Genomic DNA, 70,134 nt, shown 5'->3' on the forward strand with positions numbered 1-70,134 from the left:
CAGAGGGAGAGCAGGGGGCAGAGACGGCGGCTCGCACAGTTGCACAGGGCACGGGGGCATCTTCATAAGTGCTGCCAGGAGAGGGTCCATCCTGCCCATCCCGGCTCTCATCAGCCCCCTCCTCATCAGCGTTACTGTCTGTGTCCATAGCCATAGAGGTGTCAGCCTGCAAAACACAAGCATGGGGGCAACATATCATCCCCATCCTATTGTATTTATGATTGTAATCTATACTGATTATTTAATTATATAATCCTTGAAAAAAAAAAAACAAGGGTGGGCGCAGAATTAAAATAAACGTCATACATCACAGGTAAATACTAATCTTCGATAGGATCAATGGGGAGCTCGACAGGAACATTTCATTCGGGGGGGAAGAAAAGCCAATATCCACGATTAAGTTGATTATTTGACAACAACTTAAAAAGATGGTAAAAAAAAACCTGCAGGATTATGAGGGACTGTAGTCATGACTGGTTACTAATTGTAGGCTGAGCGCGTCACATGAAAACACGCTCGTACAGATGTCGCAATTTGACCGCTGTGGTAGTAAATTACTGCCTCTGAATGCCTCCGTCCCTTTTTTCCGCGGTGCAGCGTTCACTCCGCAGACAGACTGTGAGCCCTTCACACCTCAGACGTGTCTCCACTTGTGTATATTCTGTTACCTGCTCGCATGTAACTAGTTTTAACATACGCACTCGTTCCTTTCGCTGGGCTTTTTTTTTTTTTTTTTTAGTCGATGGCGCCCGGAGTAAAAAAAAAAAAATAAAAAATTACCTTGTGTGCGACTGCGTGTCCGAGACCCAGCAGTCGAGCACAAGAGCGCACGAAAGCCCGCCCCACTCCTGAGAGAGGAGCCGCTTGTATGGCTTTTCAACCCATCGCACTGCATTTCACATAACTTTCACCGAGACACGGTCACAAAAACACCTCGCCCCCCTCCTCCACCTCCTTCCTCCTCCTCCTCCGAGGGTCTCAGCCCTGCGTGATTTCCATCTCGGCTCACATTAAACATGCGATGTGCTCGGTGCGTCCCCGGTCCGCGCAGGCCTGCTTGATTGATAATTCTAACAGACGGGAGTACAGAAGGGGCCGATGGGAGGCGGGTTTTTTTTTTTTTTTTTTTTTTTGGGTTTCTCTCAAATTTCCTCTAAAGTGCGCATGGAGTTGCGGAGCCGCGGTAAAGACCTCGCCATTGTGTCTGAGGTCTTTAACGGAGCGCTTCCCGGGCCGAGCGGAGCCGAGCCGCGGCAAAACACACCAGAGATAATAATAATAATAAAATAATAATAATAATAAAAAACCCCGAGCGTTAACTCGACGTGCTCATCGACGCCGCGAACATCGCCTCGATCAGCAGTCTACTTTGACTTTGCACCGGGTCAACGATGAACAGTAAAAGCGACTGAAAGAGTGAACGCGAATGAGTCCGTTATCGGACACGGTGCTGCCTAAATTTGACCCTCGTATTCAGGTAAAACCTGGACAACAAGCCCCGAGCAGCGCAGTCTGCAAGTGTTCAAACGCACCCGTCTTTTTGTTTTTTGCACTGACACACGCCTTTCAGAGAACAAAGTCAATTTGATCTCAGCTTAACCCAAATCGGATAGAGCATCACGGAGCTAGCGCTGGACGAACAGTTTGCGGTCGCTTCACGTTAGTTCGGGTCTCACAGTGTTACCGCCTCGCGCACGTTTAAACACTTCGCAGCGATGTGGCTCCTCTGAAAATACCGTCTGCATGCAGTTGCCAGACGGGCAGAAGTGATGCCATCGCTGTGCGGGACGAGAGAGGCCACAACAAGAGCCGACACCAAGCATTAGACGTGACCGGGCTTGGCTGCGTGTCCGACAATGGATCTAGAGGTTCGACTTTATGCACTGCGTCGGCAATCGTCCATCTCTCGAAAAACAGATGCAGTTTGCACACATGAACTGATTGTAGCTTTATTGCGAGTACTTTGGGATCGATTTTCATCGTGTTGGGTGCTGTTTTACGGGACACAACACAGTGATGGGCAGATCTTAAAGTCAGACGGAAGGGGTGAAATCTCGCCGCGGGCGGACAAAATATGCGTCGGGACATGTATGTGGCTCGTGACATTTTGTGTTTCGCCTGAGATTTGTGTCCTCGTTTCTGTCAGGGGGAGAAAAAAAACAACAATCAACAACCCAACAATGTCCCAACGTCCCCCGTCAGGATCCTTACATCCGCGGTGTTTGAGACTTTTTTTTTTTCTTTCCCCTTCACCCACTCCCACATTTACAAGCCCGTGACAATGAACGCGTGGATTTCCAGTCGCGCCTTTCAAAATAAAACCCTCAACAGCACGCGCGTGTACGTTATCGCGTTTATTTTTGAAAGGGGATTCGCTCAGCTTCCGGCCAACGGTCGTCTCGTGTCTTCGCTAGCTTGGCGGAGAGCCCCCACTCCTCCCTCCTCCTCCTCCTCCTCCCCTCCGCTCAACGCCGAGTTTGGGGCTCGAAAAGCGCTTTCTGCTGCTGATAATGGTGGCTCGGGTTGTTGCGGACGGGCAGGACGGTGCAACTTTTCCCGTCTTCTATATCAACGTCCACATCTACCGTTTAAACTTCTTCGCGGTGTAGAACGAGCCTCACTCTGACTACACGCGCACCTTCTGTTTTTTTTTCTCGTCTCCACCTCGGCAGCGCTCGAGCGAGGTCCAACCGCCGCTCCCCGTCTGCGGCAGTTTTGGGTGCACTTGCAAATCACTCCCCTCACCACTCCCCGTGTACACACACACACACAGAGAAAAAGAGACGTTTTTCTTGTAAACCACACGCTGCCCGTGCTTTGCTTTTTCTATCTCCACCTGTTAATTTGCTAACATGTGATGTGACAATGAGACGTGAGCACCTTTAAACATGTCCCCCCCACCTCCACCCTCCCCCCTCCTCGCATCAATCTCAACATACCTCCAAATCCTCCTCGTCCTGGTCAACAGGACCGAAAGCGCTGTCCCCGTTGCTCAAGTCGGAATGACTGGCTTCTTCCACCGCGCTCCTTCTCGCAGCCGTCGTTAACGTTCCATCGTCTTTTTTTCTGCTTCTCCGCTGAACCTTGGCGGCGTTCCGGTAAGAAATAGAGCCCTTGTAGTTAACTTTCAGCACGGTTTGTTCCTGGATCAGTTTCTCCAGTTCTGCGCAGGTTCGGTCAGGCTCGGACCCGTGTCGTCTCCGGACCATTCGGCAAATCCTCTCCAAGTCCGGCCGGGCTTTTCGCGACCGCAGCGAGTCGATAGTGTCCAGGATCCACTCGCGGTACTTGGATTCAGACATTTTTATTTATTTATTTTTTTGCTCGGTTGGTTCTCTTTCTTTTTTTTTTTTTTTTCTTACCTTGGTGCGTCAACCTTGTACGTTACACACGGTGTTTTTCGTGAGCCGCGGTCCGAGCCCAACTGAGAAGCGGAAACCTCGCTGTACGCCTCCTGCGTTTGCGTGTGCGCTTAAGGTGGAACGACGGAGTTGCAGGGAAAAGTTTCACTCGAGAGGGCTTTTAAGGTGGTATTCGCAGTCCGGGACGGGAACGAGGGCGCGCACCCGGGCCCCGTGTGCGCCACATGGGTACAAAAGGTGGTGTTTTATTGCAGGAGTTAGTAAGTGTGACACCGACAACTGTGAGGATTCAGCCTTTGATGCTGGTGAACATGTGGTCCATCCTCTTTCACTGAGCTCCACTAGATCGGATTAAAGACCCGAGACCATATGTAACGTTTTTGTTATTTTAGTTATGTCACTTTATCTACCTTTAAAGGTTGAGAGAGAGAGTTCTTACATTTAGATGCACGTTGTCATTTTTAAGTATGACTATAAACATGAGCCTTGGGTTAAAGAACCAGATGCTAGCTGGGATTCTGGGCTCCATGTGTCCTATCACAACATGAAACTATGAAAGAACTGACTAAGTAGACAAAAAAGGGGTATAAATTAGGATACTCAAAAACGTATTATATAAATATACATTTGCACACATTTATTATTAGTTTTCTGAGACTGAAATGGTTTTATTATCTCAGTAAGTATGTGGTAAGAAATTCACAAAATGGCTGAATCTTGCAATTAGCAATTTAAATTTTTTTTTCTAACATACCTATAATTCAAGCCATCCTAAAATTAGTTATCTGTGAGACATTTGCCCTCATGTTGATTTAACGTGCATGCACATTTGTTGCATCTCTCCTGGACAGATGAACTCATCTGTAGTCGCCTCCATGCGTCTCATAATTGTCCAATTATCAATTAATAAATGACTTCATCACTTTTCATTCCTTAATCGAGTTCCATTCATTGATGGATTTATTCGTTATGAGCTCTTTTGCTTTATATTAATTGCTCTCCGACCATCTGGACTGCTCTCTAGGCCCTACACATATTACTGAGGCAGACAGATGCAACTCTAAAAAGGATTTCACTGAGGATTGGAATACATTTTGAGAGAGGTGCTGAAAGCTGGCTGGTAATTGATCCTGGACTGTGACAGGATGAACACAAACACTGCATTATTCAAATGCACCTGCCAGCCTCTTAAAACACTCACAGTAACAGACTGGACGGCAAAAACTCAGCATCCCCCCCCCCCTCACCTACCAACAAGTATGTTCCTCTGATCCAGCCAATGAGAGTAAACACGAAGCTGTGAATTATTTCATTGAGAGTTACGTGTCAGAGAAAAACATTTTTAATGTGACATGGTGCAAAGGGAAGAGAGGGTTTAGATATAAGCCAGACGTATTAGTCTTAACAAGTAAAAGTTTATTGGAATGATACATTTTGCAAAATATTACTTTATGTATATTTTTTTAACATACTCATTGTGTTCTAAGGGTATCTGTCAAGTTCTCCAGAGGGTAAGATAGTTAAGACTGTCAAAGGCAAGGATATACAGTATTGTTTCCCAAAAGGTACAATAGACTACACAATCACTGTACCCAGGTCATGAGGAAAAGATTAATGTCTGTTTTTGCTTTTTTGCTTTTTTTTGAAAATACAATTAGAAAATATGAACACAAAACATCTCAGATGTAAAAAGTGTTATGTCTGAATGAAGAGTGTGTGGAAACTTGATGAAAATAGAAGGCAAACACAGGAGAAAAACTCAAAGATTAGCACAGAGCAGTTGATAGTTTTTAGTTGATAGAAGAGAACTAAAGACAGTTGACCAGAAGTGTTGTATGGGAAACAGAAATACATTTTTAAAAAAGCCTTTGTGACGGCCTCCGTGTCTGAAGTGGATCAAGTGGCGTTGCCTTCTACCCACCAACTCTGATTTAGTCGTTTGTCAGAACATAAATGTCAAAGATATTACATGTGCTCTCTTGTCTTAAGAGTTTTCTAAATAATTAGCACAAATCAATTAAATAGATTTGAAAGGTTTGTGGCATGTGCTTCACTATTTGCAAAAGACTGGACAGGTTGGTTGGTGATCCACTGCATTGTTCAATGTGATGCTCTAACAAATCAAAAAGGTCACACAGCGATGAGACTGTCGGCTGTGGAAACAATTTCTCAAAAACACGTCTCGGGTCCAGGAGGTGCCTTGCCGTTGGGTTGCTTTACCACATGCAAGAAAAACCAAGCTCACCAGAGAAACATGTATTATACAAAACACACATCATGTTTCCAAACAGCATTGAAACATCTCCATCAGACAATTCAAGACATTCAAAAAGGTATCCTGCGTTTGATCTCAATTACATTAAGAGACTGCCAAAATAATTACTCAAGCCTACTGAAATCATTACAGTCGAAAAACATTCTCAAAAATGTCATGTTACAAGACTTTATGACAAAAAGATCGATGCACATCAAACAATTCACAGAAGCTTTTCAGTGAGATGGACAAAGTCTAGCACCTAGGGCCTATGGAGGGTGGGGCTGGGCGGGCGGGGGGGGGGGGCGAAAAACGAACATCCTTCATCGAACCAAAACAATGTGTTCAGTCAACAAACCAGCAATAAGATTTGGTCTGCGATTGTCTTGCATCCACAGAAATAAACTTGGCAAAAAGGGGACAACTTCAGGATAGCTTCCTTTGTTTAATTTGTTACATAGAAAGCTTGAAAACGGAAAAACAAACACTCCAATCTCAACAGTCTCAAAAATTTTGGTTGGACTGCAAAATTATCTGAAGGTGTTACATGTACGGTATATACAAGAGAGAAGGGAAGGAGAAAAAATAAACCATTATCCAGGTGAGAAGAAGAGGTTCACAATTATCAGAAAAACTGTTGCCCCATGACTGAATAATGAAAAAAGCCCAGGAGGTTTAACTGGGTCTTATTCCATCTTCAAAATAGAGCAGCTGAGAGTCCATTTTAATAGTTAAGCACGTTATCCATGATCTCGGGTACCTCAGCGCAAATAAAGCATGATGCTCCGCCATCTTTCTTTAAAAGTGATATTGTACAAAAATAACATGCACATTTTGTTGAAACGTTTTGCTACTTTTTTGCGTATTAAAATCCACCACCATCGTCGTTCCATACAGAAAACTTTGCAACGTTCTCAGCTTGCAAATTTGGCAGAATTTATCTTAATTCAATTTCACAGCTATGAGACAATGTTGAAAGAGATGGATCTTTTTGTATCATTATATATATATATATATATATATATATATATATATATATATATATATATATATATATATATATATATATATATATATATATATATATATATATATATATATATATATATATATATATATATATATGAATAAATGTACTATGAATTAAATAAACAATAGTCAGGAGTGTGACCACAATGTTAGTTGCTGCTAAATAGCAGCTCTTTACACCCACCCTTGAGCACTAAATAACACACAAGCACAGAGATCGACATAAAAGGACAAAATGATCACCAATAGGATTTCTTAAAATGCTCTAATAAATTCAGCTAAGAGAAAGACAGACTTAAATGCAGACCTCATTTTTACGATTTCTCACCGGTCCCCACAAGGAGTAAGACCTTGATGAATTTTACTGTGATAAATTATTTTCACTCTGATCAAAGAGGTCACCACTGCTTCAACTGTGAGCAGTGAGTGCATCATCTACCCAATAATCATGCCACATTGAGCAGACAAAGGCAGGTGCAGAGAGTTTTTCAAGCTTTAAACCAAACGGGCACAAGGGCTGATGCCACCATGGCCAAAGCTCTGCACCAATGCTTTCGACACAGTTTTCCAACCAGTTGGCATTATGATAGGCACATCTGTTGGACTTGGTATTGCTTGGACAGATTCAGGATGGAGAGATGGCGGGAGGTGGTGGGGGGGGGGGGGACCAGGGTGACAAGATACAACAATCACTCTTTGAGAAGCTTGTAGAGGGCCCGTTCAAAAAAAGGAGCCTAGCAGATTCAGTACCTCAACAGAAAATCAATGCCTCAACCTGCAAAGACTGAAAACATGTCGTTACACCATCAGTAAGATACAAGTTTATAGCTGGACAGCCACAACCTACGTCAGTTCTCCTCGAGCCCCTGCCACAAACACAAGAGGGATAAATAAAATGAATAGGTAACAGTTGAGAAACAATCAGAAAAGGCAACACTGCTGGTTCTGTTGGATCTTTCTTCTCTTTGCCTACCTTTCAACTGGGGGGATTTTACATTGTTGTCGTCGTTACAAATAAGCAAGTTAGCAGTCCACCCTAGCGCTTCCTTTCTTCTGACCCCCTTTTACTTTCTAAATACCTGTCTCTGTCTCGCTCTCTCTCCGCTACTCATGGTTGGAATCTAGAACTCAGCAAACTCCTTTGCACACTTCTCTGTGAAGGAGACTCTGATTTCTTCTTCCTCGTAGTCGTCAAAGTTGCTTGTGTCACCAGGGCCTTTGCACTTAGGAATAAAGGGAGCTTCCACCTGAAACACACAGGACAATCAAATCATCAGAAAGATGCATTTAGGTTTCATAGAGAGCACCAAAGCCAAAACGAACACCATAAACCTCCTGGATGTAACTGGAATAAGTCCCAGAGGATAAAGAGACAATTAAAAACACATTTATATTCATGTATAGTTATGCACAGTTAAGATTAAAATACTCTCAAACAGGACTAAAATGCATTACACGATCAAGAAGTCATGCTTGAATGCTTTGAACGCTTGTCTATTAATCAACTCATTTTGCGATCATGTGCTGATTTTTGCTTTCCCTGAAGACAACTTATCTATTTACAATTCAACTAGTCGTTTTCCATATTCCCAGAATGAATTTTCAACAACTGCATGACTTTCCTGCATTCATATGCATGATGTGTAGGCAGAGAACGTAATACCAGTACCAAAACTAAGAGCTTAAGAGCTGTTCAAATCAATCAAGACAAAAAGAACGACATCTGTGTGTTTTGCTTGACATGTTCTTATAGTGTTTTGCAACAGTCTGTATCGTTATCCACATTTTGTTTGCACACTGTCGGCACTCCTTACATGCCTGACTGCCCTGATGGGGGACCCCTCTCTGTGCAGCAGTTTTCCTGATGAGTCCAAGGTTAGAAAGGGGTCATTTCAATGTGTGCTTTTACCCTGTGGACTTTCTGAAACCCTTTGAAAACTATAACCACGGTTCAGGACCCAACAATGTGTGGCTGTTTGTTTTCATATTATAATGTCAAATGAAGAAGTTCACCAGCTTTTATGCTAATAAAATACTGGAGGGAAACAGACGTTTTGTGCGTTTCAGACACTTTTCTATAAGCTTTCAATATTTTCATCTGTGCAGAAGAGGGACAGATGGTGTGAAATTACCCATAGCCACAAATGTAGACTAAATACTCTGACCAGCGTCTCATTTCCTTTGTCAGCCTCACTTTTCTTCTGCCCTTCTGTTTTTCAAAAAGGCAGGTGGGCTCCATTTTATACTCATTACTGCTCTAGGAAGGGCTGGCCTCTCACCTTCCTCTGGTAGATGGCAATCCAATCAGTGGTGGCAAACCACTTGTGGCCCTTGATATCATTGACTCCGTTCCTGAGGTTGCCAAAGCGCTTGGTCAGGTCCACCTGCAGTAAATTTCTCAACAGATCCTTCAGGTCTGAGCTGAAGTGGGAGGGAAAGCGAACCTGCAGAACAGTAAAAGCAGTGTGAGTGTCTGTGTTTGAGCCCAGCATTGTATACCTCGTGCTTTGTATTTTTACATGACTACAGCTGTGTGTGTGAGCAGAAGCCTGCGAGTGGTGCGATTTATCTGGATGTGACACATCTGCTTGTTTGCATTGGCCATTTTTGTTGACTGGATCGTTTGCGCAAGTAGTTTTTGCATTTTACATCACTGCTGAGTTACCACAAGCAGCTGAATACAAGAAAATACATTTACATTCTTTTACAATTGTATACTTCTACTCCACAACATCTCAATTCTTTCTATCTGACAGTTTTACTTCCCAGCTATACTACCCTACTACTTCCCTTTTAGATCACAACTTTGAATACTCTTCTAGTCCAGTGAACACCACGCATCTGCAGATGTGTTGATGTTGAATGTTTGTTATGAATTGAGGGATGAAGTGTTCCTTTATGAGTCTCCTTTTTCCTCAGCTAAATAAACTATTTAATATCCCTCTTGGATTAGTCGGAAAATATATACTGGCACAGAGGTGAAAGCAGGGATGTTTTTCTGACACCATGAAAAGTCATTAAACACTGAAAGGGAACATTTTACTTTTACTTCTCATACTTTAAGTATATTTTGCTGTTTATATTTACATACTTTATGTAGTAAGATTAGTAAGATTTTGGATGCAGGCGTTTGCTTGTAGTGGCGTATTTTCACATTGTTGAATTAGTACTGACTTGAGTAAAGGAGGTGAATTCTTCTTTCAGTACTGGTTAAAACAGAGATGACAGCCATGTGACAGATCCGAAAAAATGGCCTGCCAAAGGTTAACTATGCGATGCTATGTTCAACAACACCGAGGGCATCTGTTTAGTTCCAGCGCTCTCATGTACATCAACTGGTGCAAAGAAGACTTTGCCTGATTTTTACCATCGACTCTAATGGTACAAGTTAAATAAACACACAGTTTCTTTGTAAATAAAAAGATCCTGATTCAAATTGGTTCAACTTCACTTCAATCTAATGCTTTTTGACCAAAATGCCCCAATTTGATCGGTCATTAACTTAATCAGAAAACATTCTCATGGGACCGTTTTGTGTTTCCTTGCTGGAAATTGTATCTTCTAAAAATAAAAGATAATTACAAAGAATAGGCCCAAAAGAACATTAAAGATTAAAACATTTTTATTACAAAGTCAGGTAAAAAAAAAGCTCAAGATCTATTAAGAAAGTAAAAGTATTTTCATGTCACTTCCTATTAATTAAGAGAAATATAATGAATACATAATTTCAAAGAGGACTTGATGCAAGTAGCAGAGGAGCTGATGAGTTAAGAGCAGTATATTTATCCCTACATCGGAGAGTGTTGGAGGCATTACATTAAGGGCAGCTAATTGGAAAACCTCACTAGCTTTTAAATCGGGGGGATTTCAAGGTTTTAGGCATTTCAGAATTGTAGTTACAACTGAAAAATACCAATGACTTCTTATAATTAAGACTGTGATGTTACCATCACTGTTTAATTGTTTGCACGCCAGAGGAAAACGCTGCTGGTATGAAATTAGGGATGGGCGTGAGGATATCAGTATTCATTCAAAATAATCACAATATTTTAAAAATCTAATGCATGTAAAAGTAAATTGACCCTGTTCTATATCAAGTTGAATAATAAACGTTACGTCTGTGCTAGAAAACATCACATGTTCGTAGTCAGGCATCTGTATTAAGAAGTATATTATGTATCATTTCATCAAAACAAACAAAATACTGCGCATCTAAAAAAAAAAAAAAGAGGATTTTTCAGGTAGGAGTCTGCAAACTCACCTTCCCTGATACAATCTTCTCGTAAATCTGAATAGGCTGGTCTGCAAAGAAGGGGGGATAACCAGCAGCCATCTCATATATCAGCACTCCCAGAGCCCACCAGTCCACTGCTTTATTGTAACCCTGGAATACAAAACGGAAATTAAGTGCAGTCAGATATATCCTCCAACAAAAAACAAAACCTCACACACGAGAGTGTTGACAATAGACAGTAAAGAGCAAATTGTATCAGAGTCCTTAAGGTGACATTTAAATGGTTTCCTTAATGAAGTGGAGTCCCCAGTTGAGCTGAGATCTCCCATAGCCCAATGACGAAGAGCTATGCTGTTTACTAATGGCCGAGTCGAGCACTTACCTTACTGAGAATGATCTCTGGTGCCAGGTACTCTGGGGTCCCACAAAGCGTCCAGGTCCGGCCCTTCACCCTTTTCGCAAATCCAAAATCTGTTACCTAGAAAAACAGAGTGCACAGCTCTGAGCACTGACTACACACTGCAAGAGCACAGAGACCAATTAAAAAAAAAAAAAAAAACAGATCCTTACCTGTATGTAACCTTGATTGTCGATGAGCAGGTTCTCTGGCTTAAGATCTCGGTAGATGAGATCCAGCGAGTGAAGGTATTCAAAGGTCAGTACAATCTGGGCTGCGTAGAAGCGGGCGTGTGGTTCACTACAAAACAGATCACCAACAATGTTTACAGTCAACCAGTCGTGCATGAAAAATACTGATGGGGTTAACCAGAAGTCAGCTTACCTGAATCTACCGATTCTCCTTAGGTGCGAGAACATTTCGCCCCCGGGTACATACTCCATTATCATGTACAGATTACTGTTGTCCTGCAGAGAGACGAGACAAGTCGTACTTACACAACGGAGGGAACGTGTTGAGGAGATAAAGACATATGGACTTTTGAATGCATACCTTAAAAGAGTGCTCCAGTCGCACCAGGAAGGGAAAGCTGACAGCTTGCAGGATACGTTTCTCGTTCAGTGTGTGTTCTATCTGCTTCAGCTTCACTACCTGCACGGTTAGGACAGGTTAGCCCAACCAAACAAGCAACTAACATTTGAACATGAATTACTTTATCCGCACGTGAGAATTCATTGAAGTCAAGAGATTTTTGTCTATAAAATGTGAAAGGACTGTGAAAAATGCTCATAATGATTTCCCAGAGAAAAAAGTGACATCTTCAAATTGCTTCATTTATCCAGCCAACAGTACAAGACTCAGGGATTCTTCATTTACTGACATAAATGACAAAGAAAAGCAGTGAATCTTTAGATTACAGAACACTTTTCCTTGAAAAACTATACATAGTTGCCATTTAATTTTCTCTCGATGGAGTAACAGTGCTTCTCTATCTGTGACGTCAACGTCATCATTAACAACAAAGTGATCTTTGCGCCATTCTAACATTGTTTCACCCCCAGAAGATACACTACAAAAAAATAAGAACAGCATTCTGTCACAGGCACTTCTCCTTTCTCCATGTAGCTCCCAGCCAGCAAAGCATCATATATCAAAGATAACAGCGACAGTTCGCAATGACTTACAATTTATAGGATCAGGAGGTTAAATAAACAAACACACTTTTCAGGAAAATCTGTTTCCTGTTTGTCAGCAACTCTAGGCGATATGCTTTTTAGTAAGTACAGATTATGCTTGGTTCCTTGTTTTAGAAACATGAAAGCAAAGTTTATAGGGAAGCAATTTTATGCCAGTGGTGTCATTAATCTACAGCCATTACATTGTGCAATCTGGATTGCATTTATAATTTTAAGTTAAATTAAAAAAATCAGGTCTATTGCCAATAAATTTCAACTAGGAAAGCGCTCATATAAATACTCCTTAAGTCTTGGTATACTTACTATGACAATTTCTACAAAAGAGACATCATTATTTCAGAAAGATAGACTGGAGGACCCAACCCAAACATTCACCTCGATATAACAAGTAGTATTTCTCTTGCATACTGTGCCCACAAGTACTGTACCTTCTGTTTGTCAAGTATTTTCATGGCAAAATGCTGGCCCGTCTCTTTGTGTTTAACCAGCATGACTCGACCAAACGAACCAGTGCCTAAGGTCTTCAAACGCTCAAAATGGTCCAATGCCGCAGTTTGCTGAGGGGGTAGAAGAGGGTGTCAGTCAGACAAAAGAGCTCATAACAACTTTCCAGGAACACATCATGAAAAGCCCTACTTCAGTTTACCGTTTCAAAATAAAAAAATATCTAAAGTAAATCGTTTTCATGTGAATTAGATATAATGTAATTTTCCTTTTCCAGTCTATAAAAAAACAACAACAACAGGTATTTCACATTAGGCCAGCAGAGGGTGCACTGCCCCTCTCAGATAAATGGGGCTTAATTTGTTCATGGGCGGGACCATTTCCATAAGTCTGCCTGTGAGAGTGAACAAGCCTGTGAAAACTGAAGTGCTTTAAGATTTACTGCAAGAGGCATCATCGCACTAAGGTGTCTCAACACACACAAATCAAAACCACTTTAAAAACAAGTCCTGTAACATTGTACAATAGTAATAACAATTAGAGAATCATGAAACTACGATAATAGAGTGAAAGAGAATTGCTTTTCCTTCTCAACTACATCAACACTCTCACCTGTGCTGGATTCTCCCATTTTTTCAGGAAATCTTCTTTGGCTTTGGCAAGAAACTCCTTCACTGTAATTAGAGACAAAGTGCATGTTCGTTAGAGGGAGTCCATCTGTTTTAAAAACCAACAAGTTCAAACTCATCAGATTGCACATAATAGGCCACCTCCTGTAATCACAAAGACCCAAAGACAACCACAATTTGGGTGTTTTTACCAAAAAAATGTGGAGTCACAGTGAGACATTAAAGTAACTGAGCATGATTCATGTCATGTGCCTCTTGTACATGAATATAAATGCTGCCCAGCTGATGACAATCTACATTCATTTTGTCTTCTCAGCTTGGACTTGCTACTTTTTTTCTTTGTGGGGTCTCAACAACTGCTTCTACCTCAACCATGAAAGTGCACAAGACGAATAAAATACCAAGCAATACCTGGCTGAGGTTGTGAATTAGACCAATGTAAACATTTATCAAAAGACTATTACTGCTCAAGGTAATAATGCAACAGTTTCCTCATACAGTAAAACAAATCATTAAAAGGTATAAAAACATAAAACCAAAAGTACTGATTATTTCCCCAGTTATTATACCACAACTAAATCATGACATGTGCAGAGAACTGTTTTTAGAAGCTTCATAATAAAGCTTCATAGGGATCACCTCTATAAAACCAAGGTTTAACATGCACCAGCATATGTAAGCTCCATCAGCTGTTTGTAGTTTTTTGGAAGGAAACTGACACATGATTGAGGACAGAAGGACATTTCAAAATAGCTCATGACAAGTTCAATGAAAGAACCAGCCGGAGGAGGGGTACAAAAAACCCTCGAAGGCACTGATCGTCCCTCAGAGAACTGCAAAGTCAGTCCATTAAAAACGATGCAGTATGTATGACAGCTGTAAAGCTTTCTAGTGCAAGAGGGTCTGTGCAAGACGGGTACTAGTGATGGAGGCCACCACGAGACTTCCATCAACCCTGAAGAAGCCACAGGGCTCTAGATGGGAGACGTAATGCAGACAACAGTTAGTCTGGCTTCTCATACGTCACAGCTTTATGGGAGGGCGGCAAAGAGAAAACCACTCGAGTGACATCTCAGCCAGTGTTTTTTTCCAGAAGGCCGTGTGAAGCCTGAAACCAGGTTGAAATGTTCTATGGTCTAATTATATAAAATGTGGCACTTTTAACCCTCATATTAAAAAATGCTATGGGTGGCAGCCTAGCTGAAAGAAATCGTGATCTATTAAATTCCAATCCGCAATCTCAATAGTGATGTTTTGTTCTTAATTTTGAAATGCCCTGTCAACTACAGTCTGCTATACATTTGATCCATTTGCACCACTACAACACAATAACTCATTAAAGAGCTGTTTCCTGGCACAAGCTCCCCAATTCCTCCATTCTGCCAGCTTTAACTTGTGTTTTTATTTACATAATGTCACCTGAGGAAGGGCCACGTGAAGTAATTTGTGCAATCAGTTGGAGCTGTCACTCTATTGGTATGTTCAGCACGAATCTGCTAGTCAATGAGGTTGTGTGGATTTTGGAAAAAGAAGTAAAAAGGACATTTAATAAAACGCAATTTATATGACTAGCCTGAAATATAGACTGTGGAGGCCATCAAGATCTTTCCCAATCTTAAAATATGTGCTGCTCATTAAACCAAACACCAGACATCACCACATCATTCACAATATAATTAATGGTGGTGCCAGCATCATGATGTGAGGGATGCTTCTCTGCACCAGGACTGTTGGGGTAAAATAATAGTGGCTGGAGATGGAGGATTATTCTCCAGCAAGATGCCGAACCAAACATAAAGCCAGAGCACTATGGAAGTGACTCAAACAGCCTGGTGTGGCCCAGCCAGAGTCAAAGCCTCAATCCCATCTAGAATTTGTGTCAAGACTTCAATATTGTTGTTCAATCAAAGCGCCCACACAGCTTGACACTTTGTGAGCAGTTCTGCAAGAAAGACATCAGGACCGTACATGCTGGAGGCAGCCACTGCCCCACACCACAAAACCCAAGCTGGAGCATCACAGCCAAAGTTGGATTTGCTCACTCACACATTCCTCAGATGTTCAAAGTTAATCTCACTTAGAAAAACAGTATCTTGAATCCATTTTTTACTTTTATTCTTTTTTTTACAAATATGGTCATAGTTCTCCGAGATCAGACACTGACTCACTTGAAATGATTCTGCACTTATCAATGAACGATTGTGGAACAATAAATGGATCTGGAACCATTCATTGATCTGTGCCAAGAGTGCAGTGTAACATGTGGCTACAATGCCTTTAGAGGAAACTTACATCTGGTCTCTGAACACACACACGCAACACTGTGCATACACCCATTTTTTAAAGAGTTGTGACGGTGTGTAAAATATAAATTGAACAGAGTGTTATCTTTTTTGGACTATTATTTATAAAGAATACCACAGCGGTTCAGCAACACTTTGTAAAAATGTGCGCGGTAAACACAGTTTATTTGCAAAAGATAGCGTTACTTACGTCTGACACAGCACCCCACCTTTTGGGGGGGTTGGGGTTGTAACAAAGACCAACAGAGATACCTGTGGACATTTTGACAGCTTGGCAGAGTGTCATCGGCAGTAAATCATTTCTCATTCCCTCATCTTTATGAGGCTAATCACAGTGCTGTGTGGGAACATGCAGATAACCTGCCCTTCCTCATTCCTCTTTACACACTGGGTGCTAGTTTGGAGGCCAGTAGCTGCCCGAGCAGATGCGGGAGGACTGTTAGCCTGCGACACAAGATGATCAAGGTTGTACAATATAAAAAGGACAAAAAAATATATATTCCTGTACTTAATCTTCATAGTAAAAACAAACAAAATCTTTTTTTTTTTTCACATTATAAGCTTAACATTTCAGATGCCAGATTTCAAATATAGAACTGAGTTCAAAGAAGAAATGATGGATAGTTGATTCAATATAAATAAAAATAAATATCATTCATAGTAATTTATGAACAGCAAAAACTGCAGAAACACGAACCACATTTAGCCCTTTGGGTTGATGTGGAATATGTCTGCTGCCTAGAGTGCAGTTTAAATAAAGCAGTCATCCGTCGGTGGTGACCATATTTTGGACATATTTAATCAGCATTTTGATGTAGTGTTCAAATGAGTCAACTGAGCTAAATATTATGAAAGTGTTATAAACAATAACCGACTACGCAGATATTTCTCATGAAAGCACTTGAGCATCTCTCTCACACAAACACACACTTGCATTTAAAACGACACAAATGCTTAATCCTGAACTGGCTAATGTGATTTCCTGCTAATTCTCCGAGGACCAGCAGCTCCAACAATAGGATGGGAGAAAGCCAGCAAGGACGGCAAAGACCAAAGTTCGAATAAACATGTCGAGAGCGCCGCTGCTCCCACAAGAGAGCGATGGAAGCAGACTGGTCAACAGGGAGAAAACATTTCCCGTGAAAGTTGCTCAACTCCCACTTCCGAGCAGAAAGAGCCACAAATGGAGCTATTACTGTCATAACTCGGAGCTGGTCAGAGGAAAGATGTGGGTGTTCCTGCAAAAGTAGATGGTAGCTCGGCGGTCAAATCAACAGCTGTCTGGGAGGAATTCTTTTCTGCTGCCGTCGCTACCATGGCAATTGCAGGTGATCAACTAAGGCTCAACATCCCAACTCTCCTGCAACCCCAAAATCCTTACCATCTGGGATGACTATGGGTACCTCTGGTGTTGCACCATCTGCTGAGCGCGACCCTGATTCGCTTGAGCGCGAGGATGACTCCCTCTTCCTTTCATGCCTTCTGGAGCTCTTCCTGTCACACATTAGCCCTGCAAAGTCTCCCCTGTTCTTCTTCCTTGGCCTCTTCCTCAGTCACTGACTCATGACCTATCTGCCCCCTCTGAGAGCACTCGAATCGGATCAGCAGCCCCAATCATCCACAGAATCCAGCCAAGTGTCCTTGCCGACAGGGTGTCTTCAGTCTTTCCTGTGATTGTCACTTTGCTGGGCACCAAGTTCAGAAAGTAGCATCCACATCCAGTGTACAGTCCAATTTAGCATTGACAGCAGCACTGCTCCCGTTAACACTCGCACAGATCAATCGGACCCTTGCTTTGGTTTGTATCAATATTTATCCTGTGCACAGAGTACTCTCTGCCGTTCCCTCCCATGTCAAACACACACAAACATATGCACACACAGAGGCTATATATTGATCTTAACAGGGGCATAATCACCAGAGGGAGGGGCGTAAAACACTGGCTGGTATATTTATCCAACCCAGAGAGGAAGTCCTATGGAAAACTAGGCCTAAGTGAAGACCCCTGAGATGAACTAGACAGATCTAGAGGAAACTAAAACTTTCCCTAATTAGCAGAACCAATCAAAATGTCACATCTGTGATGAGAAACTTTCAGAGTTGATCTGGGTGTTTTCAAAAACATAAAAGTGCCCCTCTCAGGAGACACTAGCAGAGCAGGAACGCACAAACCACAGTAAACTTTTTCTCCCCCCGCCCGAATGCGCCAGAGAGTCTGTGTAGTGCCAGCGCTGAATCGATCCTCCAAAAATCAATCCTACATCTCTCCCCTGGGCCTCTCTGGCCCACTCTGACGCAGGAACAGAGGGGTTATATTAGGGCGAGCTGACCGACATTCAAGTGTGAAGCGCGCCAAATCAAGTCCCAGTGTACACCAGGCCTTGTTCAGATAGCATACTCTCCCATGTGGTGCAAAAGAAATCAGTCAGAGCAGAGAGATGTAAACAGGAAAGGTGCTCCAATTTGTGTAAAGGTGAGAAACCAGTTGTAGTGATCAGCTAAAATACTGGCAGTTCATATTTTACTATGACTACAAGCAGTTACCAACAGAATCACAGATGAGAAGTTACTTTACATCCTACAGCACAATTTGCCAGTTAAAGCAGCTAGAAGAAGCTTTTATTTTTTGATAATTCTGGCGGCCTCTTTGGACAAAAGTGGTATGTGCACCAGCTCCTGATCTGGTAAGAGCCCTAATTATTTTTTTTCAAAATGGAGGGAACCGATATTTAATACAAATTGTGCTTTTTGCATGATGCATGGCGATGAGGTAACGTATCGATCAGAGAGTATGCTTTGTTTGAGTTATACGCCAGCCTACAGCCAACAGATTCAGTTACTTGGTAATACTATTTTTGCAGACTTATGGCAACGGCGACTCATCCAGATATGACAATCCACTTTTGTTTTTATTCTATTGTGTTCATCTTTATCTCTGCAGGGCGATGAAGAGAGCCAGGACAAGAGCCATGCTCGGAATACAAAGATGCGCCTTATCGACATCTTTACAGAGACCCGTCTCCACCACAACATCCCGACATCAAGCTGCTGCACCCAACAGGCGGACCGTGTTCGGAGCGGACATAGCGCAGGTGGAGAAAAGGTGAACTTTTGTTTACATCACCAGTTAATGAACCATTTTTTCATGACTACGTTGTTGTTTACAATCTTGTCAACACAAATTCAAAGAAGGCACAACAGAATTATTTCCTAAGTGTGTACACATTTATGTATATAAATAACTATATTTTTTGTGAGGGAACATTCGTTTCGTTATGCAACCCTGTTTTGTATGACGATAAATAGATGACCCTATAGAACGTCAAGCTAAAGTTATTAACATTAGCTTGGTAGCAAGCCCAACAAAAATGTTTAGGTTTTAAGCCAGTTATATCCTCTGACAAACCAACAGAATACATAGAAGCTTGTTTCGTCAGGCTGAGAGACACCTGAATACATATTTGGTTTGTTAGTTTCAACTCCACGCCTGTGTTTCAATTGTGGGAGGCTAAAGCTAACCAGCTACATATCAGGTAGCTAATGAACATTTAATTATAGGAAAGAAAATACATGCCAACTATTTTAATGATGGATTGTTTTTCTTATTAATTTTCAAGCAAAGATTTCAATAATTTGCTAGTCACAGCTTTTTAAATTTAAGGATTTGCGATCTTTGTAATGAATAGTAATGTACGGAAGAGGATTAGGGCCACATGTGGATTTTTTTTTTTAGTTCTGACTTTTTTCTCAGAATTATGAGAAAAAAGTCAGAATTCTGAGATCAAAGTCAGAAGTCTGCACATGTAAAAAAAAAATTTAGTTCTGACTTTATTCTCAGAATTCTGACTTTAATCTCAGAATTATGAGAAAAAAGTCAGAATTCTGACTTTAAAGTCAAAACAAACAAAAAAAAATTCATATGTGGCCCTAATCCTCTTCTGTAGTAATGGATGATCTCTGGGAAAAAAAAAAAAAAAAAAAGCAATTGTTAGTTGCAACACCAACTGCCTGCAAATTCAAAGGCAGCCTCACAAGTTGCCAACAGACGCCAGGTTTACCACCACGTTTACCACCACGCCTGTTGTTGCTCTGAGAATCCAAAGAAAAAATATTTTCCTCCTCCAATAACCGAACTCCATCCTCAGTTTTGCTTTGCTTGTTGCTGGATTTTGCATCTCGGGCTTGTTCCCTGGCATCTGGCCAACTTGCCAGTTCAGTGCTGTAAGCTTATCTGAGGTGGCTGATTGGCATTTCAACAGCAAGGTCCACTGGTAATCAGTGCAGGCTTATAACAAAGCCCCTTTAACTGGAGACAGGAAGTGATGAGCGATCCAAACACAAACCTTCCCCTGTTACACAAACCAGCTGCGTGCAGCGCCGGGGCAGGACATGAACCACACTGATATTTATAGATAGAGGGAGTTGCACTTTGACAGGGTGCCACCTCATTATATGACCAAATTCAAAGTGCACAACATTCAATACAACAATCCCTTATGTCATAACTGTCTGGAGAATGGTCCTGCTCTGATGTTTAAGAAGAAAACATTTATATGCTACCAAACAATCAGGTAGACTTACAAGGGCCCTCGGTAAGAGCAGTATCACAAAAGCTTTGATATCAATGTATGTGTGTGTTTGTATATGTTCATTATTACACTACATAGCAGTTTAAGGCCTGTGGTGTTCTGCTGTGCAGCATGATGCCTGACACACACTTCCAGAACAACAGAAACATGGCTTCCTTTGAACTGAACACCATAGGTAAGACAACAGAGAGAAACAGCAGGCTGCTCTCTGTGTGTATTTGTTTACACAGACGTATACATGGACATATGCATGCACACACACACACACGTCATGGCTGCTGGCACATAAATACTAGAACAACCAATGTCATCCATTATCTACAAAAATAAAATAACTATCACTCCACCAAAGCCAACAGTCACTAAACTTGCCAGGCTAGGATTTGAATTTACTATCAAACATCATCAAGAAAAAGAAAACCAGCTTTATTATCTGTTAAACTAAATTCTTTTGAGCTCAGCCCGATACCAACTAATGGAGAGCTGATGGAGAATAGCCTGGGCCACGGCTTTAACCCGTGCTCCTGCCCCACTCCAGAATGAAAACTCACTGCAGCAGCAAGCCTCTCGCTCCCCCTGCGGTTGGTCATGTCTGTCGTCTCCACTGACAGTGTCCCCTAGACAAGGCCCGGCCCGAGGAAAAAGCCTTCCTGCCAGCCTGTGAATAACAGACATCGTACAAGGCTGGAGGAAGCCAGCTGATAGCCAGCGCAGAGTCTCAAAACTGCAGTCTGTCCGGAGGTTTAACAAGTGGGAAATCCAAAATATGCGACACCAATGACGACTTAAAATTTCAAACTATCCTGGCCGGGCTGTGTTTAGTTTGTAGAGCAGTACAGGCGATGACCAACTCTGCAGAGCCTGGGCTGGACCTTCCTTGCTCCTTCACTTCCTGCCTCAGTTCAGTGTCTGTCCACCCCGTTTCCTCCTGTGGGCCTGAAATCAGCTTTGTGTACTAGCGCAGCAGCTCTCCGCTCGTCTTCTTGAGCCTGGAAAGTTCAGGGGAAACAGCAGCTGAACAAGCTCTCAGCACTCTCTTTCCATTTTCTGTTGAAACCAAGCGAGCTGCCATGTTGTCCTCATCTCTCGCTGCTCTGTGGAAAATTATGCTCCGGGGTGTGGGCTCCGGACCACAGGTCTGCACCTGTCTCTGGGGATCAGGGTGGACCCTAAGCGATCAGACTGATAAGGATGTGAAACATGGCATGTGAACAAACCTCCCACCAGCAGTTCTGGCCCTGCTTTTAACTGACTAGTTCCCAATTTTGCATTACTTCTTGAGCAATGAAAAACAAACGTATGTGCTATTAACGCCTGAAAGTCATGGGCCTTGTTACAAGTTACAAGTACTTGATTCTTTTGTATTGTATTGTTTATTCTTGTACTTTTATTATTGTTTATTACAATATCACTGTCCTTTGGCTGCTGTGATAAACAAATAAGGAGATTCTGATTCAGACTGTGAAGGGTTACCAGTGACGGGTTAACATTACAGAGGGCTGGAGGCCATTCTTCACACATACTCTCTACCAGCAACAAGGAGCTGACACTCATTTTGCAGATACCTGCTCAGACTTTGCACTCTTGAGTGTTATTTATAGTGTCATGGATAAAAACATAAAACGGTGTCCTCCCAGGCCTTCTCTAGGCCCTGTGATCCCGAATCTGACCACTGGCATTGGGTTAACAAGCATTTTATTAAGAAACAGTATGAAAGGTGTATCTTACTTAGTAGGAGTGAACCACTTGAATCTAATTTAGGTGGAAGATAAGGGTTATTTATAGGTATGCACGATATGGATATCTTTTTCAGATAACATCGATAACTCTGCTTCTCAAAACTAAAACCAATTAGATTACAGACATTTTTATATCTTAAAAAAAAAAATCCTACTCTGTAATATACGTACACCTGGAGGTAAGAAAGACTAAGATATAGTGAACAACAATGGATGATTTAATATTCCACAACTCTAATAAGCTTTGTATAAAACTTGTACACAACACATCGCAGATTACAACCATGTTCTCTTCCTCTTAAACTGTAAAGTGTCCATACGGCAACAACACGTTTGGCTCTCTACCTCCTCGCTCTCGCCAGGTGCATTAGTTTGATGTCAGGAGTCTGAGAGAGTGCTGCACCTTTTCTTCTTCTTCGGTGTTTATTAATGGATTGCAAACCAACTTTAGAGTAGCATGCTGCCAGCTACTATATTAGAGTCTGCAGATGCTCCGCTTGTTAAGTCCACGAAATCAATTTGGCTTTACATTATCGTCTCCATGAATGAGCTACAATTTCAACAATACTGATAAATAGCAGATTTCATATACACTTCCCTGCACTGATATATATCCTGCATCCTTATTAATTTATTTTGCTAGCTAATACAAATGTCCTCCTGTTATTTGTATCAATGTTACAGTACAAAAGAAAACTAACTGTCAAGAAAAACATTTTTTTGTGAGGAGCAACACCTCACAACACAACTGACAAGAGCATCTCTTCCTCTCCGTCACGTACACAAACATGTGCATGCACAAACACAAACACACACTCTCTGTGACACAAGTACCCTTGTTCTAAATGCTGCTCATCACATGATATTCAAGAGACTCCTAAACTCCCAAGTTTCTGCCTGGAGAGTATCACCCTCGTGCATCATATGACCACATCTTGGTGCCTTTTTCCCCTTTCTGATAACAACCAACTCCCCCTCCTTACTGTCAAACCCAATCTGTGGGACTTGGGTTCTCACTGCACTGACATTCAAATCATCACTTGCAGAAACTCTCAGAAATATGTGCATGTCCACTGTACACATTTTAAATCACAGCTCTTTTCTATACACTGGGGAATACTTTGTCCTGAAACAATTAATGATGAAGTGCACAAGAGACCTCCAGCTGAGGGGTTTAGGTTTGCTATGTTATTGCAGCCGTTCATAACCTTATGAAAGGAGGGGGGGAATCATCAGAAACACATGACCCACAAAGAAGCCTATGACTGTTGTATAAGGTTAGTTGTCATCCTTGCTGCTACCTCAGAATATAACCTGAGGCTTTTGATCACGAGCCTTTCCACAGAATCAGCGGAGAGAATGAATAATATCATCTGCTCTTCAGTTACCATGAACATGGTGTCACACTTCACAGTTTGGCTAAACTGAATGGGAATGGTCACGTAGAGTGAAACAACCCAGCGAAGTTAAGCATATTCTGCTAAACCACTCTTTCCATGCTAGAATAGGGTGTCGAAAGCAATGTAACATGGTGTCATTGTGGAGGGTCTTCGGGCCTATTTTGCATTATACAGGTGTTAACTTTATTTCGCTGCTGTGGGAAACAGGAAATAACTGCAGCGAAGAGATTCAATGACAGGCGACATGACACGGCTAACGTTAGCTTCTGCCGCTACAGGTTAAAGGCTACTCACCGCTCTCCATCTCATTGCCCTTCTTCGCGGTGGGCGTGTTGCCCATGATGGCAGGCTGATGGTGGAGTCCCTGGGCTCGGACTGAGTCTTCCTTCTCGAGTCGCTGAGAGATGCTACACAGCTAACGCAGTCACTGGGCTCAATGAAGCTGACAGCTAGCTACTAGCTAACAGCTATCATTATTAACTAACCAGTGTAAATATATTTCCTCCGATATCTTCCCTTGGTATGTTTCGAAAACTCCCAACCAAGCGATTATATCCAAATATGCAGCTAACACTAACGCCTTAGGTTAGCTAGGCTAGCACACAAGCTAACTCTAGTGGAGCTGGTCAGTTGATGTTAGCTTCGCAGCGTTAACTCGTCAAAATCCAAGCGAGCACCGGTGAATTAAGATGTCAGTCGACTGTCATTTATTTCCAGGGGTGGCTTGGTGTTTCAAAAATCCCAATCCAGAGCATTAGACGGACCGTCGAAGGCTGTTTCCGTCTATCTAACCAGCAGGCTAGCGTTAGCTTCTGGCGTCCCTCGCCGTCGTATCCTGGCCTGAACTAACCAGGTGCTATCTCTGTCAATGCAGGCCTTTTCAGTTAAAAACCTGGATAACAACAGTGCTGTCCGGGTTATTCGGGTTTTCCGCTGTCGGTTGTTTCAAATGGAAACCTCTCCATTCGCTTCCAGACCAGGCATCAAGTGCAATGGCTTCCTGGGACCGACCATCTGATAGTCGATTCCTAAGATCAACAGACCCCTTCCATTAATCTTCAGACCGCAAGGGAAACTCCAGTCATCCATCCACTGGTCCCGCCTCTCGCGGGCTCTGATTGGTTACACGCACAGCTACTTAGTCGACAGACGTCACAGATCGCGTGCTGATTGGATAAGCGTCAATACATCCAGTCGTTGCATTGATGCGATTCGTCTGTCAAATGGGATTGTCCCGCCTCCCGGACCTGCTAATAACCAAAACGCCCATTAACAGTAAATGTTTGTTTCTTCTTCCTTTTAATTATCAGCTGATTTTCTATATCAAATTGATTTTCGTGCAGGACATAAATGAAGCGCTGCAGCATCTCACAGCCTTCATTCTATGTGCAGAGCAGTATTTTCCACAGCCAGCTCTGTATCCTAGCCACCCCTTTTACCCGACTGATCTGTGATTGGATGTGACGTTAACACGGGCTATTTTTAGTAAAATGTGAGAAATATAAGGGGATACTCACACTGATATTTGTGTTACAGCGCTGCCTCTCTGTTGTGTTTAACCATATGATGGATTTAATTTATTTCTTGATACATTCTTAAGAAGTATTTTCAGCACAGACGCATTCAAAAGTGGTTTATATTCCGTTTTCCTGCCTCTGTGATCAAAAGTGAAGACTATTTAGCTAAGTATTATGGCAAAGCATGATTAACTCTGTCACACAATCATACACAGATGCATAACAAATACAATGTTATTTTATTTGGAACACAACACTGCAAAAATGGAGGAGGTGATTCAGCCCATACGAAGCCCATTCCAAACCCTAAGGGGAGAAAAAGTTTAAGTGCAAAAGGAATTTAAACCTAAAAATATAATGGCAGAATATCAAATTCCTGTACAGCAATATACTGCAATGTATTTGCCTATTGCTTCAGTGCTTAAATGCTCTGAAATGGGTACAAATCAGTTCTGCACCAACAAAAGCAGGAAGGTGAATCACACATCAGTGATCTGTTTCACTTCACTGTTTCCCTTCCATGACTTGAAATACTTCAACACTGCTTGCAACATCATGGTAAGGAACTCCCAATCTATAATTGAGCATTATACTGGTGAGATGTTCATAATCTTCCTCATCTTCCTTGGAACAAACACTCAACTGAAGCCAAAGGAGAGAGTTCATTCTTGATAAGCTTCAGTTAAATAAGGGCAGCTGTAAGGCAAAATGTCTGTACATCCACACTAGAATGTCCACAGGCATTCTTCAAAAATAAGGTCTCATACTGTCGGGCATGGGTGGTCTCTATAAGCAGTCCATAGAGTTATCTGGTAGTAACCCCAGGGGTGGGGCCTTGCCAGGGAGACAGGATGGAGGGAGCATGGAGTTTGACGTAGGATCCACATTTTCAGAGTCTTCCATTCGCTCTGCACAGCCTTCCCAGTTTATATGGAATCTGGTCACACGTGGGTTTGATGCCAGAATATTTCTCTGGAGCTGAAAATAGACGCAAATTTACATCAATACTTTGGACAAGTAATTGCACTCATTAAAAAGTATGTGCAGTTAGAAATAAATCCCACTCCATCCTATAGATCAGAATGGTACAAAGGTAGAAAATGATATTCATCCAACATCATTACATGATCACATAAATAACTTTCTTTTTTATCTCATATACATACAATATTATTCCAAGTTTCATTCCGACTGTCAGCAAACTTTTAAAGATGTGGCAACTTTGAACAAAATCCTTCGGCACCACAACAAATCTCACAGTGGATTAGTCCAGAAGTTACAGAATAGTAACATTTCTGCTGAACTAGTTATATAACCAAGGGAATTTGATAGGATTATAAGTAATTGCTCCAAAGTGCAAGCCCAACAGAAAGAAAAGCTTCAACTCTACAATGTATTATTGCACAATGTTGCTCGATAACCTTTGTTCAATTTCACAGTTTATACAATAAAAACATGTCATCATGCTGGGTTTTACAAACTCTAGAGTATTGTACTAGAGTATACACTAAAACTTTAGTGTATATGTATTGAATGTATAGTGCTGCCTGCTTGAAAGCGTTTTAAAATAATTTTGCCCACCACCATACAAACAGTAATTATTATCTCAAAACAGTGCAATAAGCATTAAACAGTTTCACTGGCAATCATTAGTCTGACCTGTGTGTAGTCTGGCTTGATCGGTGGATTTTCACGAAGCTCTGGTTCTGTGTACTCATTGTTCACATAGTATCCAATGCGAATGAACTCCTGGCCCCGGTATGTGCAGGTGATCAGCACTACAGTTACACCAACAGCATCACTTTCAGGAATCAGTCCAGTGTTTGGGGCATCAGCCTGTGAAAGGAAAAACACAATACAAAGATGTGCAAAAATATACATTTTTGCATACATTTTATTTCAGGGATTCTAACTGTCGGCTTGACAAATAGAGATTATGGTATGCTGTGGCTCATAATACTTTGATAAATCACTTGATCAACAAAAGAGACATTGCAGTGAGATCAATAAGTAGAACAACATAAAGAACACAAATAAAGGTTGCAGCATGCTGATTACTTTAAGAATCATGTGTAGATTTGTATGACGAGTGCATGATACTTCAATTCTTGTTGAGTTGTTATTAAAAGCTAATTTTGTCCCAGTGTATTGATGCTCGGTGCAGGAACACACTAACTGCAATTGATATTGGCTGATATTTATATAACTGTGAAAAAAGTGAGGCTAATACAATGAAGACACTCAAAAGGTGTTTACATTGACCATTTCAGGATGTCTGACTCATCCTTTTGTAGCTGGCCTGTGTTAGTATGTTATGAGCAAGCAGAATTGTGTTTTGCTTAAATAAACAAATCAAGAAGACTACAGTTGTAGGTACTGTAGCCCAAGTGATACAACATTTTGTCGGATACAAAAAAAGAGAGAAATTATAGATCAGACATACCATAACATTAATAAGCACTTTTGATGTGGTTCCCTATAATTTTTTAAAAATATAAATCAGATCACAACATTTTCTGGGCATGAACTTATATTAAAACATTTACTTGTCACTATCCTCTGGTGGACAAATTATAGAATGCTGACCTTTACAAAATCTTGTCATTTCTGTGCTTCAATTTTTTTTTTTTAATCATTTTTCATCTGATATATCAGCCAGGCTCTAGTAGCCACTTTCTTCCATACAATCTCACTTCCAGATTTATGGATAAAAAACCAAAACTACCCACCAGTGGTAGCATGATATGAAACAACTGGGGTGCTGCATTATTGGTACATATCAAGACAAACAGGTAGTAAAAACAGGAACTGCAGTATATTCTCTACGTTGTTTGAGAAAAAAAAAAAAAAAGCTGCAGTTTGTAATTTCTGGTCTTTCAAACGTCTCTGTGAACAATTAGAAAGTTATGCAGGAGAGAAGAACTGTTCTAGGGGATGCAACTCCTGATTTTGAAAGCTGTCTAAGGTAGTTTGCCTCAACCAAACACACCTGAAACACAAACATATGTCTTCCAGCAGGTACTGGGCCGACCAAGACAGAGTCGAGGACCTGGTCATACTCTTCACTCTCTGCGGAGCCAACATAGATGATCTTCCACTCCAGATCTATAATAAAACAGAATAAAACAGAACAAAACAAAACAGTTATGTTCCACTGTAAAATGCAAAGTTATTAATGTGGTGATGAGACAATTAGTCCACTAACCAGTTAGATAATCAATTGGCCAAATATTATTAACAGCACTGCCTGGGTTAATCATCTAAAATAAGTTCAAATCTAACTATAACATGTGACAACTGCTGTTCATTAAATACAGCAATTCTGTGTCCATTGCCCATGTAACACGAATAACGTTATACAACACAGCAAAGTTGTTATTGTATCATGTAAACATTAACGGTGTATTTGCAATGTATTTGCAAACCTTCACACCATTAACTGTTACCTGAGGAGAAACAAAGGCTAAGACGTAACAGGAAAGGTATGATATGAATGCAGTTAAGGCTGTCGTAGCTTTTTAAACAATCTCGATTAGCATATTTATACATTTCACGGACTGGACCTAAGTTATAAGGTTATTATCAGACATCTTAGTGAATTGTCCACCGTGGGAGACACAATCAATCAAGCTGTGTCTGATTACTTTGCCATTACCTTGTATCGTTACGTTACTTTTGACACAATTAACGACTTTCTTTTAAGCTAACCTAGCATTAGCTGTTAGCAATCACTAAGAGACGTTGACAACAGGCTTATGCTTTGGCTTCAGACAAACAATAATGAGTTTATCTGCGATGGTACGTACCTTCGGGGAGGTCCTCCATACACTCAAACGTTATTTCAAACTGAAAAGGGTTTCCAAAGGGACTCGGGTTATCTAGGACAGCCACATTCAACACCTGCACCTTCGCCATTGTTACCGAAGCGCTAAAAAAAGAGAGGGCTAACCAAAAACAAACGTTCAAACCAGTTTCCCGGGGAAACGCTAAAAGCGACACTACAACGACAAACACACTAAACCGTTTAAGCTGTCAAACACCTTCGATTTGACCAAGATTAAATCTTGTTTGCTCGCCTAAATTCACTCTATTCGGTTAATCGTTGCTCAGTATAACAAGAATATGTTAAATTTGAGGATAGATGCGCTGCTCTCCCGCCGCTTTCAGTCTCCTAATACCCAGGCTTCACCGCGCGCGCGCCTACGGCAAGCGGTGAGTGCGTGACGGAGAAGCCGCGTCCAACCCCGGAAAGGCAAAGCGACTCTACCGTCCCCTAGTGGCTGAGTACGATATAGCACCTGTTTTGAATTACCCTGGGCTGGAAGGGTGCAATAAAAAACTTTATGGTGTCTCACCCCATGAAGGGCACACAACTGGCACAATATATCCTAATGCAATAAAATTCAACCCTGAACAACATCCTTGAGACAGTTCCTTACAGAACAAAAACTAATATGTACGAACAGGGCCGTAGCCAGGATTTTAGAAATACTGAGGTCGTGCCCCCCAGTACCACTAATACATAAGGAACATTATGAAAACTACAGTATAAATAATTTCCCTGCTTTTTGACAGGACCGATAATGCCTTCGGAAATAATATCAGCCCCAGCAAATGAATGGAAATCAAACTCTAATTACCACAGAAGAAGAAGAAGAAGAAGACTTAGAGTGATTAAACCTATCTCAACTTATTTCTATGCTAAAAAGATCTTACTGACATGGGTGAAACTTTATTATAATTATCACTGATAAATAGTAAATTTATAGTTAATAAGATTCGGTTCAGCAACATTACAATGGTTCATAAAACATTTATTAAGTAATTGTAAAGTTTAAAAACATCACTTGCAACTCTCTAAAGGCCATCCTAATAATGTTTGTAAAAGAGCTACACAGTATTAATTAACCATTTATGAAGTATTATAAACATCAAGTGCAACTTTCCAATAAACAATTGCCAATAAATAGATTATACAGCATTTCATTGTTTGTTAACAGTTAAATGACGGTTAAGTAAAGTTGATTATGCTGTTATTTATATAAAGTCTTATCAAATATGTCTAAAGATATCAGGGCCATAGCTGTCATTGAGGACATGACCTCAGTGTCCTCAATGGTAGCTATGGCCCTGTGTTTATATAAGCTTTCCACAGGTAATATTTATTAGAGGACTTGATGTTTTGTGTGATGTTTCCACGCCCTGTTTACACCAGAAACAGGCTTTTTCTAATAAATTGTCTACATTGCTTTAAGCAACTGAGGGGACAACAACGTTTGCCGTGCAGGCAGAACGCTGACATTCACAGGTCAAACCTGGAGACGCTTCCAGAAACTGGAAATCTCTCTTCCAGTCATTTGTAGGGCTGCACTAACGATTACTAATGTCAACTAATGTCACATCTTGATTAATCGGTAGGTTGTTTGGTCTAGAAAATATCACGGAATGGTAGAAATGTGGATCAGCGTTTCCCCAGAGCTCAAGATGACATCTTCAAGTGTTTCGTTTTGTCCTCAATCCAAATATGTTCAGTTTACTTCACATTAAAGAGGGTGGAATCATTCATCCAAATAGATATAATAATAAAGCAAATGTTGTTTTTGTCTTTGATTAATCATCTATGGTTTATTTGATAAGGACAGATAAAATATAGACAAAGTGAAACAGCTGTCTGATGCAAGAATTTTAGTGTTTATAGCAGAAGCTGACTTTAACAACCCATCCTTTATTTTTATGAAAGTAAGAAATTAAAACGATGCGATAAAAAGACCGTTAAGCTCACTTCACACCATATGCTCTGCTCTCTTTATTACCATCATCCTCCTCTACACTTGTTATGCATTAAAGGTGCACTGTGTAGTTTTTGTGAGGACATTTTAATCAGAAGAGAAAAATTTCTGACTGATTTTTTATGCCTATACATGACTGGATAAACCAACTGAACTTAAAGGACAACACAGTTTTGTACTCTACGTTTATATGTGGCGGACCCCGCCACCTTTCTAGCTTAAAACAGTGTTCAGATATAGGGAAAGTTGCTATCCCTACCTCCTTAATATTGTAGTTATTAGACTTCTGAGTGTGCATGTCTTCTCCAAAGCTACATCATCAGAGTTTAAATTAGGGTTCAGTGAACTTTGAGTCTGTGTGACTCATAATCCGTCCATTCCCAGGTATCACTCTTACTGAAACAGGCTACTGCACAAGAGACACAGGAGCAAACAGTTCGGTCATATGGGATCATCTCCGCAGGCTGACTCACTGCTGTAATACAGGAGTAATTTTCCACAGCGGTTCTCTGCTTTTCAACAAAACGCCTCAGTGCTCTCACACACAGTCCAAATGAAAACTATCTGAGCACCACAGATTAGGCCCGAAGCAGCCTACATTTTCTTTGCCCCTCGGAGTCTGAGCAGGGGGAGATTAGGCGGGGATTAGAGCCCACTGGACCAGCTGGCCGCCGAATTCATCCTTAAAATATCTCAGGAATGTTGATTTCCTCTCTCATGTTGGGGAAACGTGAAACCTGCTGGAGGCGCTGTTTCATGGCACCGTCACCATCAGACAGGTTGCTAAGGTGGGAGCTGGGCACCGAGCACAGACACAACATTGTTCTCCAGCAGGTTGGAGAGAGCCGGAGCGAGCTGGCATCATAGATTACTCCACAAGAACAGAAAAAAAAAAAAGAAAAGGCCAGTTTCAATCGAGCATCAGGAGGTGAACCTATAATGTGTAATAGTTATTTTTTATAGATAACATACTGTTGAGGAGTCTTTTTCTAACAAGCAGAAGCAGACTCTGCTTCACCAAACTGCGTTTTTCCTCCACTTTGCACAAAGGAGGATCTGTGCGCTGCCTCGCGCTGCAGGTGGATAACTGCGCTCAGGTAACGTAACACGAAACTGAAGCATGTGACCAATGGCGATCTGAAGAGTAGACGGAAAAAAAAAAAACTGCTTTACATAAAAGCACACCAGCCGGAGGTGCAGTCGGTGACACAAGTCCCCAGGAACTGTGTTGGAGGCATTAAAGTGCCGTTCTGTCCTGAGATGTCACCTGTCACCTGTTGGACTGGACCGAACCGCTCGTTGCAGTTTCATCTCTGACAAGGTGAGGCGGAAGCGACATGGCTCGCGCGTGAGGAAACAACCTGCTGGATGTTTGCAGTTCTGCTTCGATCACCTGAAAACAGCCTGATCACTGAAGGTGAGTGGCTTCAATGCACCCTAAATCAAGTTGTCAACCTCTTTATTAGTGAATATGATAACAGTGTTGGACGTTAAAGCTGTTATAGTTTTTAATACATGAGCTATTAATAGTGTTTTATGTGGTGTGAGCAGGTTTAATGGTGATTCAACATCAGGCTGAATGTGTGACTCAGTTGGAGTTCGCCTCCTGACTCAACCACAGATTAAAGTAGACTTTACAGAGCTCAAAATACATTTTAAAAAAAAGGACATTTGTATTTATATGACTGACAATAATGTGTTTTGTTCAAGGGAGGCGATAAATCCACACGGTGCACCTGATGAAATGGACCCGAGCTGATGCCCAGAAGCCCCAGACGGCCCCCGCTTGGCCCCTGCTGGTCACAGGTAGAGAGAGATGGCAGCGAGCCCGGATGTCCTCGCCATACCTGGAGTTGTGGTCGGGAGTGTTTTACTGCTGGTGCTGAGCAGTGATCCTGTGTGGGGTGAGTCAGTAACCATCCCACTCGTCCTCAGCGCTCCCACGCAAATCAGACAACTTTCTGACCACACCTCCATGCAACACACACACACACACACACACAACACTCAACACTCAGTCCTGCAACGATAAGAATTAAAAAAAGAAAACACGGGGATGTTTCAGAGCAGATCTGAGACATGCACAGGCCTGTCTGCATGATGTCAGAGCTCTGGCTTGAGACATGATATAAGAAACACACCCTGACGGATGACATAGAGGCGTGTTTATAACCGTTTTTAGCTTATCAATAAGCACATAATGCAAAAGAATTTCACAATTCATCGAGCTTTCTCTTTAGAGCACGGCTGCCCTCTCCTGTGACCCCTGCGTCTTGTTATCAAGTTGTACTTGTGCCCTTGCAAAGTTTACTGTTTACCCCGAGTGAATGATTGACTGAGAACATGATAGGAGAGTTTTTAGTTTCCATACAAAACTTCTTTATTAAAGTGACTCTCGCGACCTATTATACAAAAACAAAGCAGCAATACATTTGAGGTTTCTTTTACGTATTAACTCAGCTGACTGTATAGCTGCAGTACAGGCTGCATTCCTGAGCTTCTCCTCCTCCTCCTCCTCCTCCTCCTCCTCACTCTCTCCTGGTCAAGTGGTTACTCTGTAGTTTTCACGATGTCCCTGAGGAATCACATGGCCGGTCATGGATAACATGGCCGCATTAGACTGGTTATCTGGAATGCTGCGTCTTCATGTTCGTTGCCTGGAAAGTGCGCATACAGCCAAGAGCAACCTCTGCTGCGCTCCCCTGGTCCCTCAGTCCAAGATTGTTGTTTTCTTTGGGATCATATTTGTGTTTTACTGAAGAAAACAAACAATAAAAACTAGAAGATTCAGACAGGAAATGGGAGATGGGGGAGAGGGGGGGTGTGTGACACGCAACAAAGGTCGAACCGTTGACAGATGCGACCACGTGGCTGAAACCATTCAGCAACCGAGACGCTCCATCGGCTCCTCTTCTTCCTTTACTTGTGTGCAATAACACCAGTGTTGTGTATAAAGTTCACAAAACTTAAGTAAAATCAAGATATCATCTTAAAATATTACTTTGGTAAAAGTGAAACTCATAAATAGGAATAGTTCTTGATTTAACGTGTCATATATTAAATGTATTTATGTATGAAGAGTCATTTTCTGGCAATAAGTATCAAAAATGGAAGTTAAATTATACATCTGTTTAGGCTCTTACGTGTGTGTATGTAATCTATATATTATGGGTCAAAGGATTACCTGCCTGGATTATTATTAGATCCAATTACCAGCTTTTTATTTTTATTATCAGAGTTTCTTCTAACTGATTGCTGATAAAATGAATTAATGTTGTTACTACAGTGTTCCTGACGTTTCTGCTCTTCTCACAGGGAATTCTACCACTCTTGCACCGAACACCCACACTAACGGCACTAATGACCCTAATGTAAGTAAAAAAAAAAAAAGTTTTATCATAACGAGTAAATACCATGCAGCCGCTCTATCATTGTTCTGTATTTTTTCCATTTGCAGGGCGTCAACATCGCGGCTATCGTCGCCCCCACCGTCATCTTTGGCGTTCTGATCATCGTCGCGGCCGTCCTCGCCTGGCTCTTCTGCGTGGTGAAGAAGAAGAGGCAGACTGAAGGGACGTACAGACCCAGTGCCGAGGAGCAGTCCGGTGCCAGCAGCGTGGTGGCCCCGGATGCGCTGAAGCTACCAAAGGAGGAAAGACTCATTTGAGATCTTGCGCTTACAAAAACTCCTGAAAGGAAACACAGGCTGCGAGCGCTGTGCGACGAGGCTCTCCACCATGAGCGGATCAATGAAAGGAAAGTCTGAGCAGGTTCTTCAACAAGCACTGAACGGTTCCTGAGAGCACCGGGATCGATGGATCCAAAGGATTTTAAAAAAACGAGTGAACATTTCAAGGAGGATTTGAGCGTTTCCTCTGCACAAATGAAACGAGAGCTTCAGTATTTTATTACCACTAATAGTTTTAGTTTAGAGATGTTTTCCATTCAGTTGCCTTAATATACAACTCACCTGTACTTGATTTCATACAGTCTATGATGATTTACTGTCACTGGCAAAAATCACTACCAATCTCTTACCTCAAACCTTTGTCTCTGAGAGTCCTGATGAGTCCGTTGCATTTGAAATTCAGACAGATGTTTATTTTGTATTTTATTATCCTAATAATGACTGGTCACCACACTGCAAAAAGCTCTCGATTTTTACAAAGACTGGTGTTGAAAAATTAGGTTCTACTGAGAAATCACATCGAGCACGAGCAAGCGATTGTTTACACTTTTCTACTGTTCCTCAAGTAATCAAACTCATTTCAAGCCACGCTGTTTAAGGAAAATCATTTCATCACATCGACCGCGCAGTGCTTTATGCAGCGTGATCAGGCAGACGTGTTTACAATGTCACAATGTTTCTGCTTCTCTCAGATTGATAACAGCCTCTTTTGTACAAATCGTCGAATGATTAAACTTTACAAAGCAATGAAACTATTTAAAGCACGACTGGCGACGTCACCCTGTCCTGATTTGTGTGTTCTTAAGATTGCTTGATGTCACGACTCACCGTATTCAATCCCGGTGAAAATATAAACACAAGAAAACACTGAAGTCAAATAATAATTGAGTTTGTTTGTATTCTCAGTGGTTCACGAATGATTATAACTCATCAGAATGTGTGCAGCCAGTGGTGGACGTTATTGGAAGGTCTCCACACTCTGACCTTCATCCTGAATTCATCTCAGGCGGGATTCATAAAAAGAAAAACAACAAAACATGAATAGTTTTCTCATCCCGACCACACGCTTGATCGCCAGCTGCTGACTCAGAGATCCAGATAAAAAAGATATTGCGAGACATCTCACTGATAAGACAACACGTCTCCTTTCCAAGGAGCTCAGAAAAAAGGTGGAGCTTCTTCTCAGATTTCTGTTTTTTTACTGGAAGTCTGTGTGAAACTACTAAGAATAACTTCCTCTCCCAGCTCAGTTATTCCCAACTGTGCACTGTTTCATTTACTTTGCAGCACAGTCGGTTTCCTGTGTGTTAGTTAGTAGTTTTATATCGAATACTCCCCCAATATCGATCCCTAATACATGCTTCAATGTGCATGTTTGATATCGGTGGACGTTTATTATTGCTCTTCATGTGAAAAGAACACTTCGATACTCTGATGCTCTCGTTTTCTCCCGGACTACAAACTTCACATACATTTTTCTGCCTTCTTTTCACCTTGATTCGTCATTTTCTCCCCTTTGTTGATGAATTATCCTTTAGGTTCGGGGCTCACAGGCTACTCACAATTCAGTATTTCAAGCGGAAACAGACAACTCCCCCACTCACCACATAGATTTCTGTTTTCCCCAGAGTAGCAACGACCAACAACACAGGACAAAACATGAGATCATTCATTCATGTGGTCCATAACGGAAATGTGAAAGCAGCTGAGACCATTTTACCCTCCAGGTGTGTAAATAAAGCTTATAGGGAACCAATCTAAATGCTGTAAATCTACGGGGATTACATCGTGCAATCATTTTACTTCATAATTATACGATAAAAGATGAAGTTGTAAAGCAGAAACGTGTTTTAACAGAACCCACAGATCATGTTGTGACCTTCAGGTTGAGATTTCCTTGCAGGACGGACATTAAAGTGCAGTTAAATCAAGCAATAACAACTCCGACGCAGTAGAAACGGCCTTTTATTCAGATTTTTTATCATCCTACAATGTCAAGGCTTCACAGTTAAAATCGCTTCTGCAGGGGCGATGGCAGGACAGATGAGAGGACGCAAATAATTCAGTGCATTCACAACATACAAAAAACATTTTAAACCCAAAAACGTCACTAGCATCAGTTAACATTGGCGTCTAACACTCGAGCAACACAGATCTAGAACTGAACATTCAATTCAAAATGGAGAGGGATTCAAAATGAGAGGGTGGAGTCGGGGGATGGGTGGGTTTGGCAGCTGAGTAGGTGGAGGTTTTTAGGCGACTTCCTCCTCTCCCTCTTCCTCGAACTCGCCCTCCTCAGCGGTGGCGTCCTGGTACTGCTGGTACTCGGACACCAGGTCGTTCATGTTGCTTTCGGCCTCGGTGAACTCCATCTCGTCCATGCCCTCGCCGGTGTACCAGTGGAGGAAGGCCTTGCGGCGGAACATGGCGGTGAACTGCTCGGAGATGCGCTTGAACAGCTCCTGGATGGCCGTGCTGTTGCCGATGAAAGTGGCGGCCATTTTAAGGCCACGAGGTGGGATGTCACAGACGGCGGTCTTCACGTTGTTGGGGATCCACTCGACGAAGTAGCTGCTGTTCTTGTTCTGAACATTCAGCATCTGCTCATCCACCTCCTTCATGGACATGCGGCCCCTGAACACTGCGGCCACGGTGAGGTAGCGGCCGTGGCGCGGGTCGCAGGCGGCCATCATGTTCTTAGCGTCAAACATCTGCTGGGTGAGCTCGGGCACAGACAGGGCGCGGTACTGCTGGCTGCCCCTGCTGGTGAGGGGGGCGAAGCCGGGCATGAAGAAGTGCAGGCGGGGGAAGGGCACCATGTTGACGGCCAGTTTACGGAGGTCAGCGTTGAGCTGGCCGGGGAATCGCAGGCAGGTGGTCACCCCGCTCATGGTGGCGGACACCAAATGGTTGAGATCTCCGTATGTGGGTGTGGTGAGTTTGAGTGTGCGGAAGCAGATGTCATAGAGCGCTTCGTTGTCGATGCAGTAGGTCTCGTCTGTGTTCTCGACCAGCTGGTGGACGGAGAGGGTGGCGTTGTAGGGCTCCACCACAGTGTCGGACACCTTGGGGGAAGGCACCACGCTGAAGGTGTTCATGATGCGGTCCGGGTACTCCTCGCGGATTTTGCTGATGAGCAGGGTGCCCATGCCAGAGCCAGTGCCGCCTCCCAGGGAGTGAGTCAGCTGGAAGCCCTGGAGGCAGTCGCAGCTCTCCGCCTCTTTCCTCACGACATCCAGGACTGAGTCCACCAGCTCAGCTCCCTCAGTGTAGTGGCCCTTGGCCCAGTTGTTTCCAGCTCCACTCTGACCTGTAGTGGAAAGGATCACAGGTCATTAGAGCAGCAATAATTAGTCAATTATCGGATTAGTCAGAAATGACCAAATATGTTGATAATCGATTAATGGCTTTAGTCGTCTTTCAAGCAGAAATGTCAAACATTTGCTGGTTCGAGCTTCATAAATGTGAAGATTTGCTGCTTTTCTTTTACATTTATGAGAGTAAATTCAGACTCTTTGGGTTTTAGACTGTTGGTTGGCGTCATTTAGGGCTCTGGGCAACTGTGATTGTGATTTTTTAACACTTTTTGGAGATTTTATAGACGAAAGTCATCCATAATGACATAAATCCACAATTAAATAAACCATTAGTTGCGGCCCTACAGTTCACTGAAACACAGGCAAGCTTTTCTTATGAAGTCGACTCTAATCAGATTATAAATAAGCGCATCTTCATTTAATTCAGCTTATCTTACCAAAGACAAAGTTGTCGGGTCTGAAGATCTGCCCAAAGGGTCCAGACCTGACTGAATCCATGGTGCCAGGCTCCAGATCCACCAGGATGGCACGGGGAACATACTTTCCACCTGCAGTCAATCACGTAAAATGGATCAACACAGTCATTTTGATTTACAAAACACAGAAGTTCGAGCGAATCAGTGTGTGTATCAGAAGAGCTGAGGACTAAAAGAGGTTGTTGGATCTGTGGCGTACCTGTGGCCTCATTGTAATAGACGCTGATCCTGTCCAGCTGCAGGTCGCTGTCTCCATGGTAGGTACCGGTGGGATCGATGCCGTGCTCGTCACTGATCACCTCCCAGAACTGAGGAAAAAAAAACAGGCGTGGAGGGAGAAGAGAGACACGGAGAGAGTCAGAGTAGCACCGATAGAAAACACACTAAGAGTGACTGTACATGGAGCTATTTTTAAACATGCAAAGCTGCAGGACCCTTTAATTCTCTAATTGAAGGCAGGTTAAAAGTGCTCTCTATTAGTCTGAAATGCAGACTGTCTCAGGGGGAATCAAGCAGATGGCAATAATCTGATAAGCGAATGTCTCAGATGCTTCAAGGACACATGCAAGATTTAAAATACAAAATGTTAAAACAAAATAATAAATAAAAGAATCAACTGGTGTAAAATAAGACTTTTTTTTTTTTTTTTTTTTTTTTTACATGAATTGGCTTGAAAGGAATGAAAGGTAGAATTAGGTCACAGATGCGGAGGGGGGAGGGGAGGCTGCTGCTGCTACGGTGTCAGTGAGGTGACATTTTTACAACCGCCCATCGTTCACAAAGTGTCTGAAGCATCTAGAAAAACATGCACGAAAAAGTAAATTTTGCATGTAATTATTAAACAGAATTTGTCTTTTTCTGTGCGTGCAAGTTGCACAATTCAACGCGTGATTTCCCCCAAAGTGAGCCCCGAACAGAACACCAAGCAGAACATCGACCGTGTTCATCTCCATGCGCTGCACGGAGGTTCGGTCCAGTCATCGCAATTTGGTGGGGAGGGGGGTTTATTCTAGAAGATTCCTGTTGGATGGATTAGTCGGCTCAAGTCTGCAGGAGCGTCAGCAGAAAAGCACACAAAACGACACAAATCAGAAGAGTACCTTGGCTCCGATCTGGTTCCCGCACTGACCGGCCTGCAAATGCACAATTTCGCGCATTTTGGACTTGATTGGATTTCGAGGATCTGTGGAGGAGAAGGCGAGATTCACGGGAAGATGGTTTCTCCTTTGCGGTCGACGGTCCGGGGATTCTGTTGCACCGCCTCACAGAGACCGTCTAGTGGGGCTGGTGTCGGTGGCGCAACTTTACGTCATCGCCATGGCAACCATAGACCGGAGGAGAGAGAGAGGGGGGAGGAGCCAGGAGCCGTGGACATGGCGGATAGGATGCGAGGGGCCTGCATCAGCCTCATCGATACGATCCTCATTATTCTCAGTGAACCCACGCACACACCTACACACACACCTACACACACACGAGCGTCAAGGTCGTTATTGTGCAGTTTTAACAGACATTCATCAGCCCTGACTTTAAAGGACGGTAACTCATAAAAAAGTCTCAACTACAGTTTGAAGGATACCTGTAACTTTTTTTGCCACCTGGTCTGCATGTTGAAACAGGACAAAAACACTGAAAACATACCCAGAATATGCAGCCCTGAAGGGCCAGTATGTCAACTATGTGCTTTATTTCCTTTAAAAGATACTTTTAAAGGAACAGTTCACCCAAAAATGACAATTCAGTCAGTATCTTCTCACCTCTGATGCGGATGGAAAGTCAGGTGAAGTTTTGTCATCCAACTGTCCAGAAGCCCCGAAATCCAAAATGTATTTGAAAAGATGACATTTTTTATTTTAAAATCTTCACTGCAGCTGCCGAGCTGATGTAGGTGCACAAGCACGACGGCGTTGAGGCTATAAATAACGCGTTTCAGGTACATTTTGGGTCTCAGGGCTTCCAGATACTTGGAATACCTCAGGGGCCATTTAATTTAAAATTCAAAACAAGTCTCCATCTCCTTCAGTTGTTAGGGAGAATCCTGCAACGCTGTTTTGCTGTGAAGATCCAGAAATGTTTTGTGGGGTCCAAAAAAACCTCATCTAACTTTCCATCAGCATGAGGGTGAGCAGATAAAGACTGGATTTTCATTTTTGGGTGAATTTATCCTTTAATTACAGGAGCCCCTTTTCTTGTACAAAATCGGTCAAACAGAAAAACACTGACACACGTATGGTCACTTTAAAAAACAACAACAAATCAACACAAAAAGGTTAGATAGAAGAGCAAATACTCACACTCAAGAAATTGAATTTCACCAATAAATGCTGAGTATGAATTTAAAAAAAAAAATGGGCCAGAGATCATACGTATGGACCTTGAAACAGGTTTTTCTTTCTATTATGTTCAAACTGGCCGTTGAACATTCCAAATGTGCTTAAAATGTAAGTGATGGACAAAATAAACAAACATCTGAGGCTAACATTATGCTTCAGCTGTGTGAATTATGTGCGTATCTTCCAAAGAAGAATCCCCTGTTTCTGTTTTCATTATGAATATATCCTCTGTGACCTACAGACAGTTCTTAGTGTTAAACCAGTTTTAGTTTGTATAACATTTACAACGATCTGTATTACTGCCAGAAAAGCTAATATTACATGTGAACAGCCTCAGGCCCTAACGACAGATGCTGTACAGCACAGCGTTGGGTTTTTATATTCAGGATCAAGGACACGTCTAAAATTAGATTACTCCAAAACCCTGTCAGCCGCCACCCACATGTGTGAATGCTGTGCTCCTTCTCCTCAGACGCACCACAAACTTTCAGGTGAGATGTTCGCTGTGGTGTTTTATCTATTTTTGGCTGCCACCTTTATTTCTGTTCAGAAAAGAAGAAAAAATCTGCAGCATAAATGTTGCAGTGAGACCATTTTTAATATCCTCAATAAACTTTCCTATCTGTATCTATACAATATTAATATTTTAAGTGACATGTTTGTCAATATGGGTCCAAACTCAGGGGCTAAAAGGTAGAAAACCACACTGTTAACGCAACCAGAACAACAATACAGTCACTAATTAACTGACATATGAAATAATAGTTGTGTCGCGCAAACGGTGAGTTGTTAACATTAATTAGCAGGTTTAAAGGTTTGCCTGCGTGCAGCGTTGGGCTGTGTGCTGGATGTCAACACTGAAACATTCATATCCTGAATGATGACATTCCATTCAACTTGCAGCTGGTTGAAGTTACCAACCAGTTTGAAGCTATCCAAGAACTGGCCAATAGGGCTTTATTTCCTGTTTCCCAGCACTGCTACATACAGTGGTTGGTTTTTCGACTGCTGCAGGAGTCGTGCACAGGAAAGCCAAGAGCATTCTGCTTCACTCACGGGCAGAACAATAGGTCAGGCAGTCAGGGAGCTCTGAGACTTTCACCGTTAACAAGTTCAACTAGGCGCGCTGAATTATGCTGACAACAGAGGAATCATTAAGGACTTAAACCTGAGGACTTTTGCTCTTTTGACCTGTGGATTTAGTACATTCTACATGACAAGCTGCTGATCATGTCACTTCCAGAGGAGGATCTGACGTGCCCCATCTGCTGTGACATCTTCACAGACCCCGTCCTGCTGTCATGCAGCCACAGCTTCTGCAGGAGCTGTCTGAAGCGCTATTGGGAAACTGGGCTGCGCGAGTGTCCGGTGTGCAGGAAGAAAGCCTCCAAGTCCAACGCTCCCTCCAATCTGGCTCTGAAAAACGTCTGTGAAGCTGTGCTGCAGGTCAGGAGACAGAGTTCACTGCTGGAGGAGGACAAGACGAACTGCAGCCTGCACGGGGAGAAGTTTAAACTCTTCTGTCTGGTAGACAAGCAGCCCATCTGTGTGGTGTGCCAGACGTCCAAACTGCACAAGAATCACGACTGCTCGCCTATAGAGGAGGCGGTGCTGGACTGTAAGGTAAGAGAAAAATAAACATGTTATATGTTTCCCAACTGTTCTGTAACGGAAACCTGATAAACCGACTTAGCTGTTCAAGGTAACACCTAAAGTTAGAATGCTGCTACACGAGTCCGCCCTGATTGTCACCGACGCCGCGTTGTCTGTCAGATATGTATCCTGGTCTACAATATGTAAAGTACTCAAAACATAAACCATAATTCTGCTAAAGGATGAGTTCATCCAAAAATGTAAATTCGGTCATTCATTCACTCTCATGTTGACGGAAGGTCGGGGGACGTTATGTAGTTCACAGTGTTGCAGCATTCTCCACAACAACTGCAGTAGATGGGGACTTGTTCCGTAAACTATCTAATCTATGCTGACTGAGCCCTGCTTGCTTTTTCAGGATGAACTTTCTTTATCGCTCAAGAGTCTGCAAAATAAACTGGAAACCCTCAAAAGAATTCACTTGACCTCCACGAACCTGTTCAAGTACATCAAGGTAACCTGCGATGAGATGATCTGTGATTATATTTGGTTTTGGATTACAAAAGGAATATCTGGTCTGGTCAAATAAAAAAAACTCTCTGCATTTGCAATAATCTCCCTCAGAGTCAGTCGCTGGAAACACAGAAGTTGATCAAGAATCAGTTCGAGCAGCTCCATCAGGTCCTCCACCAGGAGGAGTCAGAAAGAATCGCAGCGGTGAAGAAGGAAGAAGAGGAGAAGATGGCGGGAATGAAGGATAAGATGAAGGAGCTTTCAGCAGAAGTGCTGTTGCTCACCGAGACCATCTCAGTCATACAGGAGCAGCTAAAGGAAGAAGATATGGTGCTGCTGACGGTGTGTAGAGTTCAGTAGTCAACTTTTTTATCGTAGTTCAGAAAAACGTACCAACCTCACAGTGAATTTGTCTTTTTTTCCAGAATTTTAGAGACATTCAGGACAGGTAGGTAAAAACAAGTCATGGATTATTACCCTTTCGTGCTTTGATGTGTTTGTTCTCAGTGTAAGATCTCTGCTGTTGTCGTCACAGAGAAAAAAGCATTGCACTCGGTTCAGACAACATGTCCGGCTTACTGATTGATGTGACCAAGCATCTGTCCAACCTCAAATACAGAGTGTGGGAAACAATGCTGGACCATATTGATTACAGTGAGTACACAAAACTGCTTTCTCTTTTAGTGGAAAAACCTGAAGTGCACATTCTTCCTCTTACCTGCTGAAAAGCCAGTTTTTAAAACTCTAAATACAGAGAAGGAACTATTTTATTTCTTCAAAACTACACCCACCAACCGTATCACTGGGCAGACGGAAGCATGCACCTACTCATGGGCGAGAAGCTTGCAAAATAAATGAACTAGAACGTGATACTGTTTAAATCCTGCGCTGTCAAGAGCATGAGCCTCTTGTCCATGAGTCAATGCACGTTTGTGGATTATCTTGAGTAACTGGGTCATGATTTCCAGAAAGAAACATTGCTGTTGGGCTTTTCAAATGTATTTCTTTGGTGCCACCAGAAGCTGAGTCAGACAGAATGAATCAATCTAGAAGGATAAATAGCATCACAGCTATGAGTTACAATATGGATTTTTGATTTATGGGTGAACTGCCCTTTCTTATATATATATATATAAATCTTCCTTCATGGCTGATTTCCTCCCTTTCAGCCCCTGTGACTCTGGATCCAAACACAGCACACCCCTGCCTCATCCTGTCTGACGACCTCACTTCCCTCCACTATTCAAAGCGGCCCAGTTATTGCCCCGACAGCCCAGAGCGCTTCCACATCAGCGCTGAGGTGGTAGGCATGAGCGCGCTAGGTTCAGGAAGTCACCACTGGATCGTGGAAACAGGAAGTAATCAGGACTGGATGCTGGGTGTGGCCTCTTTGTCTGTACCTCGGGACACTGAGATCTCCGCCCGGCCTGAGAACGGCTTCTGGGCTTTATGTTTCCGGGATGGAGAATTCAGGGCCATGACCTCCCCACCCACCCCGGTGACTGTTACAAGAACGCCCAAACATGTCAAAGTGCAACTGGACTACAACAAAGGGACTGTGTCCTTTTCTGACCCTGCAGATGACACACTCATTTATGCCTTCACACACAAATTCACAGAAACTTTACTTCCCTATTTTTATACACAGAGCAGTTCTCCACTGAAAATAATGCCAGAGAAGGTACTTGTCACGATGCTGCGTCAGTGAGTTGATGAATGATTTCGGTAAACTCTGTATGTAAGAAAATCGAACCTCAGGCCTGTTTCCAAAGAGATTGGCATAAAAGAAATGTAACACTGAGATTGGCGGATTGACAGGATATAATATTATTCACTCACACAGAGGTCATACACATTATAGTCATTTTGCAGCTTCAAAAACGTGTAGCTTTTGTTCATATAATATATAATGCCTTCCTCCTTTAAAGAATTATCTATGCACGATACAGTGTGATGTATATTTACGAACTGCACATCGGTTTACTTCCTGTCACCTTTGCAGTGACCTTACGTTTGCTTTGTACATCCTGTTAACAGTATTTACATAATTTTAATATTCCCCCCAGCAAGGTTAGCCAGTCAGCTAGCCTAGCTGGCTACCAAAATTAAGAAAAGCACTGTCTAGTTTACAGGCAGTGAGTTCTTAAGATGTTTTTTGTCTTCCAGTCACTGAGCACTAAACGTTAGCTCATCTTAGCTTAGCATTTAGACTGAAAAACAGAGTAACCAAAGTAGCCTGTATCTGTTCTCAGGTAACTAAAGCCACCTTCCAACATGTTGGATGTCAAAAATTAACTTTGATAAATATATATATATATATTTATTCTGTACAAAAACTAAAAACTAATGTGCCTCCGTCTATATGCGACTTACCAGAAAAACACGAAGGCATCAATCTTCTCTTCAAGGGACAAAGGATAGAAGACTTTGTTCCATATACAATTGACTTGACATCCAAATCTCAGCAAGTAATTAAACAATATTTCTCAAATTAACTATGAACGTGATGATAAATATGCTCTTATTTGTAAAACAGTCCGTTGGGTTCAGTTGGGATAAAATACATTTTTGGTTTGTCGACTGCTGATAGAAGTTGCTAAACACAAGTTGTGGTGGAGCGGAGAGCATGTTTTAATTTGATTGAGTTCCAGGTTCTTCTCTTACTTGCTTTTTGTGTACAGAAAGCCTTTTTCTTTATTTTCAGTTACACTGACATGCAGCTGTATTCAGACGATAACCATGTTATGTTGGACTGTGATAAGGGAGCTGTTTTTAAACCAACCAGCACCGTGCACTTTAGGAAACACACACACACACACACACACCATGTAAATTTAAGTGGTTAAACAGAAGTAACAGCTCACTGGTCCACGGTACTCTGTGTTGGAAGGATTAGACTTCACGCTGCTGTTTATTGGTCACTTTTGTACACATGATGGCGCCAAAGTCAAGCAAATCATTTGAAGGATTTTAATTGGGTGCAGACGGCTTCCAACACATGATCCTCACACTTTTCATATACATTAATCTTTCAGGACATGATCAGTATATTAAGACAACATTCTTGAATTTTATAATTCAAATATCTCTTTATTATTGTCTCTATTGTTTGAGACTAACTGCTGTGCTGCTACTATTTACCTCTTGATCTGCTGTGTTACCTGTGAATTTCTCCCAAGGGGGAACAATAAAGGAACATCTTATTTTATCTTATCTTTTTTTCATGATTGCTTTCCTTCACTTTACATACAGATCTATTCAATCACAACACACATTTGAAGACAAAGTAGTTAAAGGTTCAGTGTGAAGGATTTCAGGGGATCTATTGGCGGAAATATAAAAACCTTTTGGTTGGTTGATATCTGCAACCTCATAATCCTTCACACTGGACTTAAATCAAACTACATTAGTTGCATAAGAACAAAACATGAAGTCACAGTTCCTTCCCTTATAGCTCCTCCTTAGAGACATAAACTAAGCATCTACAAGGTTTAATATGTGCATTAGATCTACCTAAGCCTGAGCTGGGTTCTGTTCAGGTGGGTTTTTATTTCTCTCTGAAGAGACACAATGGCACCACTTCTTGACACAGGCGTCTGAGATGAAAGGCACATTCTCCAGACGAACGAGGTAGGAAAGTGGCTGGATAGTGCTGCTGATGTTGAGGAAGGCAAAGCCCACGGGCTGCACGTAGCAGCGAAACACGAATGGGGAGTAGATGTCTTCAAAAGGAAACAGCGCGACAGGCGGCAGGTAGTTCAACACAATGATACAAAGGATAAACATCACCGTCTTGAAGGCCTTCTTCTTCATGGGGTGCATCTCATCTTTCCCTGCACCGCGGGACTTCTTCAGGGCCCACAGGATGCTCACATTACACACAATCATCCAGACAAACGTTGCGAGGATCTCACCAGTGAACACGTTCTCAAAGTTGGGAAGACCTCCCACCATCTTGGCGGCTGAGTAGGCAAAGGTGAGGCAGAAAACCAACACTGAGAGACTTAACCTGTACTTGATGTGTTTAAGCTGCCCAAACATAACTGGAAATATCACAGCCACAAAGCGATCCAGGCAGATACAGGAGAGGAACAACGGGCCGCTGGTGTCTTTCACACCATAGGAGAACTTAAGAGAGGACCACACTTCTTTGCTCCTCCAGTGATAAAGGTTGATGAAGCTTATAGGGGTCATGGCGCCAAAGTAGATGTCCATGAATGCCAAGCAGCCCAAGAATATGTCTGAAGTGGAGGGCTCTTTGCGATGGGAGATGAGGATCGCGATGACAAGCATGTTGGCAGGGATTCCCACGACTACGTTGATGATCTGCAGGGTCAGGTCAAAGAGAATGCCCTCTACCTGGTGATCGCATCCGTCAAACACACTGAAGGGTTTCACTGTGGCGTTGATGTCAGCGGTGGTGTTGTGAGGGAGTTGAGTTGGGGAAGAGGTCGAGTTGAGAGGCAAAGATGCATTTATCTTCATGATTTCACAACTTTGACACCAAGACTCTGAGGGGAGAAGAATGAGTGATCAGAGTTTAACATATTTACTACCATCGTCTGGACACTTATTAGTTCAACCCAGTAACTAGAACGAAATGTTTGCATTTATTGTTTCTGCAAATCAAGGATATGCATTATATATAAAAAGGGGCCCAGTGTTTGACCACTTGTATGCAGTAAGTCACTGGATCTTTAATGTGGCACGTCATTTATAGATTTGCAAGCTCGAAACTACTGGATGGTTTTAGTGATGGCATTTGACCAGTTTTGAGCCTGAAACCACTGTCAATTTCTATCAACGGAGCACAGTTTTTCAACATTTGCAAGCATGAAACCACTGGATATTGTTGACAAGATGGCGGGACATTTTCCAGTCATGTTTGTGGAAACAGAACCAGATAAACATTATCTTTTCCTGACCTCTGTCACGGTGCTGCTGTGACAGCCTTTTCCCCCCCCCCCTCCTATCTCCTTCACCTGCTCCTTCCCTGTGTGTGTGTGTGTGTGTGTGCACTTGGCGGCAGCAGCAGCATGGCGCACCTGCTCCTCACCTACTCATCACCCTCCAACTATATTACCCCGGTTTCTCCACAACTTCAGTGCCAGATAATTCCGTAACTAACGGTGATAACATTGTGAAAGAAGTGTTTTACGTTATCTCTACAAATTCCATGTCATGTGTTTTTGCTCTTCTGCTTACACTTGTCTTGTTGGCTCATCCTGCTGAAAACCCCACCATTATTCCGTTTTGTTTCCTGCCAGCCAACCTTCTCCTTCTTGTCGGCTCCCGAAGACCTTGTCTGTCTGCCTGCCTGGCCATCTCCCGGCCTGCTCGCCTGCCAGTCTCTACCGATCTGGACATCACGCCTGCATACCACTTACGCACCACCAAGAAATAAACCTTTTCCCCCCAAAAGGTCTGTCTCCGGTCTCTGCATTTATGTTCACTAAAATCAACCCTAACAGAATATCTGGCCAAGATGGACACAGCAGAGACCAAGCACCTGCAAAACGCCATCTCATCCCAGGGGATCATGCTCAGCAACCACCTGTGGGGTGATGGAGGCCCTTCGCGGTCTAATCACCAGCACCACGCACCTAGGTAATCGCTTGAACCAAGTGTGCACTCAGCTTTCAGCCACCACTTCTGGAGCTAGTCCCTCTCCACCACAGGCCACTACCCACTCCAGTAGATGTTCCTCCTTCCTCTCGCGAACCATTCATCCCCATACCAGCTAGATATTCTGGTGAGTTAGGCCAGTGTGGCCAATTTTTATACCAATGCTCTTTAGAAACCCTGTCTCCACTCATCTGCCCTGGGTGGAATATGCACATGACTCTTTAGTCAGCTTCGCCACTGGTATGTCCCCATTCATGGTTACTAATGGTTTTCAGCTCCCCTTCTTTACCGAACAGGGGGCTGATGTGGTGGTCCTGTCCAACCAGGACCACATGCAATAGTGTCGCCTGGTTTGGCGGGCTGCTCGCATTGCCCTTCTCCGCACTACTGCACGGAACCAGTGTCTGGCGGACAGACACCGCTCACCGGCACCTGTCTACAACCCGGGTCAGAAAGCGTGGCTCTCGTCCAAGGATCTTGCGCTCCAGACAGACTCCCGAAAACTGGCACCCAGGCATATTGGCCCATTTGACATCAACAGGATGATTGATCCTGCGGTGGCCTGCCTCAAACTCTGTCATCTCTTAAGGTGCATCCTTCGTTTCTCTGCTTAAGCCTGTCTCCTCCAGCCCATTGAGCCCTCTGGCCGAACCCCCTCCACCCCGACTGTTAGATATTCGCAGCCGGGGGAAGGGGCCTCCAGCACTTGGTGAACTGGGAGGGTTATGGTCCTGAGGGGCGCTCCTGGGTCTCCCGCTCGTTCATTATGGACAACACTCTGCTAAATGACTTTTGTCAGGAGTTTCTGGATAAGCCTGGCAGGGTGCCCGGAGGCGGCCGTTAGGGGGTGGGGGTACTGTCACGGTGCTGCTGTGACAGCCTGGTTCTGTTTTGTACTGTTTTTCTCCTGTCAGCCCCCCCTCCCTTCTCCCTCACCTGCTCCTTCCCTTGTGTGTGTGTGTGTGTGTCTGTGGGCGTGGTGGCGTGGTGCACCTGCCCCTCATCTACTCATCACCCTCTGACTATATTACCCCGGTCTCTCTACAACTTCAGCGCCAGATTATTCCATAACTAACGGCCATAACATTGTGAAAGATGTGTCTTACGTTAGCTCTACGAATTCCATGTCCTGTGTTTTTGCTCTCCTGTTAACGCTTGTCTTGTTGGCTCATCCTGCAGAAAACCCCAGCATTTTTCCGCTCTGTTTCCTGCCAGCCAACCTTCCTGCGCTCCTTCGTGTCGGCTGCTGGAGACCTCGCCTGCCTGCCTGCCTGCCTGCCAGCCCGCCTGCCTGCCTGCCTGCCTGGCCGACTCCCGGCCTGCTCACCTGCCAGTCTGTACTGATTTGGACATCACGCCGGCTTACCATCTACGCACCACCAAGAAATAAACCTTTTAACCCGAAAGCTCTGTCCCCGGTCTCTGCATTTGGGTTCACTGAACTCAACACTAACAACCATAACTATGTAGTTTTTGTTTCAGAAAAACAACCAGACCATAAACATAGTGTTGTCACGGCCTAACAATAAAAACATACAAAGAAGGTTTCAACATATATGTGGTTTGCAGAAGCATGAACTGCCAAGCTGTTTGTCAAGGGGACTTATAGCTGATCTTGTTTTCCAACTCAGGGTCATCATGTCAAATACACATTGTTCATTAGAGTCCTTTCTTTCTAACCTGCTGAGAAGTTTATTCTCCGCAGAGTTAAAGCCTGACATTTCCAAGAGAGCAAAAACATGTCACAAACACTGTCAGGGCTTCTCCTTGGGCTGTTATCTTGTTATTGTGCCTGAGCGCACCTTCCTCTGGGAACCGTGACTCCCTGTATGCAGGGACTTCTAACTCACTTAAGGGACTCATACTAAAAGCACCACCCTCTCACAGCAGAATAAAAGGGCAGCTCTTCGCAAATTAAAATGGCAAAGGTACAAATGCAGCACGTGGACATTTTCTTAAGATCATTGTTGTAAGGGGCAGCGGTAACCTGGTAATATCCTGCAGCTCTTAAAAGCCTGACTCTGACATTCAGCTATTCTTAAAGCCAATTTCTGACCAGAAAAAGGACAATCACTCGGAAAATAAGTACAATAATGTCTGGATTGATGGAATAATAACTGGAGTAAGACATGAAGCGAACCATTATAGGTGTCGTGGGCCTTGAGCCCTGTGTCTCTGTCTTTGGTCCTACAGGAGGCAGCAGCATGGAGGCTTTTTTAGCAGTTTCCTTTTTTAAATGTTGGTTTTAAATGTCAACTTTTGATCTGGGCTCCGGGAATATTTCCAGCAGCTCTGAGTCAGGCTGAATTGCACAGACTCTCAAATTGTAAGAGTCTCCACATGCAGCACACCTGAGCTCCCTTCACTGAATGGACTATCGAAGCCAGAGGCTGTGATTGTTCCTTGTACAACCATCAAGGGAACTATTGTGTGTTTAATGTGGACCTTTCATCCCTGAGCTCCTTCAGTGGATGGTGTTTCTCACCTCCCTCTGTTGACGGCTCTACTTCAGGCCACACACACTCCTGTGGGACTAATCACGCGGAGGAGTCTTTGTCAAGACCACGTCCCTGGAGATGGAAGTCTTAATCAATTGTATTTTTCTTCAGGCATGAAAACGAAATAAACAAAGCAGAATATTAAACAGTATATTGGACGTTTAACAAGGCGCTGAATACCCAACAGTATAATTAACTGTTAAATGTAACTGTTTCATTTAAAAAAAAAAAACCTGAGATCTCACTGGATATTTTGTGAAAAATTTAGAAGCAAGTTTGAAATTTTATGTTTTGAATTTGCAATATTTCTGTCCTTTGAAATTGTAAAAATGAAATTAATTTCAATGTATTGACCAAATCAATTGTTTATCTACTTATTTATCTTACATTTCTAATGTTTTGAATAATGTAATGAATCATTTTGTTAAATATGTCAAATGAAATTACAGAATGATTTTGAAATGGATCACTTTTAAGACTCTGACGACACATTAAATGCTCATAAATTGCTGCCAAACATAACTATACCTGCATGCATAAAGATCTTCAATCAATGAGAGTCTAGAATATTTCCAGTTAATTTTCCCGACTTTGAAATTACAAGTAATATGAGATGAAGCTCAATCCATCCACATCATCCACATCATTTTACCCAAAAGCAATTAGAATTAGGAGTTAATCACTTCATGATCGGAACTGGTTAATCTCAGTAAATAATATCAAATTAATGCAGCTTAAAAGGAAACTCAACAGTTAAGAAGTGCTGCCATTCTTTAAAGGTCATGCATTGATTTAAACAACCTGTGGAGCTTTTTAAAAGTTCAGTTTTTTACTCACCCGTGTGAAATATTCTCCCGTGCTGTGTGCTGATGATGTGTGTGTCAAACATCACGGGCAGGGATTAATTTATAACTGTGTTGTGGATTTGACGCTGACCAGGAGGGGAGGATCTCCTGGTGTTTCTGATTTACCACGGGGGGATTATGACTCTTCCAGTCGAAGACTATTGTTTAAGATGCCTCCGAGTGTACAGCAGCCATGTAATGAAAAAAAGGGAGCACGTCTGATGAGCCAAGAGTTAGAAAGTGGTATATTGACCCAAGCTGATGGACTGTTTACTGCAGAACTTCTACATGAGCATGATTCTTAGTGGAGGACATTTATGTGTATTCATTCTGTATATTGTTGTACTGGACATGAGTTCTCCACCACTGTCAAATTGTGTCAGAGGTGTAGGAATTATTCTCTTGTCTCCTGGTTTGTCAGACTGGACATGACATGTGGATTCAGAGAGCATCATGGGACCAGTCTGGTGACACTCCAGCTTTTCCTGAAGCGATTTGTGTCATCCTCACTCAGCCCTGAACCCTTTTTCCTCCCACTGCTGGAGACGCTGAGCACAGGTGCATAAGAACAATGTCAACAGCCGAGGAGCAAATGTCAACATCTTCATCACTGTGACGCAGAATAAAAATCATCCTTGCTTGGTGTCGCTAAGTGTTTGAAGACTCCCTCTGAGGTGGAACAAATAGGGGGGTTGGAAACAGACACTGTTTACGAAGCCTGTGTGTGAGTATGTGTCAGGACGTATCGATCGTTTTACAGGGTGGTTAATTACATTTGAGCCGGTGCATTGGGCGAGGAGAACCCAATGTTCTGTTCCCATGTGAGGCCCAAACTCTCATTGATCCATTGTCTTACTGATGTGGAAAAGAGAGAGACTCAAAGAACAGGAAAGCCTGATTGTGGTTGCTTTACCTCTTGTTGTCGAGGGGGGCAGTAGCGGTATGCACTTCATGCTGGATATCTGATGAGGACAGCAGGGTTTCACCAGAGGAGCTTGAAGCTTCTGCAGACATTATATTATTTTTACATTTTATCAAACTCAGCAGGACAGACTGAGATCTGTCACGTCTCCTGTATAAATAAACGCAGACCTTAAGTTTTTAGCTGTGATGGAACCCAAGATTCTTGTCTTTCTGTACCAATCAGCTGTATTTGGTGCTGTGTGTGGTGCTATTGAGCTAATGTCAGCATGCTAAGTGCAATAATGATAAACATGCAAATATATATATAAATCTATATATATATCTATACATATATATATATATATATATATATATATATATATATATATATATATATATATATACATATATATATATATATATATATATATATATATATATATATATATATATATATGTATATATATATATATATATACAGAGATAGATAGATAGATAGATAGATGGATAGATAATTTAAATATATTGATATGTATTTCTAAATTTACCAAGATATATGTGCACTATATGACAAGAGAATATACTGTATGTGCATTTTGAAAATATATGGAAAATTGCAATAATTGGCATGTTTTTCAATATAGAGATTGACTACAGCTTGACTACAACTACAATGCACTAAATACGGGATATTCACATGCTGAACTGAAATTCTCACAATTTCGACTGAGCATTTTCAACTTGAATGGCTCAAAGTGGCAGATAATAACCTATAAGATTTTGGTTTAATCAAAACCAAATTTATAAATTTGATTGATAAATCAGTTCTCATCACACTGCAATTGTTTGTAAGTACAAATCAGCATCTACTTCTGTAGTAGACTAGTGGTTAAATGTAAAGACTTTTGGCTAAAGGGTTCAAGATGTAAATTTAAAATTTTAGCACTGTCCAAATTATGCTGAAATTAATATTGCACATTCATGAATGATGGCCAACAGTACACCTCCTCACACGGGGCACCATTCAATGGATTCCTCACACGGGGCACCATTATACTGGTGCAATATGATCTAATTTACATTAGATCTCTTCGGGACACCAGCATTAAAGAAGGGAAAACATAGCAAATTTGCCAAATCATACTCATAAAAAGGTACTAAGCTGTTTATAACTATAATAATCAACTTAATAACTACAACCAAAATTGCCAGCTAGTGATGGTTGAAGGCTTTTGAAGTGCTTGACAGTGTAGATGTTGGCAACAATTCACTCTTGTACAATATTAAATTGACAGCAAGAAGGTTCAGAAATCTTTTATTCAACACAAAGATGAAAGCACACAATCTAACTAACATGTACTATATACAGGTATGTGTGTGTGTGTGTGTGTGTGTGTGTGTGTGTGTGTGTCTGGCAGAACAAAGAAACAGTGGTGGTCACTGATATCACATGTAGGTGTGATATGCTCCAGGCTCAAGGAATGTGTGTGTGTGTGTGTGTGTGTGTGTGTGTGTGTGTGTGTGTGTGTATGTGTGTGTGTGTGTGTGTGTGTGTGTGTGGGGGGGGGGGGGGGGTTGTGTGTGTGTGTGTGTGTGTGTGTGTGATGTGATGCCATGTTAGAGGAGATGGTTCATTGCATGCAGAGACCCGGAGTCTGTGTGAAGCAACATTCGTCTAATGTCGAATTAGCCGCCGAGGAAAGCAAACTACCAATAACCTGACCTGAGATCACAATGACACTCAAACAGTGGAAAACACATAAATTGAACACATTTACATTACATCAACCAGAGTTTAAAGTCCTGTGCTTAGCTGTGCTATGTTATGCTATCTAAGCCCAGTTCAATGTTACCAGTCTTTGGGGATGAGGTGCTGGTGGTTGCAGGAGAAGGTTGGGATTCCAATGTTGAACTGGTTGCTCCTGTCCTTTGCAAGGATAGCAGCTCGGTGCTAACTTGCTTGGTGTTCCTTGTGAAGTTAGACAAGCTTTGTGTTGCAGCTGCTTTGTGTTGCTAACTGATCTGGAATACTGGCAGGACCTTATGTCGCTGCTCTGAGGAGAAGTCACTGGAGTTTTGACTATCTGGTCGGGGGGGGGTCTGTCACTCTGACCAATAGTAGCTCAAAGCTGAATTTTGCACCTAGGTGTGAGGAATGGGGAATTCTGGGACACTGAGTTCAGTTCAGAGTCCATTTTGAAATCCACAATAAATGACTTCGTCTCTGGGTCCCAACAAAAGCCTATAAAATTCAGTATATATAAAGGTGGATTTCAATATGTTAATTCTGTTTAATTGATCCAAAAATTGAAAATATATATAGGGAGTATATCTATCTAATATCTGCTGTTGTTAGTTTAGCTCAAAGCTCCTCTGTGCTAAGTGTCACAGAGCAGCTATAGCCTTCATGCCTGTACTCTCTTAACTCCAGTCTGGTTATTAGATCATGACAGATGACACTGAGATCTCCGCCAGGCCCAAAAATGGCTTCTGGGCTTTATGTTTCCGGGATGGAGAATTCAGGGCCTTGACCTCCCCACCCACCCCAGTGACTGTTACAAGAATGCCTTGACAAGTCAAAGTGTAGCTGGACTACAACACAGGGACTGTGTCCTTTTTCTGACACTGCAGCTGACACACTCATTTATGCATTTACACACACATTCACAGAAACTTTACTTCCCTATTTTATACACAGAGCAGTTCTCTGCTGAGAATAATGCCAGAGAAGGTGCTTGTCAAGATGATGTGTCAGTGAGTGGATGAATGATTTTTTGATTATGCAAGAATATTGATATAACATATCACACAGAGATCATGCACATCATAAAGTCATTTTGCAGCTCCAAAACATGTAGCATTTGTCTTTTTATAAGAGCTGCAAAGCTCTTATTTTGAAGACAACTTTGTTGTCACTGTTCACTGCCCAACTTCGTGCTTCACTTCGGGCTACAGTGTTGTCACGGCATAAAATTAGAAACTGAACATACAAAGAAGGCTTCAACATATCTGTGGTTTGCAGAAACATAAACTGCCAAGCTGTTTGTCAAGGGGACTTATAGTTGATCTTGTTTTGCAGCTCAGCGTCATCATGTCAAATACACTATTGTTCATTAGAGTCCTTTGTTTCTAACCTGTTGAGAAGTTTATTCTCCGTAGAGTTAAACTAGCCGCAGAGTAAAGAATGATCTTTTGAATGATACTGATGTGTAGCTGTTTTGAGACAATAACCATGTTAAGTTGGATTGTGATGAGGGAGCTGTTTCTAAACCAACCAGCACCAAGCACTTTAAGAAACACGCACAAACACACAAACACACACACACACACAACATACAAATTGAAGTAGTTAATAGAAGTAACAGTTCACTGGTCCATGGTAATCTCTGTTGGAAGGATTAGACTTCATGATGCTGTTTCTTGGTCTCTTCTGTACACATGATGGCGCCAAAGTCAAACAAATAATTTTAAGGATCTAGATTCAGTGGAGACGGCTTCCAACACATGATCCTCACACTGTTATGAGGATGTACGTTAATCTTTCGGAACATGATCAGTATCTTAAGAAAACATTCTTGTATTGTATTCTTCAATTATCTCTTTATTATTGTCTCTATTGTTTGTGCTGCTACTATTTCCCTCTGAACTGCTGTGTTACCTGTGAATTTCCCCAAGGGGGAACAATAAAGGAACATCTTATCTTATCTTATGTTATCTCATCTTATCTTTTTTTCACGATTGCTATCATTCAATTTACATGCAAACCTATCCAATCACAACACATCTTTGAAGATAAAGTAGTTAAAGGTTCAGTGTGAAGGATTTCAGGGGATCTATTGGCAGAAATATAAAAACCTTTTGGTTGGTTAATATCTGCAACCTCATAATCCTTCACACTGGACTTAAATCAAACTACATTCGTTGATAAGAACAAAACATGAAGTCACAGTTCCTTCCCTTGTAGCTCCTCCTTAAAGACATAAACTAAGCATCTACAAGGTTTAATATGTGCATTAGATCTACCTAAGCCTGAGTTTGAGTTTGGTTCGGTGCAGGTAGGTTTTTGTTTCTCTCTGCAGATACACGATGACACCACTTCTTAACACAGGTGTCTGAGATGAAAGGTACCTTCTCCAGACGAACGAGGTAGGAAAGTGGCTGGATAGTGCTGCTGATGTTGAGGAAGGCGAAGCCCACCGGCTGCACGTAGCAGCGAAACACGTCTGGGGAGTAGATGTCTTCAAAAGGAAACAGCGCAACAGGTGGCAGGTAGTTCAACACAATAATCCAAAAGATAAACAGCACTGTCTTGAAGGCCTTCTTCTTCATGGGGTGCATCTCATCTTTCCCTGCACCGCGGGACTTCTTTAGGGCCCACAGGATGCTCGCGTTACACACAATCATCCAAACAAATGTTGCAAGGATCTCACCAGTGAACACTTTCTCAAAATTGGGAAGACCTCCCACCATCTTGGCGGCTGAGTAGGCAAAGGTGAGGCAGAAAACCAACACTGAGAGACTTAACCTGTACTTGATGTGTTTAAGCTGCCCAAACATAACTGGAAATATCACAGCCACAAAGCGATCCAGGCAGATACAGGAGAGGAACAACGGGCCGCTGGTGTCTTTCACACCGTAGGAGAACTTAATAGAGGACCACACATCCTTGCTCTTCCAGTGATAAAGGTTGATGAAGGTTATGGGGGTCATGACGCCAAAGTAGATGTCCATGAATGCCAAGCAGCCCAGGAATATGTCTGAAGTGGAGGGCTCTTTGCGATGGGAGATAAGGATCGCAATGAGAAGCGTGTTGGCAGGGATTCCCACGACTACGTTGATGATCTGCAGGGTCAGGTCGAAGAGAATGCCCTCTACCTGGTGATCGCATCCGTCAAACACACTGAAGGGTTTCACTGTGGCGTTGATGTCAGCGGTGGTGTTGTGAGGGAGTTGAGTTGGGGAAGAGGTCGAGTTGAGAGGCAAAGATGCATTTACCTCCATGATTTCACAACTTTCACAACAGGACTCTGAGGGGAGAAGAATGAGTGATCAGAGTTTAACAAATGTGCTACCATCGTCTGGTCACCTATGTAGTCCAACCCAGTCAACAGAATAAAGTGTTTGTTTTGTTTCTGCATGTCAGCAAATTATTGTTTCTGCATATCATGGATATGCATTATATAAATAAGTGTTTGACCACTTGTAAGCAGGAAGCCACTGGATATTTCTCATGTATGACCCGTCGTTTATAGATTTAAAAGCGATGGCATTTGGCCAGTTTTGAGCCTGAAACCACTCTAAATTTCTATCAAGGGAGCACAGTTTTTCAACATTTGCAAGCATGAAACCACTCAATATTGTTGACGAGACGTTGGGACATTGTCCAGTCATTTTTGTGGCAACAGAACCAGTTAAACATGATTAAACCTAACCAGACCATAAAGACTAGCCATTTTAAGACAGGGCAGCAAGACGCCAATTTGCCTGTCCTTTTGGCGGCTAGGTCCGCAATTTTAGAAAAAGGCCGCAGATTGGGGTTCGTTTTGGAGGGTACAGCTGATCACAGCAGTAAGTTCATCATTTCATCCACGGTCGTCAAGATGAGCAACTGGACAGCCGCTGAGATCCAGGAGATGCTAGCGTCTCCTCGGCCTCTGTAGCTATCTTCGTTGTCTGCTTGTTGTTGTAGCACCAAGCTAGGAATGGTCGCTACTTTCAAATTAAAAGCCCCCTGCTAAGAACCCAGTTCTAAACTCCAATGGGGTGCAATGTAAAGCTCTTATTTTGACAAAAAGACAACTTCATTGTCACTGTTCACTGCCCAACTTCGTGCTTCACGTCACGTCACATGTTTACACCTATCCAAGAGACGGCTTTTGGAAAAGGAGGAATATCCGACATCCGACATCGACGTCTGTCTTTCTAAAATGGAGGAGTATTCAGTGAACAGTGACAACGAAATTACATACCTTGGAGCAAATGTCCCACCTTTTCTATCTAAAAAGGGCTACAGTGTTGTCACGGCATAAAATTAGAAACTGAACATACAAAGAAGGCTTCAACATATCTGTGGTTTGCAGAAACATAAACTGCCAAGCTGTTTGTCAAGGGGACTTATAGCTGATCTTGTTTTCCAACTCAGGGTCATCATGTCAAATACACCATTGTTCATTAGAGTCCTTTGTTTCTAACCTGTTGAGAAGTTTATTCTCCATAGAGTTAAACTAGCCGCAGAGTAAAGACTGACAGTTTCAAGAGAGCAAATACATGTCACAAACACTGTCAGGGCTTCTCCTCGGGCTGTTATCTTGTTATTGTGCCTGAGTGGACCTTCCTCTGGGAACCGTGACTCCCTGTATGCAGGGACTTCTAACTCACTTAAGGGACTCATACTAAAAGCACCACCCTCTCACAGCAGAATAAAAGGGCAGCTCTTCCCAAATTAAAATGGCAAAGGTACAAATGCAGCACGTGGGCATTTTCTTAAGATCATTGTTGTAAGGGGCAGCGGTAACCTGGTAATATCCTGGAGGTCTTAAAAGCCTGACTCTAACATTCAGCTATTCTTAAACCAATTTCTGACCAGAAAAAGGACAATCACTCGGAAAATAAGTACAATAATGTCTGGATTGATGGAATAATAACTGGAGTAAGACATGAAGTGAACCATTATAGGTGTCGTGGGCCTTGAGCCCTGTGTCTCTGTCTTTGGTCCTACAGGAGGCAGCAGCATGGAGGCTTTTTTAGCAGTTTCCTTTTTTAAATGTTGGTTTTAAATGTCAACTTTTGATCTGGGCTCCGGGAATATTTCCAGCAGCACTGAGTCAGGCTGATTTGCACAGACCCTCGAATTGTAAAAGTCTCCATTCAGCACACCTGAGCTCCCTTCACTGAATGGACTATTGGAGCCAGAGGCTGTGATTGTTCCTTGTACAACCATCAAGGGAACTACTTCGTGTTTAATGTGGACCTTTCATCCCTGAGCTCCTTCAGTGGATGGTGTTTCTCACCTCCCTCTGCTGACGGCTCTACTTCAGGCCACACACACTCCTGCGGGACTAATCACGCGGAGGAGTCTTTGTCAAGACCACGTCCCTGGAGATGGAAGACTTAATCAATTGTATTTTTCTTCAGGCATATCTGCTGAAAACGAAATAAACAAAGCAGAATATTAAACAGTATATTGGACGTTTAACAAGGCGCTGAATACCCAACAGTATAATTAACTGTTTTACATGTATTCATTTATAAAAAAGCTGAGATCTCACTGGATACTTTGTGTTTTGTGAAAGATTTAGAAGCAAGTTGGGTATTTTATGTTTCAAATTTGTAATATTTCTGTCGTCTGAAATTGTAAAAATTAAAATTATTTAAGTTATTGTCTAAAACAATTGTTTATCTAGTTTTTTCTTCACTTCACAATGTTTTAAATAATGTAATAAAACATTTTGTTAAATAATTCAAATGAAATTACAGACAGATTTAAAATGGAAACACTTCTAAGACACAGACGACACATTAAATGCTCATAAATTGCTATCAAACATAAATACAGCAAGCATAAAGATCTTTGTTAGTCAATAACTAAAATATTTCCAGTTAATTGTCCCGACTTTGAAGTTACAAGTAATGTGAGACGAAGCTCGATTCATTGACATCATTTTTACCAAAAACAATTAGAATTAGGAGTCAATCACTTCATGAACGTAAACGGTTAATCTCAGTAAATAAAATCAAATTAATGTAGCTCAAAAGAAACTCACCAGTTAAGAAATTCTGGCATTCTTTAAAGGTCGTGCATTGATTGAAACAACCTGTGGAGCTTTTTAAAAGTACAAATGTTCAGTTTTTTACTCACCCGTATGAAATATTCTCCCGTGCTGTGTGCTGATGAAGTGTGTGTCAAACATCACGGGCAGGGATTCATTTATAAATTCTCAGAAGTGTCGTGGATTTGACGTTGACCAGGAGGGGAGGATCTCCTGGTGTTTCTGATTTACCACGAGGGGATTGTGACTATTCCAGTCGATGCCTCTTGTTTAAGATGCCTCCGAGTGTACAGCAGCCGTGTAATGACAAAAGGGAGCACGTCTGAGGAGCCAAAAGTCAGAAAGTGGCATATTGACCCAAGCTGACGGGCTGCAGAACTTCTACATGAGCAGGATTCTTAGTGGAGGACATTTATATGTATTCATTCTATATATTGTTGTACTGAAGAACTGGACATGAGTTCTCCACCACTGTCAAATTGTGTCAGAGGTGTAGGAATCATTCTCTTGTCTCCTGGTTTGTCAGACTGGACATGACATGTGGATTCAGAGAGCATCATGGGACCAGTCTGGTGACACTCCAGCTTTTCCTGAAGCGATCTGTGTCATCCTCACTCAGCCCTGAACCCTTTTTCCTCCCGCTGCTGGAGACGCTGAGCACAGGTGCATAAGAACAATGTCAACAGCCGAGGAGCAAATGTCAACATCTTCATCACCGTGACGCAAAATGAAGAGCATCCTTGCTCGGTGTCGCTAAGTGTTTGAAGACTCCCTCTGAGGTGGAACAAATAGGGGGGCTGGAAACAGAAACTGTTTACGAAGCCTGTGTGTGAGTATGTGTCAGGACGTATCGATTGTTTTACAGGGTGGTTAATTACATTTAACCGCTGCATTGGGCGAGAAGAACCCAATGTTCTGTTCCCATGTGAGGACCAAACTCACATTGATCTATTGTCTTACTGATGTGGAAAAGAGAGAGACTCAAAGAACAGGACGGTCTGATTTTGGTTGCTTTACCTCTTGTTGTCGAGGGGGGCAGTAGCGGTCTGCACGTGCTGGATATTTGACGAGGGCAGCAGGGTTTCACCAAAGGAGCGTGAAGCTTCTGCAGACATTATATCATATTTACATTATATTATATTAAACTCAGCAGGAGAGACTGAGATCTGTCACGTCTCCTGTTCAATAAACACAAACCTTAAGTTTTTAGCTGTGATAGATGGAAAAATTTATATTTTCCTGATTATTTCCCCCCCTCGTTACCTCTGATTATTGTGTTTCTATCTCTGCTAAACATGCTTCTTTGGCATCACAACGTCAGTGTCGGCAGGGCAAACAGCACCGTGGAGCGCATGACACAGTTTGAAGTAAAAAATAATTACACATCCAGTGGAGAATGTGTTTATGAGGAGTCAAATAAATAAGACAAACCGTACAGAACTCACAAACTCTAATCTTGGACGAATCTACTTGAATTTGATTGAATAATGAGGGGAGGCTATTTATATCCAAAGGCTCTGGAGGACAGGACGTTACTCTGGCCTGCTCCAGTGGTTCATATGATTGTAACAGAGTTGAGTCACGTCTTACATAAAACACGTCGTACAATCACGCTGTTATGATGATGTAGTTCCTGTCTCAAATGTATTAATGTGAGCAAAGGGGCACAGATGAGAGGAGGCGGTCTACAGTACGTGGTATCAGGTGCTCATCTACGTACCTACCTACTTACCTACCGATCTAGACACATTCAAGCCCCCTTCAGGATGAACTGTAATAAACTGGTGATCCTTTTACTTTTAATTCAGCTCCACCATCAGCTCAAAATGATTTCTTTCCCCTGATTAACACACCAATCAGCAGTATTTGGTGCTGTGTGTGGTGTTAATGAGGTAATGTAAGCATGCTAACATCCCACCGGTACTGAAGTCCAATTAAAAATATCATAGAATATATCAAAATACATTTTAATATATGGAATAAGTCCTCAAATGTCAATATATTGTCATTTAGAGTCAAGAATATAATAATAACATAGTAATTAAAAAAATATATTGGTAATCTATGTATACTGATATGTATTTAAAAATCTGTTAACATATATTTGCATATATTACAATATAATATGTGCATTTTGAAAGTATATGGAAAATGTCAATAATTTGTATGTTTTTTTAAAATAAAGAGAATCCATCATTGTACTCAAATAGAAATTGCAAGTAGGTGCCATAATTAAAAAGCCTTTATAATTCAATATACATAAAGGTTGATTTCAATATGTTAATCAATGTATGTTGGTGATATAACACTGTTTAATTGACCCAAAAATGAAAAATATATCAGATTTACTCTTCTAAAAATATATACAGTGAGTAAAGATAATATCTGCTGTTAGTTGAGCTCAAAGCTTGTCTGTGCTGAGCGTCACAGAGCAGCTATAGGCTTCATGCCTGTACTCTCTCACTCAAGTCTCGTTATTAGATCATGACAGATGAAATCATTGTTGTTTTTATGACCCACGCGACCACGGCTGAAACACCGGCGCACTGAACGCAGCGAAAAAGGACTAAAACACAAGATTGTTGTTGTGCGGCAAAATGACTCATGCAAAAAAATCTGCTCTCTCAGTGTTCATTGAAATCATACGGCTGTAATTGGAAATGGATGCAAAGACACAACTGCAGAGAGGGAGAGGATGGATGATCTCATATTGGTCAGATGTAAACAAAGAAACAACAACTCTTCTGTCGTTCTCTGGGACCGGGTGCGAGAGACGAAATGAGCTGTGACGGAAACCTGTGTACGTCAGCCAGAGAGAGCTGGAATTAACAACAAGGCCGAAAACTTTTTCTGTGACGACACACACACCCTGGAGTAAATGTCATCAATCAATGTCTCAGAAGTGTGGAAGTAGAAAGCAGAGAGAGAAGGAAAGAGAAACAGAAATGGACGGCAGCTTCTACCAGCATCACATACGTACAGCTGATCGTCTCAACATCGGTGCAGCAGTTGCTTTAATCTGCACGCATGTGGGTAGTAGTTGCATGTGCTCAGCTCCTCATGAGGAAAAGTCGTTTGTGTGGAGCGAGCAGCTACTGAGCCGACTCCTTTTAATGGGATTTCACCACAGTGGAACTAACCGAATGGCCCGTAGCCAAAACAGGACGATCAGGCACCCCCACCAGCTTTCCACCCATTATTACAATTATTGCCACTCTAAATATGCAGTAATCACCGTAATTATGGCCTCTCAGTCTCGGGGCAGCTAACCAACAAACAAACAACCCAGAGTTTTATTTAGCAATCACTTCTTAATGGGATTTATTGTGGAAACAGAAGGCAGGATGTGACTACGCATTTTTCAGACGGTATGCTGCACAAAGAGCTGACAGACGGGATTAGACCCAGTGTGACATAATCCGGCATTAAAAACCTAAATTCAGTTATGTGAAGTGTCATGTCAGAGGAATAAAGACAGAAAAAAGTTCTCATTATCAGATGATTTACAGCTTTGTGCAGCAGTTAATGTTTTCTGCAAACCACAGTAACGTCCAAGGTTGACATGTGTAACAAACGTGTTATATCGTGTTCACATTATTTGCTTTTTAGCCGCCTGTTGCAACAGAGGGCGGAGGGGAAAGTGGTGGTGTTATTACAACAAGGCGGCCAAATGGATGATAAATTGTGGTGACCAAAGCCAGCTGTTTTTCACAGGAAGTCTGACCATTTCCATCGTTGAGCATGTTTCTTTAGATTCAATTTTCAATTTTATGCTCTGACAATGCTGTAGTTGTGTTCTGGTGAGGTTAGGGCCCCAAAAAACACTTAGTTGGTTAATGTTTTGGCTTAAAATATCTGGTTTTGTCACCACAAACATGGGTGGGAATTGCCCAGAGGTCTCCTTAAAAATATCGAGCTCGATAATGTTGAAATGTCTCAAACAGTGTTCACTGGCTCGGCTGCCGTCTTGTCTCAACCACCATCCTTTTCACACCCCAAAATAAAAGTCACATCTTAAGTGATTCAGTGATTTGCAGACACGATCATAACCAAAATTTTATGCTGGGCTGAAAGTTCAAAACATATTCGGGAAGTGAACATTACAAACATGTATTGTGGAGATTGATTTGGAGTTACTGTGTGGGGTTCAAGCTCTGATTTTTGTATTTCTGCTCTGCTCGACCTCAAACCTGATTCTCCTCGTTATCTCCAGTGTTGGCGTGAGCCTCAAACACCGGCTTCAGCCACCTGCCGCCCAGCCTCGCACACCTCTGCCACCAGCCTCAGCTTGGTAACGGCACCACTCCTCTGCCAGCCCATGGCTTCATCCACTACGCTCCACCACGCCAGCTCACACGCCACTCAGAGCTCATCCGAGCGTAGCCTCCACCTGTTCCACGAAGCCTCCCTGCTACACTACTCCCAACCTCCCTTTGAGTACAACAATACAATCCTTTAAACCGTCTCCCGGTCTGGTTTGTCCACTTCTGGGTCCAATTAAAAAAAATAATTCCTCACAGATTGAATTGATGGCTGAGCAGAATTGTTTAGATTTATTTATGACATGCAGTGTTAAATAAAGCTGCTCGAGGCTGCAGGGATTCTGCAGTTATCTGTGTTGGCATGTGTGTTATGTGCTGTTCCTTTTATGTGTTTTCTTCAAATCAACTCAAATCAGTTTTATTTATATAGCCCAAAATCAGATTCACATTGCCTCAGTGGGCCTCCGTGAAAGTGTGTGGATCCAGGAGGAGACGACTGAGCAGGCCGAGGCATCGCAAAGCGGCGCCCGAGCCACACGACCTCCTCTCCAACGTCGTGACCTGGATAAGGGCAGGAAGCACAAGATGGTTAGTAGTAAAAGATCAGGCTGAAGAGGCATTTGACAGACATACAGATATAAGGAGTAAAACAGAGGAGAGCAATGATCCAGCAGAGCCAGGAGAGGTCGATGGTCCATCAGAAGGGAGCCTGAATGAAAAGAGAGGAGGAGGAAGAGAAGGAGGAGAAGGAGGACAATGTGAATTCTTTGGTAAGAGACTCTTTGTGACTGAGACTGACAGAGTGAAGACGCTAACAAGCGAAATCAAGGACTAATTAAAGGTCAAGTCAAAGAAGAAAGTTTAGATTTAAGTTTAGATTTAAAGGCATCAGTAGAGCTAGATTGTCTGATGTTATTCCAGAAGAAGGGGGCGTATGAATAAAGAGTAACGCATCATATCATATCGTATCGTATCGTATCGTCTCATATCATATTGTATTGTATCGTATCGTATCGTATCGTATCGTATCGTATCGTATTGTATCGTAGTATCAAGTCAGCGCTGTGCGGCATTAAACTAAGTTTTGTCGTAGATTTTATTTCACTGTATCTACTAAAACATTCACTTTTTCTTTGAAGGACGGTGTAATCAGTTCATTATCCAGTTGATCATCAGTATCCTAAACTTCAATTTGTTTGCATCTTTATCTGCTCTCTCCATTATTCACACATAATAACATCCTCAGTAATCCCATTTAAACTGAGCCATTTAAGTTAAATTAAGCCGTTTGGTCGAGTGATGAATTTTAAGTATTAGAGTTACAGAAGGTGCTCATGATTCAATTCAATTATGGATCATGCTGACGAAGATTGTACTTGTTGATGACGACAGAATTAAACAATAGCTGTTTGTTTTTCAGAACTGCTGTCTTGTTCGACGAGCTCGACATGGAAGGAGTGGTTACCTTTCATAAATACAAATGTGTTTCTCCAGCGGAGACGCTAATTATTGACTCCTTTCTGCAGACGTGCAGAATTTGGAGTTACAAATGTTTAATAAAATGCTGATGTGAGAAACTCTCTCGTTTCAACCGTCCAACCCTCCATATCACTGCTGAATTTGCACAAACACATCGGCTTTGTAGAGTAAAGCCGATGTGTTTTGAAGCTCCGTAGTAAGAATCTCTGAACAGCTTTCGTCTGGAGCTGTGTGAAAAAACAGAACACATTCATAAATTATTGGAAATCAGAAAACAGTAGGGTTCTAGTTTCTTTTTAGATATCACGTTTGGTCTTCCAACTTTATGTTTCAATGCATGAATTATTTGTTTTTTGTTTCCATCAACCCATCTACGACTTATTGGAAGCCCATTAAGCAGAAAGCCGGCGTAAAGACTGCTGCATTTTTTAGCTCTGAGCACAAAGAATTTCAGATAAGTGTAACGCAAACCAGCCATGAAGACGGCAGTCGCAAATGTAGCAGGGTTAAGAACTAAGTGCTTTTTTAAACTGTTAATGTTTCATATTACTGACAGTGCTGAACCTGCCCAATGTTTGGCTAAATAATTTGTTAGTGTAGATTCTTGCTTTGCAGCTTGTTTATTATTTAATCAAAAGAGCTTTATGAATACAGAACTATATTCTGATAATGATTTCTAAATCAGTGTTGACCTCATACAGATTAAACACAACTTGAGCAAACTTTAAATCACATACAGCTTTTTAAAAACACGTTGTCGTCGATTGCTTCCAGAAGGAGATCTGTGGATTAATGTGAGAGGGAGGAAATTCTGCTTGGCTGTGTTTGCAATATTTACTGGAGGCTAATAAAACACGTCATCACGATTCATGTCTTTGAGGAGAGATTTGTGTTTGGTTTGGATTCTCTATCACAGAAATCTGTAATGTGAGCCCTGCTGGAGAGAGCGTTGGAGTGAGGGAGGGAAAAGGGGGAAGTAATCTATGTCGGTCGGTAGTTGTGTGAAAAGGGAGATAACGAGATCCGGCGAATGGCTATTTCTACACCCGGGGACGTGGTCCAACCTACGGACTGTGGCCCTCTAGTCCACTGGAATAAACACCTGCAGCTGTTCTCAGAATAATTATACACACTGCGGAGCTGCCTTATCAGTGAGTACAGAGCTTATGGATAGATGCATTTCTCAGGAGAAGTAAGTTTAGGTTATTTCCAGGAAGATGCTCTACGTATAAAAGTAGGTTAGACTAACTTTTAACATATTTTCTCAATCAGCTTCTAACTTTTAGTGATATGATCCTACATGAACCCAATATTTTATGCTGAAGTTAGAACAGTTATGTTTATTCTACATGACAGGTTTCAGTTTGGTTAAAAGAAACAAATCAGGCTTTAATAATGTCATGTGTCACAACCCGGGCTCGTGAGGGAGACCACACAGGACTGTAAGTCATTTAAACAGTCTTATTTGAAAAGCAACATAATAAATGGATCTGTAGTCTGAGAGTCAGTGGTGGGTGCAGTGTCGAGTGTGAGTTTGGTGTTTTGAGGTAAAACAAAGAGGAAAAGCAGGTCAAAATGGTTGATGATGATCAAGGGAAAAGAATAAGCCAGAATGAGGAACGAGCCGAACTGATTAATTAGTCTCGTTCTGAAGTCTCACGAGAACTGAGTTGCAGGAAGATGACGGTTGAAATGTGAGTCAGAGCTTAAAACAGGAGAATGAACTTTGCTAGTGGAACTGCACAGCAAGAATTTATTTCGTGGTCGAGTATTTAGAAGATTATGATGAGGCAAAAACTGTACCAGCTCACATTGCAGGACTTCTCCTTGAGTTGGACTTCTCCTCGGGCTGAACTTATCCATGAGCGGGCCTTCTCCTTGAGTTGGACCTCTCCTCGGGCAGGACCTCTCCTCGGGCAGGACCTCTCCTTGAGCGGGACTGCTCCTCAGGCAGGAGTTCTCAGTGAGTGGGACTTCCCCTCGGGCGGGAGTTCTCCTTGAGTTGGACTTCTCCTCGGGCAGGACCTCTCCTTGAGCGGGCCTTCTCCTTGAGTTGGACTTCTCCTTGAGCGGGCCTTCTCCTTGAGTTGGACTTCTCCTCGGGCTGAACTTATCCATGAGCGGGCCTTCTCCTTGAGTTGGACCTCTCCTCAGGCAGGACCTTGAGTCTCTGGTTACATAAAGGATCTTATTTTTACGGTCTACCTCCATTGAAATAGTTTCTTAATATCATCAGACACAAGCCCACAGAATAACAACCTCATCCTATCAACTGCAAAACAGACACTTTATTTTTTAGTGGATGTAACTTTGAGAGTCGGAGTTTCCCTGAATGATTACATCTCAACCATTGCAGCTGCCTGAATTCCTACTCCACAATAAACCTGGTCCTGATTCAGAGAGGGTCCTGCAGGTTCCCGTCACCCTGTGGAAGGACAGCTGATGTCTGCCCGCTCCGGTCTCGGCAGCAGCCTCCCCAGGGGGAGAATCATGCCTTTGCCAGTTGCTGTCAGAGGCAGCAGGGTGAGAACAGAGCTGATAGTCTTTCAGCGCGACGGTGCTGCTTTTCTCTTAACACCCCGCTGTTACTGTCGATGGATCTCTGGCTGACGAACACTCAGGCCACTGCATCAGCGCATGTAAAGGCTTGAATGGAAACACACACCGATTGGCTGCTCGAATGTTGCCTCGAGTTGCCTGTGTTGGGGAATGTGTGTGTTGTTCCATTACGTGTTGTTGTCACTCCCCACATGCCGTTACAGAAGCTCAGGTGCTTCCACCATCGACTCGCTTTCTTTTCAAAGTCAAAGGGTTATTCTTCTGCCCTGTTGATACAATAAAATGTGCGTTCCTGCAAACCACAGCTGCATTACGTCTGTACGTTTCATACTTTAATGTCAGGAAAAGGAGGGCTGGTGGGCGAGATTGCTTCCAAGCCAGAGACCGCTGTTCAAGCCTGGGTTTCAACATTTGTAACTGAGAAAAACTCCATGTTTTTTAAAGAGATTTGGGGACATTTTCCTGCCATTTTAGTGGCGACAGACGCAGATAAGCCAAAACATGCTCTTTCGTTTCTTTTTTGTGCCTAAACCAGGATCAAATGTTGATATTTCTGTAAACCACATTATGCACCATTTCTACAAGATGTGTCATGTCACATCACATTGAATCAGTGACCTGACTATCACATCTGGAGGTGATGGGGATGGTGGTGGAGATGACAAGCCAGGGATCATAGTTCAAACCGAGTTTCAACATTTTGTCAGCGTGACACCACTGGATATTTCTGGTGTGGCCCTCGGGACAAAAGCACTGATGCTTAAGACGGGAAGTGGAGACATTTCCAGTCATATTTGTGGAGACCACAGGTGATTCATGCCAGAATATGATCATTTTCCAAGCCACAATCAAGTGGTTTTTGAGCCTGAGCCCGACCAGAACCATAGAGAGAGATGCACACTGCCAACATTTATTGCCAGAATTTGCCAGAATAAACGTTGATGTGTTTCTGCAAACCACTGACGTATCAAAACTCTCTGTTTGATATGATGGAACTCTACTTTTCTTTTATGTTTCGTTTTAAATCTGAGGCTGAGTTCACGTTCTCGCCCAAGGAAGCTGGATTAATGAGAAAAGGAGCTATGGTCTTGAACTGAACTCATAAACCCCCGCCTGTGTTTTATGTTTTACACGCTGCAGGTCGTAATACAATATTCTGTGGACACCAATTTGTAGCAATGGCGTACTTATCAGGGAAAAGATTAAATGATCTAATGTGACATCCAGGCCACGTTCGTCAAAACAAAGTTCTAGCTAATCAAGCAATAACAATTACTGCAGGAGAAAGTAGGCTACCACATTGAACGCTGATGTGGGACTTTGACAAAGCACTAATGATGCTCCCGCTATTAAAAGCCTTCACTAATTCAATGGAAGATAATTTGTTCATAA

At 42.3% G+C, this 70,134-nt stretch overlaps 8 protein-coding genes across 13 annotated transcripts in view; 2 read left to right on the forward strand and 6 right to left on the reverse strand.

Annotated features, from left to right (window-relative positions):
- Positions 1-3,568, reverse strand: part of samd1a (sterile alpha motif domain containing 1a) — a 9,398-nt gene extending 5,830 nt beyond the window's left edge. Inside the window, exons 1-3 of one of the 4 annotated variants that reach the window (XM_030408282.1) lie at positions 3,363-3,559; positions 2,940-3,287; positions 1-166 (exon numbers count right to left, since the gene is read on the reverse strand). The exon at positions 1-166 is cut by the window's left edge and continues 192 nt beyond it. In XM_030408282.1, the coding sequence (XP_030264142.1) occupies positions 1-166; positions 2,940-3,209 (436 nt within the window). In that variant the 5' untranslated portion in view covers positions 3,210-3,287; positions 3,363-3,559. Of the gene's footprint in view, positions 167-2,939 lie in introns of all 4 variants that reach the window. The other 3 variants (XM_030408281.1, XM_030408279.1, XM_030408280.1) reach the window with 3 other exon arrangements.
- Positions 3,569-6,939: 3,371 nt separating this feature from the next.
- prkacaa (protein kinase, cAMP-dependent, catalytic, alpha, genome duplicate a) lies at positions 6,940-24,686 on the reverse strand. Of its 3 annotated transcripts, none has more exons than XM_030408286.1 (10): positions 23,871-24,686; positions 13,529-13,590; positions 12,901-13,029; positions 11,829-11,927; positions 11,661-11,743; positions 11,450-11,576; positions 11,262-11,357; positions 10,907-11,029; positions 8,925-9,089; positions 6,940-7,892 (listed from the first exon to the last, which is right to left on the reverse strand). In XM_030408286.1, the coding sequence occupies exons 1-10, from the start codon at positions 23,914-23,916 to the stop codon at positions 7,767-7,769; spliced, it is 1,056 nt and encodes a 351-aa protein (XP_030264146.1). In that variant the 5' UTR covers positions 23,917-24,686; the 3' UTR covers positions 6,940-7,766. The 3 variants fall into 3 exon arrangements, with proteins under 3 accessions (XP_030264146.1, XP_030264147.1, XP_030264145.1); XM_030408287.1 differs by lacking the exon at positions 23,871-24,686 and adding an exon at positions 20,989-21,298; XM_030408285.1 differs by lacking the exon at positions 23,871-24,686 and adding an exon at positions 17,230-17,696.
- A 627-nt stretch (positions 24,687-25,313) lies between these two features.
- asf1ba (anti-silencing function 1Ba histone chaperone) lies at positions 25,314-29,315 on the reverse strand. Its single transcript, XM_030408305.1, has 4 exons — positions 28,900-29,315; positions 28,083-28,198; positions 26,753-26,929; positions 25,314-26,071 (listed from the first exon to the last, which is right to left on the reverse strand). Exons 1-4 carry the CDS (start codon positions 29,006-29,008, stop codon positions 25,880-25,882), a joined length of 594 nt encoding a protein of 197 aa, XP_030264165.1. The 5' UTR covers positions 29,009-29,315; the 3' UTR covers positions 25,314-25,879.
- A 2,206-nt stretch (positions 29,316-31,521) lies between these two features.
- Positions 31,522-35,337, forward strand: crb3a (crumbs homolog 3a). Its single transcript, XM_030408307.1, has 4 exons — positions 31,522-32,299; positions 32,593-32,786; positions 34,198-34,253; positions 34,340-35,337. The coding sequence occupies exons 2-4, from the start codon at positions 32,699-32,701 to the stop codon at positions 34,547-34,549; spliced, it is 354 nt and encodes a 117-aa protein (XP_030264167.1). The 5' UTR covers positions 31,522-32,299; positions 32,593-32,698; the 3' UTR covers positions 34,550-35,337.
- A 1,180-nt stretch (positions 35,338-36,517) lies between these two features.
- tubb4bl (tubulin, beta 4B class IVb-like) lies at positions 36,518-39,674 on the reverse strand. The gene is made up of 4 exons (XM_030408277.1): positions 39,464-39,674; positions 38,563-38,671; positions 38,325-38,435; positions 36,518-37,880 (listed from the first exon to the last, which is right to left on the reverse strand). Exons 1-4 carry the CDS (start codon positions 39,518-39,520, stop codon positions 36,823-36,825), a joined length of 1,335 nt encoding a protein of 444 aa, XP_030264137.1. The 5' UTR covers positions 39,521-39,674; the 3' UTR covers positions 36,518-36,822.
- Positions 39,675-41,683: 2,009 nt separating this feature from the next.
- LOC115575873 (zinc-binding protein A33) lies at positions 41,684-46,015 on the forward strand. Its single transcript, XM_030408273.1, has 6 exons — positions 41,684-42,319; positions 42,708-42,803; positions 42,914-43,144; positions 43,228-43,250; positions 43,338-43,456; positions 43,972-46,015. The coding sequence occupies exons 1-6, from the start codon at positions 41,927-41,929 to the stop codon at positions 44,508-44,510; spliced, it is 1,401 nt and encodes a 466-aa protein (XP_030264133.1). The 5' UTR covers positions 41,684-41,926; the 3' UTR covers positions 44,511-46,015.
- On the reverse strand, positions 46,004-47,298 carry LOC115575885 (G-protein coupled receptor 183-like). Its single transcript, XM_030408293.1, has one exon. It carries the CDS (start codon positions 47,285-47,287, stop codon positions 46,316-46,318), a length of 972 nt encoding a protein of 323 aa, XP_030264153.1. The 5' UTR covers positions 47,288-47,298; the 3' UTR covers positions 46,004-46,315.
- A 9,398-nt stretch (positions 47,299-56,696) lies between these two features.
- LOC115575634 (G-protein coupled receptor 183-like) lies at positions 56,697-57,674 on the reverse strand. The gene has a single exon (XM_030407854.1). It carries the CDS (start codon positions 57,672-57,674, stop codon positions 56,697-56,699), a length of 978 nt encoding a protein of 325 aa, XP_030263714.1.
- Between the last annotated feature and the right edge of the window lie 12,460 nt (positions 57,675-70,134).

This window comes from Sparus aurata, chromosome 23 (assembly GCF_900880675.1).
Source record: "Sparus aurata chromosome 23, fSpaAur1.1, whole genome shotgun sequence".
In the NCBI taxonomy this organism is placed as follows: domain Eukaryota; kingdom Metazoa; phylum Chordata; class Actinopteri; order Spariformes; family Sparidae; genus Sparus; species Sparus aurata.

Bases quoted from the DNA above. Each gene is read 5' to 3' on its own strand.
- LOC115575885 (XM_030408293.1), bottom strand. From the start codon at position 47,287: ATGAAGATAAATGCATCTTTGCCTCTCAACTCGACCTCTTCCCCAACT.
- crb3a (XM_030408307.1), top strand. From the start codon at position 32,699: ATGGCAGCGAGCCCGGATGTCCTCGCCATACCTGGAGTTGTGGTCGGG. The intron at 32,787-34,197 runs GTGAGTCAGTAA...CTCTTCTCACAG, and splicing joins GAGCAGTGATCCTGTGTGGG to GGAATTCTACCACTCTTGCA. The intron at 34,254-34,339 runs GTAAGTAAAAAA...TTCCATTTGCAG, and splicing joins ACGGCACTAATGACCCTAAT to GGCGTCAACATCGCGGCTAT.
- asf1ba (XM_030408305.1), bottom strand. From the start codon at position 29,008: ATGGCGAAGGTGCAGGTGTTGAATGTGGCTGTCCTAGATAACCCGAGT. The intron at 28,199-28,899 runs GTACGTACCATC...GTTTTATTATAG, and splicing joins TATGGAGGACCTCCCCGAAG to ATCTGGAGTGGAAGATCATC. The intron at 26,072-26,752 runs GTCAGACTAATG...GTCTATTTTCAG, and splicing joins TCAAGCCAGACTACACACAG to CTCCAGAGAAATATTCTGGC.
- LOC115575873 (XM_030408273.1), top strand. From the start codon at position 41,927: ATGTCACTTCCAGAGGAGGATCTGACGTGCCCCATCTGCTGTGACATC. The intron at 42,320-42,707 runs GTAAGAGAAAAA...TTGCTTTTTCAG, and splicing joins AGGCGGTGCTGGACTGTAAG to GATGAACTTTCTTTATCGCT. The intron at 42,804-42,913 runs GTAACCTGCGAT...AATCTCCCTCAG, and splicing joins ACCTGTTCAAGTACATCAAG to AGTCAGTCGCTGGAAACACA.
- prkacaa (XM_030408287.1), bottom strand. From the start codon at position 21,112: ATGTCTGTTATTCACAGGCTGGCAGGAAGGCTTTTTCCTCGGGCCGGG. The intron at 11,928-12,900 runs GTACAGTACTTG...CTAACCGTGCAG, and splicing joins AAATACTTGACAAACAGAAG to GTAGTGAAGCTGAAGCAGAT. The intron at 9,090-10,906 runs GTGAGTTTGCAG...ACTGTTCTGCAG, and splicing joins AGAAGATTGTATCAGGGAAG to GTTCGCTTTCCCTCCCACTT.
- LOC115575634 (XM_030407854.1), bottom strand. From the start codon at position 57,674: ATGGAGGTAAATGCATCTTTGCCTCTCAACTCGACCTCTTCCCCAACT.
- tubb4bl (XM_030408277.1), bottom strand. From the start codon at position 39,520: ATGCGCGAAATTGTGCATTTGCAGGCCGGTCAGTGCGGGAACCAGATC. The intron at 38,672-39,463 runs GTACTCTTCTGA...TTTTTTCCTCAG, and splicing joins GGAACCAGATCGGAGCCAAG to TTCTGGGAGGTGATCAGTGA. The intron at 38,436-38,562 runs GTACGCCACAGA...GATTGACTGCAG, and splicing joins CTATTACAATGAGGCCACAG to GTGGAAAGTATGTTCCCCGT.